At 32.2% G+C, this 72,089-nt stretch overlaps 5 protein-coding genes and 3 long non-coding RNA genes across 8 annotated transcripts; 4 read left to right on the forward strand and 4 right to left on the reverse strand.

The window, feature by feature from the left end:
* The first annotated feature begins 7,734 nt into the window (after positions 1–7,734).
* LOC141702582 (uncharacterized) lies at positions 7,735–8,086 on the forward strand. Its single transcript, XR_012567188.1, has 2 exons — positions 7,735–7,868; positions 8,018–8,086. It is a non-coding gene; the product is annotated as an uncharacterized LOC141702582 (long non-coding RNA).
* Positions 8,087–12,407: 4,321 nt separating this feature from the next.
* On the reverse strand, positions 12,408–16,888 carry LOC141702573 (protein FAR1-RELATED SEQUENCE 5-like). The gene is made up of 6 exons (XM_074506235.1): positions 16,885–16,888; positions 13,896–14,095; positions 13,212–13,486; positions 13,085–13,136; positions 12,864–12,974; positions 12,408–12,599 (listed from the first exon to the last, which is right to left on the reverse strand). The coding sequence occupies exons 1-6, from the start codon at positions 16,886–16,888 to the stop codon at positions 12,408–12,410; spliced, it is 834 nt and encodes a 277-aa protein (XP_074362336.1).
* A 7,764-nt stretch (positions 16,889–24,652) lies between these two features.
* LOC141702574 (protein FAR1-RELATED SEQUENCE 5-like) lies at positions 24,653–28,008 on the reverse strand. The gene is made up of 2 exons (XM_074506236.1): positions 27,987–28,008; positions 24,653–25,173 (listed from the first exon to the last, which is right to left on the reverse strand). Exons 1-2 carry the CDS (start codon positions 28,006–28,008, stop codon positions 24,653–24,655), a joined length of 543 nt encoding a protein of 180 aa, XP_074362337.1.
* Positions 28,009–41,773: 13,765 nt separating this feature from the next.
* Positions 41,774–46,807, reverse strand: LOC141702575 (protein FAR1-RELATED SEQUENCE 5-like). The gene is made up of 6 exons (XM_074506237.1): positions 46,786–46,807; positions 43,473–43,916; positions 43,032–43,344; positions 42,882–42,957; positions 42,277–42,416; positions 41,774–41,777 (listed from the first exon to the last, which is right to left on the reverse strand). The coding sequence occupies exons 1-6, from the start codon at positions 46,805–46,807 to the stop codon at positions 41,774–41,776; spliced, it is 999 nt and encodes a 332-aa protein (XP_074362338.1).
* A 41-nt stretch (positions 46,808–46,848) lies between these two features.
* Positions 46,849–48,915, forward strand: LOC141702576 (two-component response regulator ARR10-like). The gene is made up of 6 exons (XM_074506238.1): positions 46,849–46,993; positions 47,283–47,431; positions 47,633–48,077; positions 48,174–48,250; positions 48,345–48,495; positions 48,578–48,915. The coding sequence occupies exons 1-6, from the start codon at positions 46,849–46,851 to the stop codon at positions 48,913–48,915; spliced, it is 1,305 nt and encodes a 434-aa protein (XP_074362339.1).
* An 82-nt stretch (positions 48,916–48,997) lies between these two features.
* Positions 48,998–49,873, forward strand: LOC141702581 (uncharacterized). The gene is made up of 3 exons (XR_012567187.1): positions 48,998–49,074; positions 49,167–49,274; positions 49,371–49,873. It is a non-coding gene; the product is annotated as an uncharacterized LOC141702581 (long non-coding RNA).
* Positions 49,874–61,959: 12,086 nt separating this feature from the next.
* LOC141702580 (uncharacterized) lies at positions 61,960–62,328 on the forward strand. Its single transcript, XR_012567186.1, has 2 exons — positions 61,960–62,110; positions 62,260–62,328. It is a non-coding gene; the product is annotated as an uncharacterized LOC141702580 (long non-coding RNA).
* Positions 62,329–66,776: 4,448 nt separating this feature from the next.
* LOC141702577 (protein FAR1-RELATED SEQUENCE 5-like) lies at positions 66,777–71,161 on the reverse strand. Its single transcript, XM_074506239.1, has 6 exons — positions 71,140–71,161; positions 67,910–68,353; positions 67,469–67,781; positions 67,318–67,393; positions 67,119–67,229; positions 66,777–66,851 (listed from the first exon to the last, which is right to left on the reverse strand). Exons 1-6 carry the CDS (start codon positions 71,159–71,161, stop codon positions 66,777–66,779), a joined length of 1,041 nt encoding a protein of 346 aa, XP_074362340.1.
* Positions 71,162–72,089: the final 928 nt, after the last annotated feature.

The following is a 72,089-nucleotide window of genomic DNA, read 5'->3' on the forward strand; positions in this document are numbered from 1 at the left end:
TTCTGACCAACTACATTGCCATAAACTCTGCTTTCGACATAACACCTCCACTACCATCACCATCATCCATATCAGTACTTAATTGCTTTACTGTCCAATGAACATGATCCAGCTTATCTAAATCTGTACCAGCTTTGTTAACCACTTTACGGAATTCAAACCTGATATGACTAACTTTGACTGCAACCTTTTGTATTTTAAGATGATCTTCGGAAATAACAAAAGACACTGAAGAACTGCCACTTTCAGCAATTTTCATCCAACGATTGAAAACCATACTTTTGGGGAATTTAACTAATCCAATTTGTTTTAAACCACAGAAATACCACACATAAAAAACTTATTGCATGAACACACATCATGATCATAGCTGACACTCACCTGCAAAATTTAATCAAATGTAATAATCACCAACACAGAGTATACTATGTAATTAATGAAATATCATACAATTACCTTAAAGATTTTATCTTTCACTTTAACATCTCTGATTTCCAAACAAGTAATGCCATCAATTTCTTCACTCATTTTCTTGATTTGCATATTCAAACAAGAAGAAATAATCTCATCTTGAAGTTTATAAAAAATAGCTCTTGTAAACAAATCAGTAGCATCATCTTCAATGAACCACTCTGAAACAGTAATTGGCAGGCTTGAATTGGACTCATGGTTTAATCTACGAGTTTCATTCCGCCGCTTATCCACATAAAGTACTCCCTTATCTATAAAACTGACTAAAGAAAAAATTCTCACTCTTAGACCGCGAGGTAGTTCTCATTTACCCAAACACAGGTTCACCTCAAAAATACGCAGGAATCCAAGACTTTCTAAGCGACTAACATTTTTCTAACCACTTGTCCATTAAAGTTTAAAACTCTTTAATAAGTGATAACCACCCTGATCAAACTCCAGGCTCAATCGTTGAAGACCAGATAAATTTCTTCATCTTCTCCATAAAGCTCGTTTCCTTACACAATCGATTGCCAAGCTGACAATAAATTACAGCAAATACAAAAATCAAACATTGAAATCACTTCAACAACTTTAAAACGATTAAATAAAGAAGCCAAAAAAGCCAAACAAAGAAAATCAATATACCAACAAATAATATTATAGAAGCGAAATCAGTGATCATTTTCAAGAAGATGGTATTGGTTTTAAAAAATATAAATCAATCTAACAAAAACAGTCAACAACCAAAATGCCATAAATCACCAAAATAAAAAAATAATTTAAAAATTATCATCTAACATACCTTAAGAGGGGATTTCTGGATTATATGCCACATGCATAAACGATGCTTAGTGGCAGGATATTCATTGGTTGCTTTAAAACTTCAGGAACAGCAGCTTTCATTGCATGACACTAGTCAGAACCATAAGAATATGATTAGCTTTATTGCTTCAAAAATGCTGAAACGCCCATGTATAATGACTCTTATCCTTCTTAACAAGAAGACATGCAGCAAATTGGACACATAGATCATGTTTATCCACACCGGGTAAAAGGAGCAAAGATCATGTTATACCTGTTAAAATAAACACAAAATGGTCAAAAAGAATCATACAATTTAAAAAAAAACCTAAAATGGTAGAAAATATACCGATTTGTATTAAATGTAGCATCAAAGGATACAACATCTCCATTTAATTCATAATTTCTTCTAGCAGTAGTATCAGCCCAAAAAAGATTCGTTAAATGACCCTCACAATCAACATCATATGCATAATAAAATGATTCTCATGTCTCATGTAAAACTTTAAACTTTTCCAGCAATATCTGTGCATCAGCCTCACCAACATAACACCTTTAAATCTCTATTAAAATTCTGAAAATCATGTACCGAAGCACCAATATTGCCATAACCACCAACCTGTTCCTTCATCAAAGTAAAAGATTTACTAGTACCAATATTCACTTTAGCGGTATCAACAACATGTTAGCGCATACGATTAGTCATTTCTCTATTTGCTTTCAAAAATTGAAGACCCTCTTCAGAAGCTAACGGATGATTGTGTTTTTCCTCAAACACAGCAATAACATACTTGTCGGATCAATACGTTTGAAAACACATATTGCTTTACATCCGCACCTCCCTGAAACAGTCCTCCTACACTTAACAATTTTACTAGAACTTTCATCTAAATTTCTAGGCAGATCATTAAAACCAGCTCTCCCACAAATAATATATTTTCTCAAAATTATTTCATCCCTATCATCTTTCATTTCAATATTCAACCTCACATTAAATCTAGACAACCTCCCATATTCCTTGTAAAATTCAATACCTTTTTCCAAACTATCAAAACTCTGATTAACCTCTGGTTTAGAAATATCACCACTATACTTTGGAATGTAATACTTATGACCACCATGTGAAATATTAAAACGCGAAACAGAAATCTCACTTTCAGATAAACTGTTACCGCCATTAGATACATAATCACCTACTAAACGGCTAATATGAGACGAATCACCGCAACTGGAACCTAAAAACATATAAAAAATTCAGTCATAACAAACTAAAATATATTAATATAGCATAATTAACCAACAATCACTAACAATACACTTGTTTACAATTACAAATAAAAAAAGCAACATCAATGATAACAAATGTACCACATGTAAAATTAATTAATAACTACATTATCACTAATCGTAGTCAAATAATCAGTTAAGGCTTAAGACATAAGCAAATGACATTGATTCACATAAAATTATAATCACTAAAAAAATACCAATAATAACTTACAAATTCAAAATACATAAGAAATAAAACTACAAACACACTACAATCAAAGTTAGCTTACAACACATAATCACTAATAATAGTCGAATAATCAGTGAAAGTAACTATTAAATTTTACATTTAAACTACTAAATCAACTGAAAGGTATGAAACACATAAAAAGAGTTTAAAACGCAAGTAATTACCTTAATTCATAGAAATTTTCAACAAATCTGAAGTAATCGTGCTTTAGAATACCTACGAAATCAATCGATTACAAAAAATGAAAAGAAACAAGATATGAACTTAGTGAGCTCAGTGATAATCACGAAAAAGAAAAATTGTAGAAAGATAGAGAATGTACGGGATGCGGAAATTGATAGAGAAAACTTAGAGAGAGAAATAGTATAGAGAGAAAGAATAGAAATAAATGGTGACCTTGAAATGAATTAGACCATATAAATGTCTTCAAGGTTTTGAATTAATAACAAAAAAACGGATCGGATGAATCTTTGGGAAAAAAATAAATGGCTGTGATTTCATTCTACTTATATAATAAGAATTATTTTCATTTCAACAATTGCTTATATACATACATATATATATATATATATATTGCTCAAATAAGAACTTCTTAAAATGAGAATTATGAGAACTTGTAATCTTCGTAGCTAAAGTTTGTAATTTTATAAAATTTAAAATTTTTACTTTGCACAAAATCATCAATTTTTGAATTCAAAATTTTACCTTTTTAAAAGTCAGCAATTTTAATTACGAAAATTCTTACGGTTTTCTGTTTCAGAAGTTCTCTTTAGAGCATTATCATATATATATATATATATGTGTGAACCTCAAATAAATTGTAATCCATAAAATAATAACCTCACTAAAATACTATTTTATGGAGTCCCAACATAATCAACACAATATATTTTTACATCTAATGAAGTAATACACTAGCTAAAATATTATATTTTCTCTAGTTTATAATCACTACTTATACCTATATCAATCACTAGTTTGTAATTTTTATTCTAAAATTGGTTTGTATTTGAAAATTATCGTGTATATATATATATATATACTTACTGTGGTGTGAATTTCAGTTCTCTTTTTTTTATTTCCTTTAATATATTTTGAAGAGATTTGAACCTGAGCAACATTTTAAACCTTTTCTTGTCAAGGAACTAGAAATGCTTATAACCTTTTTTTGCTAATTGTTTTGGACTAATTAACGTAAATCGTATTTTTTTGTGGGTCCTCGAACCAAATATTCTTTGAAATTTATAGTCAACCAAAAGCGGACAGAACTTCGATTCAGCTAATCCATACATATCACACTTATATATTCAATCTAATATTTATTTTAATATTTTTAAGAAGATATTGTTTGAACATCTTTTTATAACTTTTTTTAATAAAAAGGTATTGTTAAAAAGGTATTGCTCATCTATTAAATGACATAATGAATTTTAGATTATTCTATAAGAAAAATGAAGGTGCTCTTGTCTTTATCTTTAACCCTCCACCTGTTTATATCGAAAACTCAACTATTGGAAATTTAGCTTTATCCAAATTTCATTTCACGAAATCAATAGGAAAAAAGAATTCATATGAAAAAAGAATTATCAATAAATATTTTCTTGATTAAAAAATTAAAATTTATTTTAAACCCCGATTTATTACACTAAACGAATTTTTTTAATCTTTCACTTTCCATTTACAATAACTACAATTGTTTGTTAAGAGTATAACCTTGAGCATAACCACTGGCGTAGCTAGAAATTCGAGCCACAAGTTCAAAAATTTTGTAAAGACCAAGATGAATGTAGAAAATAATTTAGAAATATTAACAAAATATTTATAATGAACCTATTCTACCATAATGCACAATGGTATGGGGTCAAATAACAATTTATTACTATAAATCTATATTTTCAAAGGAGTAAAGGTAAAACTTATTTATTATAACTTTTTTCCTAATTAAATTCGAACATTCAAAATTTCTGTTTTTCAAATTTCAGTGGGGTCAGTTGCCCACACAGCCAATACGCCGGAGGATAACAAGTAACAATTTTGCCCAAATTTTACCAATTAAGCCGAGCCCATACTTCACCGTGATTAGGTTGAGTATGCGAATGCTATATTTTTAGTTTAATAATTTTGTGTATATTTTGTATTTTTATAGTCATGAATTTCTGTACCAGCAGAACATATGAATTTTGTCTATGTTAGTCAATTTTAAAATCATAAAAACGATAAACTTTAACTTACGTATCATTTTCTAAAATTCATATCCAATTTCAAATAATGATAAAATTCTATTTTTATTATAATGCAAGTTCGAACCCAATAATATTTTACTTTATCGAGAAATTATGACGTACTCCTTAACTTTTAAGGAAGATATTATATAAAAAAAGTCAATTTAATTATAATTTACAACAATGCTTGTCATGTCCTAAATGCCCCTAGCTAGATCCCCCTACGCGGTATATATTTAGGCACATTGGATAAATTACACTTACATCTGTATATTAGCCTATACAGTCTCGAAATTTTGGTCCCATCACTATTGCATATACATTTCAATTCATTTCGACTGTGAGATATGGAGATTTCTAAGTTAAATAATCAAAACAATGGCTCTAACAATGGAAGTACTAAGGAAAAAATGGTGACCATTTTGGTGGTGGACGATGATAGAACTTGCTTATCTCTTATTGCTAGTTTGCTAAAGGGATGCGCCTATCGAGGTATGTATATAAACTCTATTCATTTCTTGTTTATAAAATCTGCTAATAATTCATATTTTAATTGTACGAGTTAAAAACAAGAGGAAATTATAAAAAAAATTGCAGAAGATTTGGTTCATTTTGACTGATTTTTAAATTACCATCTCAAATCTTTTGATGTGGCATACTGATCTTTCTAGAATATAGTATCAGATGCCTTTTTCTAACATCTTTAGATTTTAAATGAGCTCGTTACTTAACAGATGTTGCGTCTAATATTTTCTTGTTTTGTTTTCTCATAGTATTGACTGCCAAGGATCCTCTGGATGCTTTGCGCATCCTACGGACTGGAGTCATTAAGTTTGATCTGGTGGTATCTGATGTCCACATGCCAGGCATGGATGGGTTTGAACTACAAAGATGGATTCATCAAGATTTTCAATTACCGGTTGTATGTGAGTGTCACTATAACTGAATTTAAATTTCATTAATATATAACCGCGCTTTATGAAAAATAGTTTTATCTAGTGCTATGTTAGGTATTTTTTTTATTACCGCAATTTTTTTGAAGCGCATAATAAATTTTTCATGCAATAGTAAACGATATTAAGAAGGCGGGTTGCTCGGTTTTTAGATCAGTTTTTCAGATGATTAGTATCAATCTTTTTGATTGTTTTTTTCCTCAATTTTAGTTGTACAGTTCCCTCAATGATCTTCACCAACAGACTAATCAAACTCTTGAAATTTTATTGTTAGTGATGTCAGGTGACAGAGAAGCTAGTAATCTATGCGAGGGAAGTCAGAGTGGAGCTTCCCTTTTCGTAGTTAAGCCCATTACTACAGAAGACTTGAAATCAATATGGGATTTTGTGAACCAATGGAAAAAGAATCTAGCTAAAGGGAAAAACTTAATATCTGATGATAGTTCTGCTAAGGACAATGAAGATGACACTGGTAATAAGTTATATGAAAAGAAATCGAAGCGAAAGCTTCAGATAACTGATAATGAAGATCATAATCATGGCAAAAACAGAGTTCCGAAAGACAAAGCTCTTCTAACAAAAAAGAACAAGCTTAATTGGACACCTTTTCTCCATGACAAGTTTGTAAGAGCTGTGCAGCATCTAGGGCCTCAAGGTAAGATGTTACATTTTAACATGTCTTTCACTACAGTTTAATGATGTCGATTATGTCTCACATACTTGAATTGTCCGCGATGAATTTTTGTTGTAGGATCTATTCCGAGGAACATTGTTACCGTAATGAATGTGCCTGGACTGAGGAGGGAACAAGTAGCCAGTCACTTGCAAGTTAGTTCCTCCCCCTCTTTTCTCCTTTTCTTCTGTGTGACGAGAATTTCTAATTTTGCTGTTCTAATGTCTTCTTTATTCTAATATTCGCAGAAGTACCGAATCGACCAAGAGAAACAGTCTGAAGCAGAACAAAATCCAGACTTGTTTAAAACACTCCAAAATGGGAAAAGGTGGTCCTCATCGTTTCTCAGCCATAAGGAACTACTAGGTTACGGACAATCTAAGCTACTAACCAGTCCAGGTAATTAAACAGTTGACACGATTCTGTCAGGCATTTGTTAACATGAATGAGCTTGGGTGAAAACTATTTGATTTGTAATGCTACAGGTTTTCCTCCAAGTGGACTAACAAACGGTACATATCCCAGTCTGATGTACCAGCCACAAACACCCGAATTTTCTAGCAGTGACAAGATTAGCAGTGGATTTAATTCTGTCCAAACTTTGGCTCCGATTCACATGAATCAGAATGGCTTTTCTAAACAAACACAGCCACAAAACTACTATACTAGCGGTGCACTTGAAGTTTACAATACATTTGCTTCACAGAGAAATTTCGCATCTCCTACATTTGATAATGTTGTCCCTGAGCAACAATACAGATCTGCTGATCAAATTAACGTTTCCGTTTATGGAAGTACCTATCAGTCAACTGATTTGGTATATTAAGTTTACATAAATTCATGTTCTACTCTGTCTCTGCTAAACAACTTAAGGTTTACAATTTAAATTTCAAAATATGCCTAATTATTTTCATCTTTCTCCTTTACGTGTTATCACATGTAGAATAAAAATCAAGAGTTCTACATACGAAACAATTTTGATTTTGGAGATGCCTTTCTGGTTAACAAAGACTTGCCAAATGCTGACAATGTGCAAACAGACCTTGATGAGGTATATACTTAATATATGTAGAATTATTTAGATATTGATATTTTCTGCATGATTATGTACATATTTCTCCTTCACGTGTTATCGCATGTAGAACAACAATCAGGACTACTACATCGGAAACAGTTTTAATTTTGGAGATGCCTTTCTAAACAAAGACATGCAAAATGCTGACAAGGCGCACATAAGCCTTGATGAGGTAATTATTTAGATATTGATACATTGCTGCAAATACACAGAGGACTAATTGTTTGTTGAGGAGTGTCTCAGAAATAGCTTCTCATCTTCAAATTTAACCAGAACAATATATTAAAAGACTTTTAAATTTATAGTACATTTGTTTCACAGAGAGATTTTGCATATCCTCAAATCGATTCTGTTGTCCCTGAGCAGAAAAACGAATCAACTGATGCTGAGGTAAAATTAACATAAATTTATGTTTTGCTCTTTCTCTTCTATACATCTTGTCTTAGAATTTAAAATTTCTACAAGTGTGCATGAATATCTTCATCTTTCTCTTTTACGTGTCATCGCTTGTAGAACAAAAATCAAGACTACGACGTCGGAAACAATTATGATTTTGGAGGTGCCTTTCTGGTAAACAAAGACATGCCAAATGCTGACAAGGTGCCCACAAAACTTCATGAGGAACTGACTTAATATTTGCAAAATTATTTAGATATCAATATATTTCTGCATGATTATCTTCATCTTTCTCCTTTACGTGTTATCACATGTAGAACAAATATCAAGACTACTACGTTGGAAACAATTTTGATTTTGGAGATACCTTTCTGGAAGAAAAAGATATGCCAAATGCTGAAAAGGTGAACACAGACCTTGATGAGGTATAGACTTAACATATGAAAAATTATTCACATATCAAAATATATTGATGCATGGACAAGTGGGGATATCTTGCTCAAATATTCTCAATATATATATATATATTTTGCTCAAATAAGAACTTCTTAAAATGAGAATTATGAGAACTTGTAATCTTCGTAGTTAAAGTTTGTAATTTTATAAAATTTAAAATTTTTACTTTGCACAAAATCATCAATTTCCGAATTCAAAATTTTACCTTTTTAAAAGTCAGCAATTTTAATTACGAAAATTCTTACGATTTTCAATTACTAAGTGGGGATCTCAGTCGGGATCTCGTCCCATTTTTGGGCACACCAAAGTACAATATCAATCTTTTCAATAGTTATTGAGAATATTGGGGTAGGAGGGACTCGCTTGAGTCCTCTAGTAACCAGGGATATCAGGATCTGATATCATGTTAACATCATATTTCATATCATTAAGACTCAGGAATAGCTGCATAACATAAGTCATTTCACGTGAAACAAGCAATTACTAATATTTTACAAATACATAGCATTAAACTTGATAACTCCGCTAGTATGAGATGTTGATATATGTTTCATGTTAAATGGAATTAAGAAATTACAATACCAGGTGTTAAAATTGAACATGAGTCTCTTAGCTTTTCATCTTCAATGCTAAACTAATTAATCCTGTATATGACAAATATTATAGTATCATGATAATGGATGCAACACTGGGACTCCCCATTTTGAATCGAAAGGAAATCATCAGTCTAATGATGATCAGCAGGTATTATCCTAGCTTACAGTAGTAGCTTAGCATTTCAAATTTTAAACTACAAATATCTATACAATTTTACTTTTACCTCATAATTAAATTAATAATTCCCGTGTGAAATGTTATTAGGGAATGGGCGAGGATTTTTGGGCGTGGTTGCTTTCTGAATGACAACAACAACTTTGGAGGACTTGCATCAACTATTTGGAACTATTTCCCCCTTGGTTTGATAAAAAAAAATTTATGCTCGCAACGATTGCGTAATGACAAGAAAAATCTTGTGGTTTGAATAATTGATTCGCTTAGTTTATACTCTGACGATTGGTTTTAAGACTTCAATTATGTTACTTTAATTTTTCAATTTTATTATTTATCTAGAAAATATTATGTGAAAATTAGGTTTATGAAAACATACCACCTAATATTATAGTTTCAGATATAAAATCTGTGATTAATGAGATCGAAGATTCATCTAAACTTTCATGGAATCGAGTTGTTTATGTCTTTTTCGCTCAGGTTTCTAATAGTAACAGTTTCGATTAATGAGAAGAAAGGCGAGTTTCTGTTCAATCTTTTTACCTCTATTAGAAGTTATTGTCGATAACTTGAAACAGTTTCGATTAATGAGAAGAAAGGCGAGTTTCTGTTCAATGTTTTTACCTCTATTAGAAGTTATTGTCGATAATTTGAAACAGTGTATCCACGGAAATTCTAAAAAATCTTTTAGGCTTATTTCTATTGTTTCTGAATTGCTTTTCCAAGATTGACAAATTATGAACTGTCTTTTGTTGTCGAAAGAAATTTCTTGTGATATTTACCACCATCACAATTTTGATGCAGAGTTCCAAATCTCCAAAAATACCATAAAAAACATTCCCAAGAAAACCAACACCAACACATACACTAAGAAAACCAACACGTAGTAAACTCGGGAATCGTTACGCATATACCCGTTGTTATGTTTGTGTGCGTTTAGGGATTTACGAAATGTAAAACTTGTAATTTTGAATTCCACTTGCCGTAACTGTAAAAAACTTCTTTCGTAGTTTGTAAATATATAAAGATCGTGTCAAGGTGATTTACGGTTTCGGAGAAAAGTCCGTTTTAGTGAACAATGTCGAGAAAGCCAAACTGTTACGTGGTACTGACAGGGGAATAAACATGGCCCTCAATTTTTTTAAAACTTATGAAACATGAACAGTTGATGACCTATACAGCGAGGAAGACCTCTTTAAAATTTGAACTTAAAATGTTAAATTTTAGATTTAACAAAAATATCGGAGTCAAGGTCATGCAAAGAGTAATCACCAAAAATGCTTACTGCCTAAAAACTGCCATCTCCGGTTTTTTATTGCACTTCCTAAAAATATACCCGAATGTTGTAGTGGATTCCGTGCAATTCGAGACACTCTGTAGATCGTGCACGCAAAGACGGTGTGTCAATTGAGTTAACTATTTGAGAAAAATCAATATATTTAGTAAAAGTGGTGCAAATAGTAAAACCCCATAGTTGACCAAACTTTTAATATATTTTTCATCTAATTAAATAAATGTTTTCAAATTGTAACTTTTATGAAAAATATTAAAAATACATACACAAGAAGCTCCTTGAGATGGTTTGGTACTTAAATATCAATTTTCTAATTTATTAAAGATATAAGAGTGTGAGACGCGTAATAGTAACATTGAGGAAACTGAACTCAAGAAGCCACAAGATTACAACAATAGCTAATCCAAAATATTAGAATATTTGCATGACAAAATTCAGAATTATTGTTCCAAAATTTTTAGGAAAATCATCGTATGAGTTTTAAACTATACTTCTATTGATTATTATCTTCACATCAAATATAATGACTTGCAAAATTCATGTCTTTGTATTTGTGTTTCGAATTTTAGAATACATATGCAACTATTTCTTTTTCGGTATTCCTAGAAGGTGAAATCATTGGTTACTCTACGAATATCAGGCAGTCGCAAAATCAAAAGACATTTTTAGAAAACCATGAAACATAAGTACAAAAATAAAAACCTTTAAATTAAAATGCAGTTTGGTAGAGGACATAATCCTTGAAGGGAAAAATAATCTGGAATACTAGTTGCATGAACTGTACTTCTTTTCTCTTTTTCGTGGACATTTCATGTAGTTATGAGCAGTTGCTTTGCATTGTTTACCCTTCTGAGGCTTCTTATTTGCATTATTCATTGCCTTCTCTTTTAGGCTGATATATCTCTTCAAGGCTGACCCTTATTTTTACATATGTTTGGTACTTTAACCTTGACATCTTATGTCAGCTTCTGACCAACTACATTTGCCATAAACTCTGCTTTCGACATAACACCTCCACTACCATCACCATCATCCATATCAGTACTTAATTGCTTTACTGTCCAATGAACATGATCCAGCTTATCTAAATCTGTACCAGCTTTGTTAACCACTTTACGGAATTCAAACCTGATATGACTAACTTTGACTGCAACCTTTTGTATTTTAAGATGATCTTCGGAAATAACAAAAGACACTGAAGAACTGCCACTTTCAGCAATTTTCATCCAACGATTGAAAACCATACTTTTGGGGAATTTAACTAATCCAATTTGTTTTAAACCACAGAAATACCACACATAAAAAACTTATTGCATGAACACACATCATGATCATAGCTGACACTCACCTGCAAAATTTAATCAAATGTAATAATCACCAACACAGAGTATACTATGTAATTAATGAAATATCATATAATTACCTTAAAGATTTTATCTTTCACTTTAACATCTCTGATTTCCAAACAAGTAATGCCGTCAATTTCTTCACTCATTTTCTTGATTTGCATATTCAAACAAGAAGAAATAATCTCATCTTGAAGTTTATAAAAAATAGCTCTTGTAAACAAATCAGTAGCATCATCTTCAATGAACCACTCTGAAACAGTAATTGGCAGGCTTGAATTGGACTCATGGTTTAATCTACGAGTTTCATTCCGCCGCTTATCCATAGCATTTTCAAACCGAAACCAGAATTCACATAAAGTACTCTCCCTTATCTATAAAACTGACTAAAGAAAAAATTCTCACTCTTAGACCGCGAGGTAGTTCTCATTTACCCAAACACAGGTTCACCTCAAAAATACGCAGGAATCCAAGACTTTCTAAGCGAATACATTTTTCCTAACCACTTGTTCCATTCAAGTTTAAACTCTTTCATAACTGATAACCACCCTGATTCAAACTCATCAGGCTCAATAGTTGAAGACCAGATAAATTTCTTCATCTTCTCCATAAAGTCAGTTTCCTTACACAATCGATTGCCAAGCTGACAAATAAATTACAGCAAATACAAAAATCAAACATTGAAATCACTTCAACAACTTAAAACGATAAATAAAAGAAGCCAAAAAAGCCAAACAAAGAAAATCAATATTACCAACAAATAATATTATAGAAGCGAAATCAGTGATCATTTTCAAAGAAGATGGTATTGGTTAAAAATATAATCAATCTAACAAAAACAGTAACAACCAAATGCAATAAATCACCAAAATAAAAAAATAAATTTAAAAATTATCATCTAACATACCTTAAGAGGGGATTTCTGGATTATATGCCACATGCATAAACGATGCTTAGTGGCAGGATATTCATTGGTTGCTTTAAAAACTTCAGGAACAGCAGCTTTCATTGCATGACACTAGTCAGAACCATAAGAATATGATTATGCTTTATTGCTTCAAAAATGCTGAAACGCCCATGTATAATGACTCTTATCCTTCTTAACAGAAGACATGCAGCAAATGTGACACATAGATCATGTTTATCCACACCGGTAAAAGGAGCAAAGATCATGTTATACCTGTTAAATAAACACAAAATGGTCAAAAAGAATCATACAATTTAAAAAAAAAACCTAAAATGGTAGAAAATATACCGATTTGTATTAAATGTAGCATCAAAGGATACAACATCTCCATTTAATTCATAATTTCTTCTAGCAGTAGCATCAGCCCAAAAAAGATTCGTTAAATAACCCTCACAATCAACATCATATGCATAATAAAATGATTCACATGTCTCATGTAAAACTTTAAACTTTTCCAGCAATATCTGTGCATCAGCCTCACCAACATAACACCTTAAATCTCTATTAAAATTCTGAAAATCATGTACCGAAGCACCAATATTGCCATAACCACCAACCTGTTCCTTCATCAAAGTAAAAGATTTACTAGTACCAATATTCACTTTAGTAGTATCAACAATATGTTAGCGCATACGATTAGTCATTTCTCTATTTGCTTTCAAAAATTGAAGGACCCTCTTCAGAAGCTAACGGATGATTGTGTTTTTCCTCAAACACAGCAATAACATACTGTCGGGACCAATACGTTTGAAAACACATATTGCTTTACATCCGCACCTCCCTGAAACAGTCCTCCTACGCTTAACAATTTTACTAGAACTTTCATCTAAATTTCTAGGCAGATCATTAAAACCAGCTCTCCACAAATAATATATTTTCTCAAAATTATTTCATCCCTATCATCTTTCATTTCAATATTCAACCTCACATTAAATCTAGACAACCTCCCATATTCCTTGTAAAATTCAATACCTTTTCCGAACTATCAAAACTCTGATTAACCTCTGGTTTAGAAATATCACCACTATACTTTGGAATGTAATACTTATGACCACCATGTGAAATATTAAAACGCGAAACAAAAATCTCACTTTCAGATAAACTGTTACCGCCATTAGATACATAATCACCTACTAAAAGGCTAATATGAGACGAATCACCGCAACTGGAACCTAAAAGCATATAAAAATTCAGTCATAACAAACTAAAATATATTAATATAGCATAATTAACCAACAATCACTAACAATACACTTGTTTACAATTACAAATAAAAAAAGCAACATCAATGATACAAATGTACCACATGTAAAATTAATTAATAACTACATTATCACTAATCGTAGTCAAATAATCAGTTAAGGCTTAAGACATAAGCAAATGACATTGATTCACATAAAATTATAATCACTAAAAAAATACCAATAATAACTTACAAATTCAAAATACATAAGAAATAAAACTACAACGCACTACAATCAAAGTTAGCTCACAACACATAATCACTAATAATAGTCGAATAATGAGTGAAAGTAACTATTAAATTTTACATTTAACTACTAAATCACTGAAATGGTATGAAACACATAAAAAGAGTTTAAAACGCAAGTAATTACCTTAATTCATAGAAATTTTCAACAAATCTGAAGTAATCGTGCTTTAGAATACCTACGAAATCAATCGATTACAAAAAATGAAAAGAAACAAGATATGAACTTAGTGAGCTCAGTGATAATCACGAAAAAGAAAAATTGAAGAAGATAGAGAATGTACGGGATGCGGAAAATTGATAGAGAAAACTTAGAGAGAGAAATAGTATAGAGAGAAAGAATAGAAATAAATGGTGACCTTGAAATTAATTAGACCATATAAATGTCTACAAGGTTTTGAATTAATAACAAAATAAACGGATCGGATGAATCTTTGGGAAAAAAATAAATGGTTGTGATTTCATTCTACTTATATAATAAGAATTATTTCATTTCAACAATTGCTTATATACATACATATATATATATATATATTGCCCAAATAAGAACTTAAAATGAGAATTATGAGAACTTGTAATCTTCGTAGCTAAAGTTTGTAATTTTATAGAATTTAAAATTTTTACTTTGCACAAAAATCATCAATTTTCGAATTCAAAATTTTACCTTTTTAAAAGTCAGCAATTTTAATTACGAAAATTCTTACGGTTTTCAGTTTCAGAAGTTCTCTTTAGAGCACTATCATATATATATATATATATATATATGTGAACCTCAAATAAATTGTAATCCATAAAATAATAACCTCACTAAAATACTATTTTATGGAGTCCCAACATAATCAACACAATATATTTTTACATATAATGAAGTAATACACTAGCTAAAATACACTAGCTACTTATACCTATATCAATCACTAGTTGTAATTTTTATTCGAAAATTGGTTTGTATTTGAAAATTATCGTGTATATATATATATATATATATATATATATATACTGTGGTGTGAATTTCAGTTCTCTTTTTTTATTTCCTTAATATATTTTGAAGAGATTTGAACCTGAGCAACATTTTAAACCTTTTCTTGTCAAGGAACTAGAAATGCTTATAACCTTTTTTTGCTAATTGTTTGGGACTAATTAACGTAAATCGTATTTTTTTGTGGGTCCTCGAACCAAATATTCTTTGAAATTTATAGTCAACCAAAAGCGGACAGAACTTCGATTCAGCTAATCCATACATATCACACTTATATATTCAATCTAATATTTATTTTAGTATTTTTAAGAAGATATTGTTTGAACATCTTTTTATAACTTTTTTTAATAAAAAGGTATTGTTAAAAAGGTATTGCTCATCTATTAAATGACATAATGAATTTGAGATTATTCTATAAGAAAAATGAAGGTGCTCTTGTCTTTATCTTTAACCCTCCACCTGTTTATATCGAAAACTCAACTATTGGAAATTTAGCTTTATCCAAATTTCATTTCACGAAAATCATAGGAAAAAAGAATTCATATGAAAAAAGAATTATCAATAAATATTTTCTTGATTAAAAAAATAAAATTTATTTTAAACCCCGATTTATTACACTAAACGAATTTTTTTAATCTTTCACTTTCCATTTACAATAACTACAATTGTTTGTTAAGAGTACAACCTTGAGCATACCACTGGCGTAGCTAGAAATTCGAGCCACAAGTTCAAAAATTTTGTAAAGACCAAGATGAATGTAGAAAAATAATTTAGAAATATTAACAAAATATTTATAATGAACCTATTCTACCATAATGCACAATGGTATGGGGTCAAATAACAATTTATTACTATAAATCTATATTTTCAAAGGAGTAAAGGTAAAACTTATTTATTATAACTTTTTTCCTAATTAAATTCGAACATTCAAAATTTCTGTTTTTCAAATTTCAGTGGGGTCAGTTGCCCACACAGCCAATACGCCGGAGGATAACAAGTAACAATTTTGCCCAAATTTTACCAATTAAGCCGAGCCCATACTTCACCGTTATTAGGTTGAGTATGCGAATGCTATATTTTTAGTTTAATAATTTTGTGTATATTTTGTATTTTATAGTCATGAATTTCTGTACCAGCAGAACATATGAATTTGTCTATGTTAGTCAATTTTAAAATCATAAAAACGATAAACTTTAACTTACGTAGTCGTTTTCTAAAATTCATATCCAATTTCAAATAATGATAAAATTCTAATTTTTATTATAATGCAAGTTCGAACCCAATAATATTTACTTTATCGAGAAATTATGACGTACTCCTTAACTTTTAAGGAAGATATTATATAAAAAAGTCAATTTAATTATAATTTAAACAATGCTGGTCATGTCCTAAATGCCCCTAGCTAGATCCCCTACGCTGGTATATATTTAGGCCCATTGGATAAATTACATTACATCTGTATATTAGCCTATACAGTCTCGAAATTTTGGTACCCATCGCTATGCATATACATTTCAATTCATTTCGACTGTGAGATATGGAGATTCTAAGTTAAATAATCAAACAATGGCTCTAACAATGAAGTACTAAGGAAAAATGGTGACCATTTTGGTGGTGGACGATGATAGAACTTGCTTATCTCTTATTGCTAGTTTGCTAAAGGGATGCGCCTATCGAGGTATGTATATAAACTCTATTCATTTCTTGTTTATAAATCTGCTAATAATTCATATTTTATTGTACGAGTTAAAACAAGAGGAAATTATAAAAAAATTGCCAGAAGATTTGGTTCATTTTGACTGATTTTTAAATTACCATCTCAAATCTTTTGATGTGGCATACTGATCTTTCTAGAATATAGTATCAGATGCCTTTTTCTAACATCTTTAGATTTTAAATGAGCTCCGTTACTTAACAGATGTTGCGTCTAATATTTTCTTGTTTTGTTTTGCTCATAGTATTGACTGCCAAGGATCCTCTGGATGCTTTGCGCATCCTACGGACTGGAGTCATTAAGTTTGATCTGGTGGTATCTGATGTCCACATGCCAGGCATGGATGGGTTTGAACTACAAAGATGGATTCATCAAGATTTTCAATTACCGGTTGTATGTGAGTGTCACTATAACTGAATTTAAATTTCATTAATATATAACCGCGCTTTATGAAAAATAGTTTTATCTAGTGCTATGTTAGGTATTTTTTTATTACCGCAATTTTTTTGAAGCGCATAATAAATTTTTCATGCAATAGTAAACGATATTAAGAAGGCGGTTGCTCGGTTTTTAGATCAGTTTTTCAGAGTTCCGAAAGACAAAGCTCTTCTAACAAAAAAGAACAAGCTTAATTGGACACCTTTTCTCCATGACAAGTTTGTAAGAGCTGTGCAGCATCTAGGGCCTCAAGGTAAGATGTTACATTTTAACATGTCTTTCACTACAGTTTAATGATGTCGATTATGTCTCACATACTTGAATTGTCCGCGATGAATTTTTGTTGTAGGATCTATTCCGAGGAACATTGTTACCGTAATGAATGTGCCTGGACTGAGGAGGGAACAAGTAGCCAGTCACTTGCAAGTTAGTTCCTCCCCCTCTTTTCTCCTTTTCTTCTGTGTGACGAGAATTTCTAATTTTGCTGTTCTAATGTCTTCTTTATTCATATTGGCAGAAGTACCGAATCGACCAAGAGAAACAGTCTGAAGCAGAACAAAATCCAGACTTGTTTAAAACACTCCCAAAATGGGAAAAGGTGGTCCTCATCGTTTCTCAGCCCTAAGGAACTACTAGGTTACGGACAATCTAAGCTACTAACCAGTCCAGGTAATTAAACAGTTGACACGATTCTGTCAGGCATTTGTTAACATGAATGAGCTTGGGTGAAAACTATTTGATTTGTAATGCTACAGGTTTTCCCCAAGTGGCCTAACAAAACGGTACATATCCCAGTCTGATGTACCAGCCACAAACACCCGAATTTTCTAGCAGTGACAAGATTAGAAGTGGATTTAATTTTGTCCAAACTTTGGCTCCGATTCACATGAATCAGAATGGCTTTTCTAAACAAACACAGCCACAAAACTTCTATACTGGCGGTGCACTTGAAGTTTACAATACATTTGCTTCATAGAGAAATTTCGCATCTCCTACATTTGATAATATTATCCCTGAGCAACAATACAGATCTGCTGATCAAATTAACATTTCCGTTTATGGAAGTACCTATCAGTCAACTGATTTGGTATATTAAGTTTACATAAATTCATGTTCTACTCTGTCTCTACTAAACAACTTAAGGTCTACAATTTAAATTTCAAAATATGCCTAATTATTTTCATCTTTCTCCTTTACGTGTTATCACATGTAGAATAAAAATCAAGAGTACTACATACGAAACAATTTAGATTTTGGAGATGTCTTTCTGGTTAATAAAGACTTGCCAAATACTGACAATGTGCAAACAGACCTTGATGAGGTATATACTTAATATATGTAGAATTATTTAGATATTGATATATTCTGCATGATTATGTACATATTTCTCCTCCACGTGTTATCGCATGTAGAACAACAATCAAGGACTATTACATCGGAAACAGTTTTAATTTTGGAGATGCCTTTCTAAACAAAGACATGCAAAATGCTGACAAGGCGCACATAAGCCTTGATGAGGTAATTATTTAGATATTGATACATTGCTGCAAATACACAGAGGACTAATTGTTTGTTTGAGGAGTGTCTCAAAAATAGCTTCTCATCTTCAAATTTAACCAGAACAATATATTAAAAGACTTTTAAATTTATAGTACATTTGTTTCACAGAGAGATTTTGCATATCCTCAAATCGATTATGTTGTCCCTGAGCAGAAAAACAAATCAACTGATGATGAGGTAAAATTAACATAAATTTATGTTCTGCTCTTTCTCTTCTATACATCTTGTCTTAGAATTTAAAATTTCTACAAGTGTGCATGAATATCTTCATCTTTCTCTTTTACGTGTTATCGCTTGTAGAACAAAAATCAAGACTACGACATCGGAAACAATTATGATTTTGGAGGTGCCTTTCTGGTAAACAAAGACATGCCAAATGCTGACAAGGTGCCCACAAACCTTGATGTGGTACTGACTTAATATTTGCAAAATTATTTAGATATCAATATATTTCTGCATAATTATCTTCATCTTTCTCCTTTACGTGTTATCACATGTAGAACAAATATCAAGACTACTACGTTGGAAACAATTTTGATTTTGGAGATACCTTTCTGGAAGACAAAGATATGCCAAATGCTGACAAGGTGAACACAGACCTTGACGAGGTATAGACTTAGCATATGAAAGATTATTCAGATATCAAAATATATTGATGCATAGAGAAGTGGGGATATCTTGCTCAAATATTCTCAATATATATATTTTGCTCAAATAAGAACTTATTAAAATGAGAATTATGAGAACTTGTAATCTTCGTAGTTAAAGTTTGTAATTTTATAAAATTTAAAATTTTTACTTTGCACAAAATCATCAATTTTCGAATTCAAAATTTTACCTTTTTAAAAGTCAGCAATTTTAATTACAAAAATTCTTACGATTTTCAATTATTAAATGGGGATCCCAATGGGGATCTCGTCCCTTTTTGGGCACACTTAAGTACAATATCAATCTTTTCAATAGTTATTGAGAATATTGGGGTAGGAGGGACTCGCTTGAGTCCTCCAGTATCCAACCAGGGATATCAGGATCTGATATCATGTTAAGATCATATTTCATATCATTAAGACTCAGGAATAGCTGCATAACATAAGTCATTTCACGTGAAACAAGCAATTACTAATATTTTACATATACATAGCATTAAACTTGATAACTTCGCTAGTATGAGATGTTGATACATGTTTCATGTTAAATGGAATTAAGAAATTACAATACCAGGTCTTAAAATTGAACATGAGTCTTTTAGCTTTTCATCTTCAATGCTAAACTAATTAATCCTGTATATGACAAATATTATAGTATCATGATAATGGATGTAACAACACTGGGACTCCCCATTTTGAATCGAAAGGAAATCATCAGTCTAATGATGATCAGTAGGTATTATCCTAGCTTACAATAGTAGCTTAGCATTTCAAATTTTAAACTACAAATATCTATATAATTTTATTTTTACCTCATAATTAAATTAATAATTCCCATGTGAAATGTTATTAGGAATGGGCGAGGATTTTTGGGCGAGGTTGCTTTCTGAATGACAACAACAAATTTTGAGGACTTGCATCAACTATTTGGAACTATTTCCCCTTTGGTTTGATAAAAAAAAATTTGTGCTCGCAGCGATTGCGTAATGACATGAAAAATCTCATGGTTTGAATAATTGTTTCGCTTAGTTCATACTCTGACGATTGGTTTTAAGATTTCAATTATGTTACTTTAATTTTTCAATTTTATTATTTATCTAGAAAATGTTATATGAAAATTAGGTTTATGAAAACATACCACCTAATATTGTAGTTTCGCATATAAAATCTGTGATTAATGAGAACGAAGATTCATCTAAACTTTCATGGAATCGAGTTGTTTATGTCTTTTTCGCTCACGTATCTAATAGTAACAGTTTCGATTAATGAGAAGAAAGGCGAGTTTCTGTTCAATCTTTTTACCTCTATTAGAAGTTATTGTCGATAATTTGAAACACTGTATCCACGGAAATTCTAAAAAATCTTTTAGGCTTATTTCTATTGTTTCTGAATTACTTTTCCAAGATTGACAAATTATGAACTGTCTTTTGTTGTCGAAAGAAATTTCTTGTGATATTTACCACCATCACAATTTTGATGCAAGAGTTCCAAATCTCCAAAAATACCATAAAAAACATTCCCAAAAAACCAACACCAACACATACACTAAGAAAACCAACACGTAGTAAACTCGAGAATCGTTACGCATATACCCGTTGTTATGTTTGTGTGCGTTTAGGGCTTTACGAAATGTAAAACTTGTAATTTTGAATTCCACTTGCCGTAACTGTAAAAAACTTCTTTCGTAGTTTGTAAATATATAAAGATCGTGTCAAGGTGATTTACGGTTTCGGAGAAAAGTCCGTTTTAGTGAACAATGTCGAGAAAGCCAAACTGTTACGTGGTACTGACAGGGGAATAAACATGGCCCTCAATTTTTTTTAAAACTTATGAAACATGAACAGTTGATGACCTATACAGCGAGGAAGACCTCTTTAAAATTTGAACTTAAAATGTTAAATTTTAGATTTAACAAAAATATCGGAGTCAAGGTCATGCAAAGAGTAGTCACCAAAAATGCTTACTGCCTAAAAACTGCTATCTCCGGTTTTTTATTGCACTTCCTAAAAATATATTTTTGAGTAATTTTATTCTAGACACTCTGTAGATCGTGCACGCAAAGACGGTGTGTCAATTGAGTTAACTATTTGAGAAATATCAATATATTTAGTAAAAGTGGTGCAAATAGTAAAACCCCATAGTTGACCAAACTTTTAATATATTTTTCATCTAATTAAATAAATGTTTTCAAATTGTAACTTTTATGAAAAATATTAAAAATACATACACAAGAAGCTCCTTGAGATGGTTTGGTACTTAAATATCAATTTTCTAATTTATTAAAGATATAAGAGTGTGAGATGCGTAATAGTAACATTGAGGAAACTGAACTCAAGAAGCCACAAGATTACAACAATAGCTAATCCAAAATATTAGAATATTTGCATGACAAAATTCAGAATTATTGTTCCAAAATTTTTAGGAAAATCATCGTATGAGTTTTAAACTATACTTCTATTGATTATTATCTTCACATCAAATATAATGACTTGCAAAATTCATGTCTTTGTATTTGTGTTTTGAATTTTAGAATACATATGCAACTATTTCTTTTTCGGTATTCCTAGAAGGTGAAATCATTGGTTACTCTACGAATATCAGGCAGTCGCAAAATCAAAAGACATTTTTAGAAAACCATGAAAACATAAGTACAAAAATAAAAACCTTTAACTTAAAATGCAGTTTGGTAGAGGACATAATCCTTGAAGGGAAAAATAATCTGGAATACTAGTTGCATGAACTGTACTTCTTTTCTCTTTTTCGTGGACATTTCATGTAGTCATGAGCAGTTGCTTTGCATTGTTTACCCTTCCGAGGCTTCTAATTTGCATTATTCATTGCCTTCTCTTTTAGACTGATATATCTCTTCAAGGCTGACCCTTTATTTTTACATATGTTTTGTACTTTAACTTTGACATCTTGTGTCAGCTTCTGACCAACTACATTTGCCATAAACTCTGCTTTCGACATAACACCTACACTACCATCACCATCATCCATATCAGTACTTAATTGCTTTACTGTCCAATAAACATGATCCAACTTATCTAAATCTGTACCAGCTTTGTTAACCACTTTACGGAATTCAAACCTGATATGACTAACTTTGACTGCAACCTTTTGCATTTTAAGATGATCTTCGGAAATAACAAAAGACACTGAAGAACTGCCACTTTCAGCAATTTTCATCCAACGATTGAAAACCATACTTTTGGGGAATTTAACTAATCCAATTTGTTTTAAACCACAGAAATACCACACATAAAAAACTTATTGCATGAACACACATCATGATCATAGCTGACACTCACCTGCAAAATTTAATCAAATGTAATAATCACCAACACAGAGTATACTATGTAATTAATGAAATATCATACAATTACCTTAAAGATTTTATCTTTCACTTTAACATCTCTGATTTCCAAACAAGTAATGCCGTCAATTTCTTCACTCATTTTCTTGATTTGCATATTCAAACAAGAAGAAATAATCTCATCTTGAAGTTTATAAAAAATAGCTCTTGTAAACAAATCAGTAGCATCATCTTCAATGAACCACTTTGAAACAGTAATTGGCAGGCTTGAATTGGACTCATGGTTTAATCTACGAGTTTCATTCCGCCGCTTATCCATAGCATTTTCAAACCGAAACCAGAATTCACATAAAGTACTCCCTTATCTATAAAACTGACTAAAGAAAAAATTATCACTCTTAGACCGCGAGGTAGTTCTCATTTACCCAAACACAGGTTCACCTCAAAAATACGCAGGAATCCAAGACTTTCTAAGCGAATACATTTTTCCTAACCACTTGTTCCATTCAAGTTTAAACTCTTTCATAACTGATAACCACCCTGATTCAAACTCATCAGGCTAAATAGTTGAAGACCAGATAAATTTCTTCATCTTCTCCATAAAGTCAGTTTCCTTACACAATCGATTGCCAAGCTGACAAATAAATTACAGCAAATACAAAAATCAAACATTGAAATCACTTCAACAACTTAAAAACGATAAATAAAAGAAGCCAAAAAAGCCAAACAAAGAAAATCAATATTACCAACAAATAATATTATAGAAGCGAAATCAGTGATCATTTTCAAAGAAGATGGTATTGGTTAAAAAATATAAATCAATCTTACAAAAACAGTAACAACCAAATGCAATAAATCACCAAAATAAAAAAATAAATTTAAAAATTATCATCTAACATACCTTAAGAGGGGATTTCTGGATTATATGCCACATGCATAAACGATGCTTAGTGGCAGGATATTCATTGGTTGCTTTAAAAACTTCAGGAACAACAGCTTTCATTGCATGACACTGGTCAGAACGATAAGAATATGATTATGCTTTATTGCTTCAAAAAATGCTGAAACGCCCATTTATAATGACTGTTATCCTTCTTAACAAGAAGACATGCAGCAAATGTGACACATAGATCATGTTTATCCACACCGGTAAAAGGAGCAAAGATCATGTTATACCTGTTAAAATAAACACAAAATGGTCAAAAAGAATCATACAATTTAAAAAAAAACCTAAAATGGTAGAAAATATACCGATTTGTATTAAATGTAGCATCAAAGGATACAACATATCCATTTAATTCATAATTTCTTCTAGCAGTAGTATCAGCCCAAAAAAGATTCGTTAAATGACCCTCACAATCAACATCATATGCATAATAAAATGATTCACATGTCTCATGTAAAACTTTAAACTTTTCCAGCAATATCTGTGCATCAGCCTAACCAACATAACACCTTAAATCTCTATTAAAATTCTGAAAATCATGTACCAAAGCACCAATATTGCCATAACCACCAACCTGTTCCTTCATCAAAGTAAGAGATTTACTAGTACCAATATTCACTTTAGCAGTATCAACAACATGTTAGCGCATACGATTAGTCATTTCTCTATTTGCTTTCAAAAATTGAAGACCCTCTTCAGAAGCTAACGGATGATTGTGTTTTTCCTCAAACACAGCAATAACATACTTGTCGGACCAATACGACCTCCCTGAAACAGTCCTCCTACGCTTAACAATTTTACTAGAACTTTCATCTAAATTTCTAGGCAGATCATTAAAACCAGCTCTCCCACAAATAATATATTTTCTCAAAATTATTTCATCCCTATCATCTTTCATTTCAATATTCAACCTCACATTAAATCTAGATAACCTCCCATATTCCTTGTAAAATTCAATACCTTTTTCCAAACTATCAAAACTCTGATTAACCTCTGGTTTAGAAATATCACCACTATACTTTGGAATGTAATACTTATGACCACCATGTGTAATATTAAAACGCGAAACAGAAATCTCACTTTCAGATAAACTGTTACCGCCATTAGATACATAATCACCTACTAAACGGCTAATATGACACGAATCACCGCAACTGGAACCTAAAAACATATAAAAAATTCAGTCATAACAAACTAAAATATATTAATATAGCATAATTAACCAACAATCACTAACAATACACTTGTTTACAATTACAAATAAAAAAGCAATATCAATGATAACAAATGTACCACATGTAAAATTAATTAATAACTACATTATCACTAATCGTAGTCAAATAATCAGTTAAGGCTTAAGACATAAGCAAATGACATTGATTCACAGAAAATTATAATCACTAAAAAAATACCAATAATAACTTACAAATTCAAAATACATAAGAAACAAAACTACAAACGCACTACAATCAAAGTTAGCTCACAACATATAATCACTAATAATAGTCGAATAATCAGTGAAAGTAACTATTAAATTTTACATTTAAACTACTAAATCAACTGAAAGGTATGAAACACATAAAAAGAGTTTAAGACGCAAGTAATTACCTTAATTCATAGAAATTTTCAACAAATCTGAAGTAATCGTGCTTTAGAATACCTATGAAATCAATCGATTAAAAAAATGAAAAGAAACAAGATATGAACTTAGTGAGCTCAGTGATAATCACGAAAAAGAAAAATTGAAGAAAGATAGAGAATGTACGGGATGCGGAAATTGATAGAGAAAACTTAGAGAGAGAAATAGTAGAGAGAGAAAGAATAGAAATAAATGGTGACCTTGAAATTAATTAGACCATATAAATGTCTTCAAGGTTTTGAATTAATAACAAAATAAACCGATCGGATGAATCTTTGGGAAAAAAATAAATGGCTGTGATTTCATTCTACTTATATAATAAGAATTATTTTCATTTCAACAATTGCTTATATACATACATATATATATATATTGCTCAAATAAGAACTTCTTAAAATGAGAATTATGAGAACTTGTAATCTTCATAGCTAAAGTTTGTAATTTTATAAAATTTAAAATTTTTACTTTGCACAAAATCATCAATTTTCGAATTCAAAATTTTACCTTTTTAAAAGTCAGCAATTTTAATTACGAAAATTCTTACGGTTTTCAGTTTCAGAAGTTCTCTTTAGAGCACTATCATATATATATATATATATATATATATATATATATATGTGTGTGTGAACCTCAAATAAATTGTAATCCATAAAATAATAACCTCACTAAAATACTATTTTATGGAGTCCCAACATAATCAACACAATATATTTTTACATCTAATGAAGTAATACACTAGCTAAAATATTATATTTTCTCTAGTTTATAATCACTACTTATACCTATATCAATCACTAGTTTATAATTTTTATTCTAAAATTGGTTTGTATTTGAAAATTGTCGTGTATATATATATATATATATATTTATATATACTGTGGTGTGAATTTTAGTTCTCTTTTTTTTATTTCCTTTAATATATTTTGAAGAGATTTTAACCTGAGCAACATTTTAAACCTTTTCTTGTCAAGGAACTAGAAATGCTTATAACCTTTTTTTGCTAATTGTTTTGGACTAATTAACGTAAATCGTATTTTTTTGTGGGTCCTCGAACCAAATATTCTTTGAAATTTATAGTCAACCAAAAGCGGACAGAACTTCGATTCAGCTAATCCATACATATCATACTTATATATTCAATCTAATATTTATTTTAGTATTTTTAAGAAGATATTGTTTGAACATCTTTTTATAATTTTTTTTAATAAAAAGGTATTGTTAAAAAGGTATTGCTCATCTATTAAATGAAATAATGAATTTGAGATTATTCTATAAGAAAAATGAAGGTGCTCTTGTCTTTATCTTTAACCCTCCACCTGTTTATATCGAAAACTCAACTATTGGAAATTTAGCTTTATCCAAATTTCATTTCACGAAATCAATAGGAAAAAAGAATTCATATGAAAAAAGAATTATCAATAAATATTTTCTTGATTAAAAAAATTAAAATTTATTTTAAACCCAGATTTATTACACTAATAAAAAATTTTTAATCTTTCACTTTCCATTTACAATAACTACAATTGTTTGTTAAGAGTACAACCTTCAGCATAACCACTGGCGTAGCTAGAAATTCGAGCCACAAGTTCAAAAAATTTTTAAAGACCAAGATGAATGTAGAAAATAATTTAGAAATATTAACAAAATATTTATAATGAACCTATTCTACCATAATGCACAATGGTATGGGGTCAAATCACAATTTATTACTATAAATCTATATTTTCAAAGGAGTAAAGGTAAAACTTATTTATTATAACTTTTTTCATAATTAAATTCGAACATTCAAAATTTCTGTTTTTCAAATTTCAGTGGGGTCAGTTGCCCACACAGCCAATACGCCGGAGGATAACAAGTAACAATTTTGCCCAAATTTTACCAATTAAGCCGAGCCCATACTTCACCGTGATTAGGTTGAGTATGCGAATGCTATGTTTTTAGTTTAATAATTTTGTGTATATTTTGTACTTTTATAGTCATGAATTTCTGTACCAGCAGAACATATGATTTTTGTCTATGTTAGTCAATTTTAAAATCATAAAAACGATAAACTTTAACTTAAGTATCATTTTCTAAAATTCATATCCAATTTCAAATAATGATAAAATTCTATTTTTATTATAATGCAAGTTCGAACCCAATAATATTTTACTTTATCAAGAAATTATGACGTACTCCTTAACTTTTATGGAAGATATTATATAAAAAAAGTCAATTTAATTATAATTTATCACAATGCTGGTCATGTCCTAAATGCCCCTAGCTAGATCCCCTACGCGGTATATATTTAGGCATATTGGATAAATTATACCTACATCTGTATATTAGCCTATACAGTCTCGAAATTTTGGTCCCATCACTATTGCATATACATTTCAATTCATTTCGACTGTGAGATATGGAGATTTCTAAGTTAAATAATCAAAATAATGGCTCTAACAATGGAAGTACTAAGGAAAAAATGGTGACCATTTTGGTGGTGGACGATGATAGAACCTGCTTATCTCTTATTGCTAGTTTGCTAAAGGGATGCGCCTATCGAGGTATGTATATAAACTCTATTCATTTCTTGTTTATAAAATCTGCTAATAATTCATATTTTAATTGTACGAGTTAAAAACAAGAGGAAATTATAAAAAATTGCAGAAGATTTGGTTCATTTTGACTGATTTTTAAATTACCATCTCAAATCTTTTGATGTGGCATACTGATCTTTCTAGAATATAGTACCAGATGCCTTTTTCTAACATCTTTAGATTTTAAATGAGCTCGTTACTTAACAGATGTTGCGTCTAATATTTTCTTGTTTTGTTTTCTCATAGTATTGACTGCCAAGGATCCTCTGGATGCTTTGTGCATCCTACGGACTGGAGTCATTAAGTTTGATCTGGTGGTATATGATGTCCACATGCCAGGCATGGATGGGTTTGAACTACAAAGAAGGATTCATCAAGATTTTCAATTACCGGTTGTAAGTGAGTGTCATTATAACTGAATTTAAATTTCATTAATATATAACCGCGCTTTATGAAAAATAGTTTTATCTAGTGCTATGTTAGGTATTTTTTTGATTACCGTAATTTTTTTGAACCGCATAATAAATTTTTTATGCAATAGTAAACGATATTAAGAAAGCGATTCCTCGGTTTTTAGATCAGTTTTTCAAATGATTAGTATCAATCTTTTGGATTTTTTTCCTCAATTTTAGTTGTACAGTTCCCTCAATGATCTTCACCAATACACTAATCAAACTCTTGAAATTTTATTGTTAGTGATGTCAGGTGACAAAGAAGCTAATAATCTATGCGAGGGAAGTCAGGTGGAGCTTCCCTTTTCGTATCTAAGCCCATTACTACAGAAGACTTGAAATCAATATGGGATTTTATGAACCAATGGAAAAAGAATCTAGCTAAAGGGAAAAACTTAATATCTGATGATAGTTCTGCTAAGGACAATGAAGATGACACTGGTAATAAGTTATATGAAAAGTTATCGAAGCGAAAGCTTCAGATAACTGATAATGAAGATCATAATCATGGAAAAAACAGAGTTCTGAAAGACAAAGCTCTTCTAACAAAAAAGAACAAGCTTAATTGGACACCTTTTCTCCATGACAAGTTTGTAAGAGCTGTGCAGCATCTAGGGCCTCAAGGTAAGATTTTACATTTTAACAAGTCTTTCACTACAATTTAATGATGTTGATTATGTCTCACATACTTGAATTATCCGCGATGAATTTTTATTGTAGGATCTATTCCGAGGAACATTGTTACCGTAATGAATGTGCCTGGACTGAGGAGGGAACAAGTAGCCAGTCACTTGCAAGTTAGTTTATCCCCCCTCTTTTCTCCTTTTCTTCTGTGTGACGAGAATTTCTAATTTTGCTGTTCTAATGTCTTCTTTATTCTAATATTCGCAGAAGTACCGAATCGACCAAGAGAAACAGTCTGAAGTCTGAAGCAGAACAAAATCCAGACTTGTTTAAAACACTCCAAAATGGGAAAAGGTGGTCCTCATTGTTTCTCAGCCATAAGGCACTACTAGGTTACGGACAATCTAAGCTATTAACCAGTCCAGGTAATTAAATAGTTGACACGATTCTGTCAGGCATTTGTTAACATGAATGAGCTTGATAATCCCAGATCACTCCGGGGCCTTCTCCTTACTGGGCCCGGACTCAAACTCCTTTTGGACTACGACGGCGGCGGCGTGCGGTGTAGCTGTAGGGTTGGAACCTACAAAACAGAACCGGAGGGGGTAGCGTCCCCGCGGCACCTCCGGCATGAGAATGAGAAAGGGGTTTTAAGGAGAAGGAGGGCAAAGTTGGGATTATGCGAATATATTTGTGAGGAGTACGTGTGTGCATGTAAGTATAGGTGAGGGAGAGAGTATGTAAGATTGTAACCTGTAACCTTCCTTCCATTCTACCTTTTATAGGCCTCCTACTAAGGTTAAGGGGTTTGTCCCTTTTCATCTGGACCGTAGGTTGGCCTTTTGGACTGTAGGGCAGCTGGACGCCTGGGATGCGTCAGAATACTACCATATCCGGACCGTAGGAACGTCTTGGATCCCGGATACCTGGACGGTGGCGATGCTGCCACATGTCCTGGGCTCCTCAAGGTTAACGCTGAATCCGTCAGATTACTGCCAGATCCGGACCGTAGGATTGTTCAGGATCTCTGGGACCTGGACGGTGGTGATGTCGCCACGTGTCCTGGGGTCTTGTATTTAGGCCCTGGGCCTCTTCACTTGTGCCTGAATTGTTATGGGTTATCATTTTCCCCCACTCCCTTATGCGGGTTTACCCGGATGGGGGAGTAGAGTAATTGCCTTTGTGCCGCGGCGCCTTTGTAAAATTTTGGGGGTTGTTTGATTTGCTGCCCCTTAACCCCGGGGTCACATGGGGATGAGACTCCGGGGTTGATTTGGTTAGTCATTTGACTTGAGTTCAAGGTGAGATTCCTTGAAATACTTTGGAAAATTTTGGGGGTTGTTTGATTCATTGCCCCCTAAGCCCGGGGTCACATGGGGATGAGACTCCGGGGTTGACTTGGTTAGTCATTTGACTTGAGTTCAAGGTGAGAGTCATTGAAATACTTTGGAAAATTTTAGGGGTTGTTTGATTTATTGCCCCTAGCCCCGGGGTCAAATGGGGATGAGACTCCGGGGTTGACTTGGTTAGTCATTTGATTTTGAGTTCGAATTTTGGGCACGGTTTTGTGGGCAAGTACACTCCTGACATTTGATTTAACTAGACTCTGAAAAGCTGTCCCTGCAAATCCGGGATGCCAGGCGGCTTTTGGGATTCCAGCCGGGGTCAGAGATATACACTTTTTATGCGTATCTTTTGAGTGTACAATTTCCCCCCCTTATTTTCCTAAAAAGACGCACCGTGACATGATTGCAGTAGTGGTAATAATTGTTGCGGTTATTAAATTGACGCCAATCAGGGGGTGCCACGTGGCCCTGACGGTTCCCTTAATCACAAAATCGTTCATCTCTTCTCTCTACCCTCTATAAATACTTGCATTTTCTCTCCATTTTTATTTTACGCAAACACTTCCACAGAGAGAGCCAAGAGAGATTTTCAGAGATTTTTCAGAGCATTTCTTGTTGAAGCCACATTTCTTTCTCCTGCCCATTTGTAAGTATCTCGATTCTTTTGCTTCCTTTTTCACTTTTTCCTTATGTTTTTGCAATGCATGTAGTTATTTTGCGAGAGTTTTTGCTTCGCCACTTTGCATTTCTTGCTCGTATTTCATGACCGCCTTGATGTTTTGGCCTTGAATCTTTGTAGTGTAGTTTTTGCGTAGCTTTTCCAATGGCTTTGTGTCTCATTTGTGTAAATAACATGGATTTTGGTAGTTTTTTATGCGAAAAAGTGGGTTTTTAGTAGCGTAAAAAGTTAAAGAGCCCGGGGTGTGTTTTTTGGTTGTATATGTATGTATATGTTGTAGATCTTATTTTTGGGGTAAGATACGTACATGATTTGTTTCTAAACTTTTTCTGTTTTTTGTCTTTTTTTGTTGTTGGGTTCGGGTTTGGCATTGACTCCGTGGTGCGTTTATATAGACACGTATAGTATATGCCAGGTAGCCGTTTTAAACGTATTACTACTCTTAGGAACCGGTATCCCGAGCGTCCTGTCGGGTTAGGTGAACTTAACTCCTTCTACCCATCTTCCTCTTCTAGCTGTAGTTTAGTAGAGATGCCTCCCCGGGTTGACCAGCCTCAACAAGTTTTAGCTCAGACCCTAGTATTAGGTCCCGGGGGTACCCTATCGAATCCGGATGGGTCATCGAAGGATGTAGATGAATACTTTGTCTAGTGCAGAGTGAACCCCAAGACCCTGAGCTTTTATTACAGAGATTTATCTGAGGCATATGGGGGCCCAGATGGTTTGGGAGGTCGGGAGCCTTATAATAAGGATGAGATGAATAGGAAATTCTTCACCGCCCCAGGGACTAGGTATGAGCGTGGGGCAGTTCATAAAGAGGTCCAAGAGAAATACACGGACGCCGAGGTAGATGGCGCCCTTAGACTTGCCTTTAACCTTGATGACACATATCAGTGGAGATGGCCTGAGGAGCATGAAAGGGTATACCATCGACCGGAGGGGGGATGGGTTGGTATTCCATTAGAGCATCTCCGGGGCATGCGCCTTGGATTACATCAGTTCACCAAATCCCTATGCCGGGATGTTTATGGTATCCCTTTTACTCAGCTAGCCCCGAATTCGGTGAAATGGATCAGCTGGTTCTTAGCTTGCTGCCATGCCAAAAATTACCCCCCCACCTTCAAACTTTTTCATCATATTTTTAAAATTAAGAGATCCACCGCTCGGCCGATTTACGAGTTCATATTTAGGATAGAGGATTGTGGGTACCCCTCTGATAAGATGGTTCTCCCGGTTAGTATGTTGACGTCGCTTAAGGGATGGCACCGGGAGTTTATTTTTGTCCGGGGTGGGGATCTGGAGTTCATGCCACTCCATAAACTTGAAATTAAAACAGATAGGTTTCCGGTCCAGTGGCTCGGGCAAGCAGCTCTCGCAATGGTTTATGCCTTCTGTGGGGCACTTGGAACGCAGTGGACCCGGGACTATTTCACTAGCAATGAAAACATGCATGCTGCCGGATGTAAGTCTATTGCCTTAGTTTTATTTTGATACCGTAACTTTTATTGAGTGCTTGTATCCGGGACTGATATTTTGTTGTTTTCCTTTTCAGGTATTCCGAAGTTGATTCCCTAATCCCCCAATATATCTGCCCAACTTAAAGATCTGTCGGCCAAGCTGCGAAGGATTGGGGGAATGACGAGCGTGGATGTTGGGAAGAAGAAGGTTGGAGAGGGTGATGATGCAGCCCGGAAGGCGGCGCCGTCTCGCCCGGGGAGGACAACAATCGTGATCAACGAGCCCTGGGCCGAGGACGTGCAGCAGGGGGATGTGATAAGAGTTCCAGTACCTCGAAAGAGGAAGGGCGCCCCCGCGAGTTCCGGGGACAAAGGTGATGATGTGTCTGAGGGCCCGGTTTCAAAGAAGTCTGTTGTTGATCTGGCCCCGGACACTCCGGAAACTTTGAACGCCCTGCTTGCAAGTTTCACCCCGGAGACTCGCCGGAGAGAGTTGTTTGAGAATTATGCCAGCACGGCGGAGAGGAAGAAATACAAGAAGGAGCCCCTCGACGACTTCCTGGTCGGGCTTCAGGAGGATATCACTGTTGTAAGCCTTTTTCTTACTTGCCTTCTTCTTGTGTTCTTGTATTTGTGTTGCCTAATCATGACTTATAATGCTTTCAGGCTAACTCCCGGGTTGTTGGACTGGTTTGTATAACCCGGAGCCTTCAGGCGAAGGCTGATGCTGCCGAGGTCTATAAGACTGAATCCGAGCGGTTGTCCCGGGAGATCCGGGAGTTGAAGGAGGCGAGTGCAAGGGAGGCTGCTGCTCGTAAGAAGATTTTGGACGAGATCCGGGAGAGGCAGGACCGGGCTGAGGCTTCTGTCCGGGAGATGAGGGCTGAAAATCAAAAGTTGAGGGATGATCTTGCCGCCCGACCCACTCCCGAGGAGGTTCTGGCAGGGTTCCGGGGCAATCCCGCGTACTTCGAAGAGCTAAATGACAAAGCGCTGGAGAAGATCCAGATCTGCTGGAATGTTGCTTCGAAGTATCTCGGCGAAGAGTCTCATGGTACAATAGACGTCTTCTTGGAGAAGTATATAGAAGAGGAGACCCGGTTGGAGCAGGAAAAGGAAGCTCTCCGGGCAATGGAGTCCGGTGTTGGGACGTCCAGCAATGTTCCCTCCTTCTCCGGGTCGCCACTTGTCGAACAGCCTCCCGTACTAGAGGGTAATCCAGAGCAGCCTCCTTCTCCTCCCGCCGACTCTGCCGTTTGAAGCTTGAAGACTCTGCCATGTTTTGGCATGTAATTTCTATTTTCTTGTTTTTAGCCTAAGTCGTTCCGAACTAAGCCTTTTGGCTTTTTAGACTTGATTGTAATTTGAATCTCGAGTTGCCCCCCCGGGGTGTGTTTCCCCGGGGTAGTTTAATGTTATTATGCTTCGTTTCCTTCATATTGATTTGCATGTTTAGAACTTCTGACTTGGATACATGGGCTGTGTTTTAGCGGACACATGGGCTGTGTTTTTAGCGGACCCCGGGATGGGGTAAAAAATTTTAACTTACCAACATTTTATGAATACTCATGGGCTGAGCTTTTATAGGACCCCGGGTAGTGGTAATTTTTAACTTGATAGAAAAATATTTTATAAATACACATGGGATGTGTTTTGCGGACCCCGGGATGGGGTCATTTTCAATTTGATAGAAGCTTTATTACACATGGGCTGCGTTTTTGCGGACCCCGGGATGGGGTAAAAATTTTTGACTTATCAAGATTTTATGAATACTCATGGGCTGAGCTTTTATAGGACCTCGGGTAGGGGTAATTTTTAATTTGATAGAATTTTCTCCCTGGGGTGGGATAAAATTTCTATACCCTTTTTATAAAATCTTTGAGTACACATGGGCTGCATTTGTTTAAATTTGATAGCAAATAAAGGAACAACATAATGAAATTGGTTCAAGCTATGGATCGCTTAAAGTAGAGTTTTTTATTTATATTGAGAGCAAAATTACATTCTGGGGTGAATGAGGACAATGCTTACATCAAAATATCATAATATAGATGTAGATGTGTTTCCTGGCTGTGCACCTTTTCCTTATTGGTAGAATTTCCTTAGGCGGGCTCCATGCCAGGTATTGGGGACCTTGGTTCCGCTGAGTTAGCTCAGCTTATAAGTTCATAAAATATGAATTTTGTCTATGTTAGTCAATTTTAAAATCATAAAAACGATAAACTTTAAATTTCGTATCTTTTTCTAAAATTCATATACAATTTAAAATAATGATAAAATTCTATTTTTATTATAATGCGAGTTCGAACGCAATAATATTTTACTTTATCGAGAAATTATGACGTACTCTTTAACTTTTTAAGGAAGATATTATATAAAAAAAAGACAATTTAATTATAATTTATCACAATGCTGGTCATGTCCTACATGGTATATATTTAGGCACATTGGATAAATTACACCTACATCGGTATATAAGCCTATACTCTCTCGAAATTCTGGTCCATCACTATTGCATATACATTTCGATTCATTTCGACTGTGAGATATGGAGATTTCTAAGTTAAATAATCAAAACAATGGCTCTAACGATGGAAGTACTAAGGAAAAAGTGGTGACCATTTTGGTGGTGGACGATGATAGAACATGCTTATCTCTTATAGCTAGTTTGCTAAAGGGATGCCCCTATCCAGGTGAGTACATAAACTCTATTCATTTCTTGTTTATAAAATCTGCTAATAATTCATATTTTAATTGTACGAGTTAAAAATAAGAGGAAATTATAAAAAAAATTGCAGAAGATTTCGTTCATTCTGACTGATTTTTAAATTACCATCTCAAATCTTTCGATGTGGCATACTGATCTTTCTAGAATATAATATCAGATGCAGTCAGGGACTTTTTCTAACATCTTTAGATTTTAAATGAGCTCGTTACTTAACAGATTTTGCGTCTAATATTTTCTTGTTTTGTTTTCTCATAGTATTGACTGCCAAGGATCCTCTGGATGCTTTGCGCATCCTACGGACTGGAGTCATTAAGTTTGATCTGGTGGTATCTGATGTCCACATGCCAGGCATGGATGGGTTTGAACTACAAAGATGGATTCATCAAGATTTTCAATTACCGGTTGTATGTGAGTGTCACTATAACTGAATTTAAATTTCATTAATATATAACCGCGCTTTATGAAAGATAGTTTTATCTAGTGCTATGTTAGGTATTTTTTTTATTACCGCAATTTTTTTGAAGCGCATAATAAATTTTTCATGCAATAGTAAACGATATTAAGAAGGCGGTTGCTCGGTTTTTAGATCAGTTTTTCAGATGATTAGTATCAATCTTTTTGATTGTTTTTTTCCTCAATTTTAGTTGTACAGTTCCCTCAATGATCTTCACCAACAGACTAATCAAACTCTTGAAATTTTATTGTTAGTGATGTCAGGTGATTGAGAAGCTAGTAATCTATGCGAGGGAAGTCAGAGTGGAGCTTCCCTTTTCGTAGTTAAGCCCATTACTACAGAAGACTTGAAATCAATATGGGATTTTGTGAACCAATGGAAAAAGAATCTAGCTAACGGGAAAAACTTAATATCTGATGATAGTTCTGCTAAGGACAATGAAGATGACACTGGTAATAAGTTATATGAAAAGAAATCGAAGCGAAAGCTTCAGATAACTGATAATGAAGATCATAATCATGGCAAAAACAGAGTTCCGAAAGACAAAGCTCTTCTAACAAAAAAGAACAAGCTTAATTGGACACCTTTTCTCCATGACAAGTTTGTAAGAGCTGTGCAGCATCTAGGGCCTCAAGGTAAGATGTTACATTTTAACATGTCTTTCACTACAGTTTAATGATGTCGATTATGTCTCACATACTTGAATTGTCCGCGATGAATTTTTGTTGTAGGATCTATTCCGAGGAACATTGTTACCGTAATGAATGTGCCTGGACTGAGGAGGGAACAAGTAGCCAGTCACTTGCAAGTTAGTTCCTCCCCCTCTTTTCTCCTTTTCTTCTGTGTGACGAGAATTTCTAATTTTGCTGTTCTAATGTCTTCTTTATTCTAATATTGGCAGAAGTACCGAATCGACCAAGAGAAACAGTCTGAAGCAGAACAAAATCCAGACTTGTTTAAAACACTCCAAAATGGGAAAAGGTGGTCCTCATCGTTTCTCAGCCATAAGGAACTACTAGGTTACGGACAATCTAAGCTACTAACCAGTCCAGGTAATTAAACAGTTGACACGATTCTGTCAGGCATTTGTTAACATGAATGAGCTTGGGTGAAAACTATTTGATTTGTAATGCTACAGGTTTTCCTCCAAGTGGACTAACAAACGGTACATATCCCAGTCTGATGTACCAGCCACAAACACCCGAATTTTCTAGCAGTGACAAGATTAGCAGTGGATTTAATTCTGTCCAAACTTTGGCTCCGATTCACATGAATCAGAATGGCTTTTCTAAACAAACACAGCCACAAAACTACTATACTGGCGGTGCACTTGAAGTTTACAATACATTTGCTTCACAGAGAAATTTCGCATCTCCTACATTTGATAATGTTGTCCCTGAGCAACAATACAGATCTGCTGATCAAATTAACGTTTCCGTTTATGGAAGTACCTATCAGTCAACTGATTTGGTATATTAAGTTTACATAAATTCATGTTCTACTCTGTCTCTGCTAAACAACTTAAGGTTTACAATTTAAATTTCAAAATATGCCTAATTATTTTCATCTTTCTCCTTTACGTGTTATCACATGTAGAATAAAAATCAAGAGTTCTACATACGAAACAATTTTGATTTTGGAGATGCCTTTCTGGTTAACAAAGACTTGCCAAATGCTGACAATGTGCAAACAGACCTTGATGAGGTATATACTTAATATATGTAGAATTATTTAGATATTGATATATTCTGCATGATTATGTACATATTTCTCCTTCACGTGTTATCGCATGTAGAACAACAATCAGGACTACTACATCGGAAACAGTTTTAATTTTGGAGATGTCTTTCTAAACAAAGACATGCAAAATGCTGACAAGGCGCACATAAGCCTTGATGAGGTAATTATTTAGATATTGATACATTGCTGCAAATACACAGAGGACTAATTGTTTGTTGAGGAGTGTCTCAGAAATAGCTTCTCATCTTCAAATTTAACCAGAACAATATATTAAAAGACTTTTAAATTTATAGTACATTTGTTTCACAGAGAGATTTTGCATATCCTCAAATCGATTCTGTTGTCCCTGAGCAGAAAAACGAATCAACTGATGCTGAGGTAAAATTAACATAAATTTATGTTCTGCTCTTTCTCTTCTATACATCTTGTCTTAGAATTTAAAATTTCTACAAGTGTGCATGAATATCTTCATCTTTCTCTTTTACGTGTTATCGCTTGTAGAACAAAAATCAAGACTACGACGTCGGAAACAATTATGATTTTGGAGGTGCCTTTCTGGTAAACAAAGACATGCCAAATGCTGACAAGGTGCCCACAAACCTTGATGAGGAACTGACTTAATATTTGCAAAATTATTTAGATATCAATATATTTCCGCATGATTATCTTCATCTTTCTCCTTTACGTGTTATCACATGTAGAACAAATATCAAGACTACTACGTTGGAAACAATTTTGATTTTGGAGATACCTTTCTGGAAGAAAAAGATATGCCAAATGCTGAAAAGGTGAACACAGACCTTGATGAGGTATAGACTTAACATATGAAAAATTATTCAGATATCAAAATATATTGATGCATGGACAAGTGGGGATATCTTGCTCAAATATTCTCAATATATATATATATATTGCTCAAATAAGAACTTCTTAAAATGAGAATTATGAGAACTTGTAATCTTCGTAGTTAAAGTTTGTAATTTTATAAAATTTAAAATTTTTACTTTGCACAAAATCATCAATTTCCGAATTCAAAATTTTACCTTTTTAAAAGTCAGCAATTTTAATTACGAAAATTCTTACGATTTTCAATTACTAAGTGGGGATCCCAGTGGGGATCTCGTCCCATTTTTGGGCACATCAAAGTACAATATCAATCTTTTCAATAGTTATTGAGAATATTGGGGTAGGAGGGAATCGCTTGAGTCCTCCAGTAACCAGGGATATCAGGATCTGATATCATGTTAACATCATATTTCATATCATTAAGACTCAGGAATAGCTGCATAACATAAGTCATTTCACGTGAAACAAGCAATTACTAATATTTTACAAATACATAGCATTAAACTTGATAACTCCGCTAGTATGAGATGTTGATATATGTTTCATGTTAAATGGAATTAAGAAATTACAATACCAGGTGTTAAAATTGAACATGAGTCTCTTAGCTTTTCATCTTCAATGCTAAACTAATTAATCCTGTATATGACAAATATTATAGTATCATGATAATGGATGCAACACTGGGACTCCACATTTTGAATCGAAAGGAAATCATCAGTCTAATGATGATCAGCAGGTATTATCCTAGCTTACAGTAGTAGCTTAGCATTTAAAATTTTAAACTACAAATATCTATACAATTTTACTTTTACCTCATAATTAAATTAATAATTCCCGTGTGAAATGTTATTAGGGAATGGGTGAGGATTTTTGGGCGTGGTTGCTTTCTGAATGACAACAACAACTTTGGAGGACTTGCATCAACTATTTGGAACTATTTCCCCCTTGGTTTGATAAAAAAAAAATTATGCTCGCAGCGATTGCGTAATGACAAGAAAAATATGTGATTAATGAGATCGAAGATTCATCTAAACTTTCGTGGAATCGAGTTGTTTATGTCTTTTTCGCTCAGGTTTCTAATAGTAACAGTTTCGATTAATGAGAAGAAAGGCGAGTTTCTGTTCAATCTTTTTACCTCTATTAGAAGTTATTGTCGATAACTTGAAACAGTTTCGATTAATGAGAAGAAAGGCGAGTTTCTGTTCAATCTTTTTACCTCTATTAGAAGTTATTGTCGATAATTTGAAACAGTGTATCCACGGAAATTCTAAAAAATCTTTTAGGCTTATTTCTATTGTTTCTGAATTGCTTTTCCAAGATTGACAAATTATGAACTGTCTTTTGTTGTCGAAAGAAATTTCTTGTGATATTTACCACCATCACAATTTTGATGCAAGAGTTCCAAATCTCTAAAAATACCATAAAAACATTCCCAAGAAAACCAACACCAACACATACACTAAGAAAACCAACACGTAGTAAACTCGGGAATCGTTACGCATATACCCGTTGTTATGTTTGTGTACGTTTAGGGATTTACGAAATGTAAAACTTGTAATTTTGAATTCCACTTGCCGTAACTGTAAAAAACTTCTTTCGTAGTTTGTAAATATATAAAGATCTTGTCAAGGTGATTTACGGTTTTGGAGAAAAATCCGTTTTAGTGAACAATGTCGAGAAAGCCAAACTGTTACGTGGTACTGACAGGGGAATAAACATGGCCCTCAATTTTTTTTAAAACTTATAAAACATGAACAGTTGATGACCTATACAGCGAGGAAGACCTCTTTAAAATTTGAACTTAAAATGTTAAATTTTAGATTTAACAAAAATATCGGAGTCAAGGTCATGCAAAGAGTAATCACCAAAAATGCTTACTGCCTAAAAACTGCTATCTCCGGTTTTTTATTGCACTTCCTAAAAATATATTTTTGAGTAATTTTATTCTAGACACTCTGTAGATCGTGCACGCAAAGACGGTGTGTCAATTGAGTTAACTATTTGAGAAAAATCAATATATTTAGTAAAAGTGGTGCAAATAGTAAAACCCCATAGTTGACCAAACTTTTAATATATTTTTCATCTAATTAAATAAATGTTTTCAAATTGTAACTTTTATGAAAAATATTAAAAATACATACACAAGAAGCTCCTTGAGATGGTTTGGTACTTAAATATCAATTTTCTAATTTATTAAAGATATAAGAGTGTGAGACGCGTAATAGTAACATTGAGGAAACTGAACCCAAGAAGCCACAAGATTACAACAATAGCTAATCCAAAATATTAGAATATTTGCATGACAAAATTCAGAATTATTGTTCCAAAATTTTTAGGAAAATCATCGTATGAGTTTTAAACTATACTTCTATTGATTATTATCTTCACATCAAATATAATGACTTGCAAAATTCATGTCTTTGTATTTGTGTTTCGAATTTTAGAATACATATGCAACTATTTCTTTTTCGGTATTCCTAGAAGGTGAAATCATTGGTTACTCTACGAATATCAGGCAGTCGCAAAATCAAAAGACATTTTTAGAAAACCATGAAAACATAAGTACAAAAATAAAAACCTTTAACTTAAAATGCAGTTTGGTAGAGGATATAATCCTTGAAGGGAAAAATAATCTGGAATACTAGTTGCATGAACTGTACTTCTTTTCTCTTTTTCGTGGACATTCATGTAGTCATGAGCAGTTGCTTTGCATTGTTTACCCTTCTAAGGCTTCTTATTTGCATTATTCATTGCCTTCTCTTTTAGACTGATATATCTCTTCAAGGCTGACCCTTTATTTTTACATATGTTTGGTACTTTAACCTTGACATCTTGTGTCAGCTTCTGACCAACTACATTTGCCATAAACTCTGCTTTCGACATAACACCTCCACTACCATCACCATCATCCATATCAGTACTTAATTGCTTTACTGTCCAATGAACATGATCCAGCTTATCTAAATCTGTACCAGCTTTGTTAACCACTTTACGGAATTCAAACCTGATATGACTAACTTTGACTGCAACCTTTTGTATTTTAAGATGATCTTCGGAAATAACAAAAGACACTGAAGAACTGCCACTTTCAGCAATTTTCATCCAACGATTGAAAACCATATTTTTGGGGAATTTAACTAATCCAATTTGTTTTAAACCACAGAAATACCACACATAAAAAACTTATTGCATGAACACACATCATGATCATAGCTGACACTCACCTGCAAAATTTAATCAAATGTAATAATCACCAACACAGAGTATACTATGTAATTAATGAAATATCATACAATTACCTTAAAGATTTTATCTTTCACTTTAACATCTCTGATTTCCAAACAAGTAATGCCGTCAATTTCTTCACTCATTTTCTTGATTTACATATTCAAACAAGAAGAAATAATCTCATCTTGAAGTTTATAAAAAATAGCTCTTGTAAACAAATCAGTAGCATCATCTTCAATGAACCACTCTGAAACAGTAATTGGCAGGCTTGAATTGGACTCATGGTTTAATCTACGAGTTTCATTCCGCCGCTTATCCATAGCATTTTCAAACCGAAACCAGAATTCACATAAAGTACTCCCTTATCTATAAAACTGACTAAAGAAAAAATTCTCACTTTTAGACCGCGAGGTAGTTCTCATTTACCCAAACACAGGTTCACCTCAAAAATACGCAGGAATCCAAGACTTTCTAAGCGAATACATTTTTCCTAACCACTTGTTCCATTCAAGTTTAAACTCTTTCATAACTGATAACCACCCTGATTCAAACTCATCAGGCTCAATAGTTGAAGACCAGATAAATTTCTTCATCTTCTCCATAAAGTCAGTTTCCTTACACAATCGATTGCCAAGCTGACAAATAAATTACAGCAAATACAAAAATCAAACAATGAAATCACTTCAACAACTTAAAAATGATAAATAAAAGAAGCCAAAAAAGCCAAACAAAGAAAATCAATATTACCAACAAATAATATTATAGAAGCGAAATCAGTGATCATTTTCAAAGAAGATGGTATTGGTTAAAAAATATAAATCAATCTAACAAAAACAGTAACAACCAAATGCAATAAATCACCAAAATAAAAAAATAAATTTAAAAATTATCATTTAACATACCTTAAGAGGGGATTTCTGGATTATATGTCACATGCATAAACGATGCTTAGTGGCAGGATATTCATTGGTTGCTTTAAAAACTTCAGGAACAGCAGCTTTCAATGCATGACACTGGTCAGAACCATAAGAATATGATTATGCTTTATTGCTTCAAAAAATGCTGAACGCCCATGTATAATGACTGTTATCCTTCTTAACAAGAAGACATGCAGCAAATGTGACACATAGATCATGTTTATCCACACCGGTAAAAGGAGCAAAGATCATGTTATACCTGTTAAAATAAACACAAAATGGTCAAAAAGAATCATACAATTAAAAAAAAACCTAAAATGGTAGAAAATATACCGATTTGTATTAAATGTAGCATCAAAGGATACAACATCTCCATTTAATTCATAATTTCTTCTAGCAGTAGCATCAGCCCAAAAAAGATTCGTTAAATGACCCTCACAATCAACATCATATGCATAATAAAATGATTCACATGTCTCATGTAAAACTTTAAACTTTTCCAGCAATATCTGTGCATCAGCCTCACCAACATAACACCTTAAATCTCTATTAAAATTCTGAAAATCATGTACCGAAGCACCAATATTGCCATAACCACCAACCTGTTCTTTCATCAAAGTAAAAGATTTACTAGTACCAATATTCACTTTAGCAGTATCAACAACATGTTAGCGCATACGATTAGTCATTTCTCTATTTGCTTTCAAAAATTGAAGACCATCTTCAGAAGCTAACGGATGATTGTGTTTTTCCTCAAACACAGCAATAACATACTTGTCGGACCAATACGTTTGAAAACACATATTGCTTTACATCCGCACCTCCCTGAAACAGTCCTCCTACGCTTAACAATTTTACTAGAACTTTCATCTAAATTTCTAGGCAGATCATTAAAACCAACTCTCCCACAAATAATATATTTTCTCAAAATTATTTCATCCCTATCATTTTTCATTTCAATATTCAACCTCACATTAAATCTAGACAACCTCCCATATTCCTTGTAAAATTCAATACCTTTTTCCAAACTATCAAAACTCTGATTAACCTCTGGTTTAGAAATATCACCACTATACTTTGGAATGTAATACTTATGACCACCATGTGTAATATTAAAACGCGAAACAGAAATCTCACTTTCAGATAAACTGTTACCGCCATTAGATACATAATCACCTACTAAACGGCTAATATGAGACGAATCACCGCAACTGGAACCTAAAAACATATAAAAATTCAGTCATAACAAACTAAAATATATTAATATAGCATAATTAACCAACAATCACTAACAATACACTTATTTACAATTACAAATAAAAAAGCAACAGCAATGATAACAAATGTACCACATGTAAAATTAATTAATAACTACATTATCACTAATCGTAGTCAAATAATCAGTTAAGGCTTAAGACATAAGCAAATGACATTGATTCACATAAAATTATAATCACTAAAAAAATACCAATAATAACTTACAAATTCAATATACATAAGAAATAAAACTACAAACGCACTACAATCAAAGTTAGCTCACAACACATAATCACTAATAATAGTCGAATAATCAGTGAAAGTAACTATTAAATTTTACATTTAAACTACTAAATCAACTGAAAGGTATGAAACACATAAAAAGAGTTTAAAACACAAGTAATTACCTTAATTCATAGAAATTTTCAACAAATCTGAAGTAATCGTGCTTTAGAATACCTACGAAATCAATCGATTACAAAAAATGAAAAGAAACAAGATATGAACTTAGTGAGCTCAGTGATAATCACGAAAAAGAAAAATTGAAGAAAGATAGAGAATGTACGGGATGCGGAAATTGATAGAGAAAACTTAGAGAGAGAAATAGTATAGAGAGAAAGAATAGAAATAAATGGTGACCTTGAAATTAATTAGACCATATAAATGTCTTCAAGGTTTTGAATTAATAACAAAATAAACGGATCGGATGAATCTTTGGGAAAAAAATAAATGGCTGTGATTTCATTCTACTTATATAATAAGAATTATTTTCATTTCAACAATTGCTTATATACATACATATATATATATATTGCTCAAATAAGAACTTCTTAAAATGAGAATTATGAGAACTTGTAATCTTCGTAGCTAAAGTTTGTAATTTTATAAAATTTAAAATTTTTACTTTGCACAAAATCATCAATTTCCGAATTCAAAATTTTACCTTTTTAAAAGTCAGCAATTTTAATTACGAAAATTCTTACGGTTTTCAGTTTCAGAAGTTCTCTTTAGAGCACTATCATATATATATATATATATATATATATATATATATGTATGTATGTGTGTGAACCTCAAATAAATTGTAATCCATAAAATAATAACCTCACTAAAATACTATTTTATGGAGTCCCAACATAATCAACACAATATATTTTTACATCTAATGAAGTAATACACTAGCTAAAATATTATATTTTCTCTAGTTTATAATCACTACTTATACCTATATCAATCACTAGTTTGTAATTTTTATTCTAAAATTGGTTTGTATTTGAAAATTGTCGTGTATATATATATATATATATATATATATATATATATATATATATATATATATATATATATATATATATATATATATATACTGTGGTGTGAATTTCAGTTCTCTTTTTTTTATTTCCTTTAATATATTTTGAAGAGATTTGAACCTGAGCAACATTTTAAACCTTTTCTTGTCAAGGAACTAGAAATGCTTATAACCTTTTTTTGCTAATTGTTTTGGACTAATTAACGTAAATCGTATTTTTTTGTGGGTCCTCGAACCAAATATTCTTTGAAATTTATAGTCAACCAAAAGCGGACAGAACTTCGATTCAGCTAATCCATACATATCACACTTATATATTCAATATAATATTTATTTTAGTATTTTTAAGAAGATATTGTTTGAACATCTTTTTATAATTTTTTTTTTAATAAAAAGGTATTGCTAAAAAGGTATTGCTCATCTATTAAATGCCATAATGAATTTGAGATTATTCTATAAGAAAAATGAAGGTGCTCTTGTCTTTATATTTAACCCTCCACCTGTTTATATCGAAAACTCAACTATTGAAAATTTAGCTTTATCCAAATTTCATTTCACGAAATCAATAGGAAAAAGATTTCATATGAAAAAAGAATTATCAATAAAAATTTTCTTGAATAAAAAAATCAAAATTTATTTTAAACCCCGATTTATTACACTAAACAAATTTTTCTAACCTTTCACTTTCCATTTACAATAACTACAATTTTTTGTTAAGAGTACAACCTTGAGCATAACCACTGGCGTAGCTAGAAATTCGAGCCACAAGTTCAAAAATTTTGTAAAGACCAAGATGAATGTAGAAAATAATTTAGAAATATTAACAAAATATTTATAATGAACAGATTCTACCATAATGCACAATGGTATGGGGTCAAATCACAATTTATTACTGTAAATCTATATTTTCAAAGGAGTCAAGGTAAAACTTATTTATTATAACTTTTTTCCTAATTAAATTCGAACATTCAAAATTTCTGTTTTTCAAATTTCAGTGGGGTCAGTTGCCCACACACCCAATACGCCGGAGGATAACAAGTAATACTTTCGCCCAAATTTTACCAATTAAGTTGAGCCCATACTTCACCGCGATTAGGCTGAGTATGCGAATGCTATGTTTTTACTTTATTAATTTTGTGTATATTTTCTACTTTTATAGTCATGAATTTCTGTACCAACAGAACATGTGAATTTTGTCTATGTTAGTCAATTTTAAAATCATAAAAACGATAAACTTTAACTTACGTGTATCGTTTTCTAAAATTCATATCCAATTTCAAATAATGATAAAATTCTATTTTTATTATAATGCGAGTTCGAACGCAATAATATTTTACTTTATTGAGAAATTATGACGTACTCCTTAACTTTTTAAGGAAGATATTATATAAAAAAAGTCAATTTAATTATAATTTATCACAATGTTGGTCATGTACTAAATGCCCCTAGCTAGATCCCCTACGCTGTATATATTTAGGCACATTGGATAAATTACACCTACATCTGTATATTAGCCCATACACTCTCGAAATTTTGGTCCCATCACTATTGCATATACATTTCAATTCATTTCGACTGTGAGATATGGAGATTTCTAAGTTAAATAATCAAAACAATGGTTCTAACAATGGAAGTACTAAGGAAAAAATGGTGACCATTTTGGTGGTGGACGATGATAGAACCTCCTTATCTCTTATTGCTAGTTTGCTAAAGGGATGCCCCTATCGAGGTGTGTATATAAACTCTATTCATTTCTTGTTTATAAAATCTGCTAATAATTCATATTTTAATTGTACGAGTTAAAAACAAGAGGAAATTATAAAAAAATTGCAGAAGATTTGGTTCATTTTGACTGATTTTTAAATTACCATCTCAAATCTTTTGATGTGGCATACTGATCTTTCTAGAATATAGTATCAGATGCAGTCATGGACTTTTTCTAAGATCTTTAGATTTTAAATGAGCTCGTTACTTAACAGATTTTGCGTCTAATATTTTCTTGTTTTGTTTTCTCATAGTATTCACTGCCAAGGATCCTCTGGATGCTTTGCGCATCCTACGGACTGGAGTCATTAAGTTTGATCTGGTGGTATATGATGTCCACATGCCAGGCATGGATGGGTTTGAACTACAAAGATGGATTGATCAAGATTTTCAATTACCGGTTGTATGTGAGTGTTACTATAACTGAATTTAAATTTCATTAATATATAAACGCACTTTATGAAAAATAGTTTTATCTAGTGCTATGTTAGGTATTTTTTTTATTACCGCAATTTTTTTGAACTGCATAATAATTTTTTTGTGCAATAGTAAACGATATTAAGAAGGCGGTTCAATCTTTTGGATTTTTTTTCCTCAATTTTAGTTGTACAGTTCCGTCAATGATCTTCACCAACAGACTAATCAAACTCTTGAAATTTTATTGTTAGTGATGTCAGGTGACAGAGAAGCTAGTAATCTATGCGAGGGAAGTCAGAGTGGAGCTTCCCTTTTCGTAGTTAAGCCCATTACTACAGAAGACATGAAATCAATATGGGATTTTGTGAACCAATGGAAAAAGAATCTAGCTAAAGGGAAAAACTTAGTATCTGATGATAGTTCTGCTAAGGACAATGAAGATGACACTGGTAATAAGTTATATGAAAAGAAATCGAAGCGAAAGCTTCAGATAACTGATAATGAAGATCATAATCATGGCAAAAACAGAGTTCTGAAAGACAAAGCTTTTCTAACAAAAAAGAACAAGCTTAATTGGACACCTTTTCTCCATGACAAGTTTGTAAGAGCTGTGCAGCATCTAGGGCCTCAAGGTAAGATGGTACATTTTAACAAGTCTTTCACTACAGTTTAATGATGTTGATTATGTCTCACATACTTGAATTGTCCGCGATGAATTTTTGTTGTAGGATCTATTCCGAGGAACATTGTTACCGTAATGAATGTGCCTGGACTGAGGAGGGAACAAGTAGCCAGTCACTTGCAAGTTAGTTCCTCCCCCCTCTTTTCTCCTTTTCTTCTGTGTGACGAGAATTTCTAATTCTGCTGTTCTAATGTCTTCTTTATTCTAATATTCGCAGAAGTACCGAATCGACCAAGAGAAACAGTCTGAAGCAGAACAAAATCCAGACTTGTTTAAAACACTCCAAAATGGGAAAAGGTGGTCCTCATCGTTTCTCAGCCATAAGGCACTACCTGGTTACGGACAAACTAAGCTACCAATCAATCCAGGTAATTAAATATTAGACACCATTCTGTCAGGTAATTAAATATTACGGACAAAATGGAAACTGTTTGATTTGTCATTCTACAGGTTTTCGCCCAAGTGGCCTAACAAACGGTACATATCCAAGTCTGATGTACCAACCACAAACACCAGAATTTTCCAGCACTGACAAGATTTGCAGTGGATTTAATTATGTCCAAACCTTGGCTACGATTCCCATGAATCAAAATGGCTTTTCTAAACAAATGCAGCCACCAAACTGCTATACTGGCAGTGGACAAGAAGTTTGCAATACATTTATTTCACAGAGAAATTTGACATCTTCTACATTGGATAATGTTCTCCCTGAGCAGCAATATGAACCTGCTGATCATAGTAACCTTTTCCTTGATGGAAGTACCTGCCAATCACCTGGTAAGGTTTAGTAAATTAACATAAATTTACGTTCTACTCTCTCTGATATACAACATAGTTTTTACAACTATTCAAACAAGTGTTTTAACATGTAGGTCATAAATCAAGACTGCTATGTCGGAAACAAAGACATGGCATATGCTGAAAAGGTGCCCACAAACCTTATTGAGGTATATACTTAATGTATGGTAAATTATTTAGATATCGATATATTGCTGCGTGATTATATATATATTTCTCCTTTACGTGTCATCGCTTGTAGAACAACAATCAAGACCACTACTTGGGAAACAATGTTAATTTTGGAGATGCTTTTTTGGTAAACAAAGACATGCCAAATGCTGACAAGGGACACATAAACCTTGATGAGGTACATACTTAATATATGTAAAATTATTTAGATATCGATATATAACTGCTTAATTGATTATCTTCAACTTTTTCCTCTACGTGTTATCACATGTAGAACCAAAATCAAGACTGCTATGTCGGAAACAATTTTCATTTTGGAGATGCCTTTCTGGGAAATAAAGACATGCCAAATGCTAACAAGGTGCACACAAACCTTGATGAGGTATATACTGAACATATGTAAATTTATTTATATATTGATATTGCAGAAAGGGTACTTAACGAACTAATTGTTCTTCTTTTGCAACTATATCTACTTCATCTTCCTATATCTACAGGGTACTGCATAATTAAGTACCATGTGTTAAAAATGAACATGAGTCTCTTATGCTCATCAACTTCAATGCTTAACTCATACTGTACATGTCACATATTATAGAAGCATGACAATGGATGCATTGCGAACTCAGCAGACAATACTGAGACTTCCAGTTTTGAATTGATACTATCCTAAACCCTAAACCCTAGCTTACAGTAGTAGCTTAGCAGTTCAAATTCTAAACTATATATTGAATGATTAAATCCTCTGTGAAATGTTATTAGGGAACGGATGATGACTTCTGGGCCCTTTTTTCTAAATTTATTGAAGGCGACAACTATCTTGACTTTTGAGTACTTCTATCAACCCCTGGTGGGTTGAAAAAACAAATTTTATGCTAGCAGTGACTGCGTAATGATCATCAAACTTTTGTGGGTTGAATAATTGTTTTGCTTAGTTTTACTCTGACGATTGTTTTTAAGATTTCAGTTATGTTACTTTAATTTTCAATTTAATATTTGAGACCTTATCGTATCTAGAAAATGGTGTCAAGTGAAAATTAGCTTTCTCAAAACAGACCACCTGATATGGCAGTTTCAGATCAGATCAGCTTGATTGTACAATTCATATTTACTTCTTAATAGATCGGATTGACCGTGTCATTGAAGATGTACCCAAAAACACAATTATAAGAGATTAAAAAAGGAGAAACATATGCATATAGATATATATATATATAACTCTTCTTTACTAGCAATTGAAATATAGCCTCAAACAGAAGCAACAATGTCAGATCAGGTGATGTTAAGGAGACATTTCAACGGCATTTATATGTTCTAAAGTTTTCGATACATTATTCCTGGATAGTATCCAGGCATTTGATACTGGCTATGCTAGAATCGTGTAGAAAATGTTACAGAAAACTTATCCATTGATAAGTACAATATGAACTACTATGCCTTGAGATAGCCGTTAGGCCGTTGATAACTAACCTTTATCTACCATTTTAATCGGTTATCTTTCATACACTTAAGAAGCACCACTATAAATATTACCTTATATTTAGAAGTAGCTAATTTTTGAAATTTGAATGCCTTAGGTAAGTCCAGAAATGAGGAGTAAAATGATATGAGAGAATAACCTATATCGCGGTATTTTAAAAAACTATATGAATTTAAAATGTGGCTTAGTACTTACACAAACTATCATATTATTTAAGATCAGTATACATAATATTTGTAGGTGGTTGAATAGCATAATCCAACCTTCCACATGTTTACATCGAAAATCCAATAGTTAAAAAATAAATTATAGCAAGAACTTTTCAAATGAAATAAGGACTAATTATTAATATCTCCTCGTAAAAAAATAATTTTAACCCGCTGAATTACATTATTAGGCTTTTTCAGACTTCCAAGACCTTTACAATAAAAATTTAAAAGTAGAATTACGGCCCATATTTTACCGACTGGGCCGAGCATGTTAAAAAGATAATTTGTAATTCCCATGAACCAAGTATCTAGAATGTTTTAGTCCTATACTCATTATCAGTGTTACTATATGAAACCAAGAGTCTTGAAAATTATTCATGTATCTAATTTATGAAGAATTCTAGGATTCTAGATATATCCATTTATGTATATAATGACTGTAATACCAGCATATGGAAGTCAGAAAAAAAATATAAAAAAATATTCCTTTTCCTGATTTCATCAAGCTTTATACCTAACAAATTTGGTATCACAGCAACTCATATCTCACTTCTAAAAATACAAAAATAATATCACTTCTCTCATAAAATAGCATGTCAACAGCATTCCCATTTTCAATGGTGAAAGTTATGATTTATGGAGCATTCAAATGTGGACATTGTTTATGTCTTATGATTTGTGGGAATTAGTTGAAAAGGGGTACGAAGCACCAACTCCGAAGGAGATAACTTCCTGGACAACGGCTAAGCAAATTGAATTAAAAAATAAAAGAAAAAGGATGCAAGAGCTCTTCTCTTTATTGAAGAAGGAGTCAGGAAAGCCATTTTTCCTCATATCATGAGTGTTGAAACTTCGAAAGAAGCATGGGATATCCTGAAGAAGTAATTCAAAGGATTCAATCACTTTGGAAAGAATTTGATAATTTGCAGATGAAAGAAAGTGAAATTGTCTCCGAATTTTTCTCCAAAGTTTCAACCATAACAAATCAGATTATAAGTTACGTTGATACCTTAGAAGACAAAAAGATTGTGATGAAAGTCTTGAAAAGCCTGTCTGCAAAATTTGAACATGTGGTAGCAGCCACTGAAGTTTCCAAATGCATTATATGCAACAAATAAATCATGAATCAAGAAATTGTAACTTTCGTTGTAAAAGATGCAAAATTCCAAATCAATCTCGGAAGTATTGTTGGTTTCAAAATAGAGACCATGCTAATTTCTCAGAACAGGATAGAGACGCACAAGTTTTTTTTTCATGCATGAATGCACGACCGCAACAACACAACTGTTGTTATATTGACAGTGCTTGCAGTAATCACATGTCTGGAATTCAGAATTTATTTGCAGAACTTGATGAAAGTCAAAAGTCTGAGGTAAATATTGGAGATGGAAAGACTCTCAAAATTGAAGGCAAATAAGTCATTACCTTTCATTCAAAAGAAGGAAAGCTTTAAAAAATTACTGATGTTTATTATGTTCCAAAATTAACACAAAATTTGTTAAGCACTGGTCAGCTAATGAAAAAGGGGTTTTCTCTATCATTTGATGATGAGCAATGTACTATTTTTATAAAAAAAATCTAAAGTGGCAAAAGTTAAGATGATGCCAAACAAAATATTTTTATTAATTAATTTTTCCACTACATGACAGATTTGCTCTCAAAGTTGATAACGGTGACGATTCAATGGCACTTGAGATATGGACATCTCAATTTCAAGGGCCTTAAATTATTAAAAGACAAAATATGGTGGTTGGTCTACCCGATATATCATATGTAAATAAAGTTTGTGAAGGATGCATCTACGGAAAATGCAAAGACCGTCATTTCCAAAGACTGCTTGGAGAGAAAAAGCCTCACTGGAATTGGTTCACTCGGATTTGTGTGAATCACGAACTCCGTCAATAAATGGCAGCACGTACTTTCTTTTGTTCGTTGTTGACTATACAAGGATGATGTGGGTCTATTTTCTCAAGTAAAAGTCTGAAGCCTTCACTTATTTTCTACAATTTAAGGCATTGGTTGAGAAACAAAGTAACAAACAAATCAAAACTCTTAGAACAGATTGCGGCGGAGAGTACTTATCAAATTATTTTCAAGATTATTGAAAAGAGAAAGGTATTCGGATGCAGCTAACAATCAGATACAACCCTCAACAAAATTGCGTCGTAGAACGCAAAAATCGGAAAATTCTCGAAATGGCAAGAAGCATTTTAAAAGGTAAAGGTCATGCAAATAACTTATGGGCCAAGGCTATTAATACAACCGTCTATATACTCAATATCTCTCCAATAAAAGTTGTTTTTAACAAAACTCCTTATGAAGCCTTGTTCAGGAAGAATCCTGATGTATAAGGGCTTCGAGTATTCGGCTGCATTGCTTATTCTCACATTCCCGCTCAACGCAGAGAAAAGTTTGATGAAAAGGGAGAGAAACTTATTTTTCTCGGCAATAGTGAAGAGTCAGAAGGCTATCGTCTCTACAATCCAACTACAAGGAATATTTATATCTCACGAAATATGATTTTTGATGAAACGGGAAGATGGATTCTTGATGAAAAATCACCTCAATCACCTGCAACTGATGTTCCCTTATATACACTGGAATTCAATGAAGATTCTAGTCCTATAAAAGACTTGTAATTAATTGAAGGCACCACGAATATATCTGTTAGAAGAATTCGCTCAATCTATGATGTATACGATTCTTGTAATGTGGCATTCTTTATTGGTTAACCCCAATATTGTGAAGAAGCTGCAAAAGAATAAACTTGGAGAAAAGCGATGGATGAAGAAATTTCAACAATTGAGAGAAATAATACATGGGATCTTGTTGATCGTCCAACTAACAAAGACGTAACCGGAGTCAAATGGGTTTTTAAAATGAAATATAATGAGGACAAAAGTATACAAAAGCACAAATCTCGATTAGTAGCGAAATGATATTCTCAACAGCCCGAAGTTGATTTCACTGAACTAGTTTCTCTGGTAGTTCGAATGAAAACAAATTAGAACAGTTCTTTCTTTTCCAACTCAACTTCAACTACTAGTGTATCAACTCGATGTCAAGTCAGCATTCTTAAATGGCGAACTCAAGGAAGAGGTTTATGTAGAGCAGCCTTAAGGCTACGTGATAAAAGATAAATAAGATAAAGTTTACGTCTTGTTAAGGATTTATATGGACTCCAACAAGCACCGCGTGCTTGCAACAACAAGATAGATGGCTATTTTTATCAAAAAGGTTTCCAGAGAAGAAAAAAATGAGCCATCCTTATATATTAAAAAATCTGGTACGAATGATTTTCAGATTACGTGTTTATATGTGGATGACTTAATTTACTTGGGAATTAATACTGATCTCGTAGAATATTTTAAGAATTCTATGAAAGAAGAATTCAAGATGACTAACCTAGGCTTCATGAAATGTTTTTTGGGTATTCAAATGAAGCAATGAGAAGGAAAAATATTTTTGTCTCAAGAATGGCATGTTGATGGTCTATTAAAGAAGTTTCACGTGAAATGTTGTAATCAAATAAAAACTTCAATGGGTACAAATCAAAAGTTACAACTTGATGATGGTTCAGACAAGATTGATGAAAGACTTTACAGAAGACTTGTGGGATAACTTATATATCTCACAAATACCCGTCCAAATATAGTACAATCTGTTAGCCTTCTCTCAAGATTTATGTATAATCCAAGTTATACACATTATGCAGTTGCAAAACACATTCTACGTTATCTTATGGGTACAAAGAATCATGGTCTCAAATATATTCTTAATGAAGATAATAGGCTGGTTGGGTATACAGATAGTGATTGGGGAGGATCATTGGATGATGGAAAGAATACATCTGGATATGTTTTCTTACTAGGAACAAATATTATCCCTTGGTCATAAAAAAATAGAAAACAACAGCCCTATCTACCGCAGAAGCTGAATATGTTTCAGCAATAGAAGCATCATATGAAGCTGCTTTGCTAGGATGAATTTTGTTCGATTTAGAGCAAGTTCACAATGATCCAACTATTATTTATTGTGACAACAATTCAACCATAACAATGACTAAATATCCTGTTTTTCATAGTCAGACCAAGCATATTAAACTTCGTTATCATTTCATTCGAGATATGGTGCAAGACGAATACATTCGCTTAGACTACATTGGTACAAATGAGCAAGTTGCAGATATATTCACAAAGTCAGTCTCAAGTGATAAGTTCGCATACTTTAGAGATCGACTAAGAATTACAAATTAAGAGGGGATGTTAAAAAGATAATTTGTAATTCCCATTAACCAAGTATCTAGAATGTTCCGGTCCTAAACTCATTATCAGTGTTTAGTTTATGAAATCAAGAGTCTTGAAAATTATTCATGTATCTAATTTATGATGAATTCTAGGAAGAGTCTTGAAAATTATTCATGTATCTAATTTATGATGAATTCTAGGAAGAGTCTAGATATATCCATTTATCTATATAATGCTGTAATATGCGCATATGGAAGTCAGAAAAAAATATTCCTTTTTTTATTTCATCAAGTTCTGTATTATCTAACAGAGCCCATACTTTACCAATTAGGTCGAGTTTTTGAGTGATATTGTTTCGGTTTATAAGTTTTGTGCATATTATCGGTAGTCACATATATTCATTTTCACGTAAAATCCAACGCTTTGCTATTTCAGTCCATTTTCAAATTAAAAAGTGATAACTAACTTCCGAATCTTAGATTGAAATTCCTACACAATTAGTAAATTTGTTAAAATAAAATTATAAGATACATTCTTTTGCTCATGAACAATTTTGACAGAGTGTTTAGTGATTGTTTCTTAATATAAAAAAATTAATTAAAATCTCACAAAAACTTCTTTCAACCTTGACTTTTCGGGAAAGGTGTCATACAAAAAAGTTAAAATTAATATAATTATTCACCATATTTTGGTGATAGAGTCGAGCCCATGCTTCACCGATTAGGTCGAGACGTATATGAGTGCTATTGTTTTAATTAACAAGTTCTGTGCTTTTGTAGTTACATATATTCATATCCACATGAAATCCGACTTTTTGCTATTTTCATCAATTTTCAAATAAAAAAGTGACAATTAACTTCCGAATCTTAGATCGAAATTCCTACACAATTAGTAATTATATTAAAACTAAAATTATAATAAATATTATTTTGTTGTACGACTTTGACGAGTGCTTAATATTGTGTCTTGATATCAAGAAAAATTAATTAGATTTCACAAAAAGTTCTTTAACTGTGACATTTCGGGAAATATGTCATATTAAAAAAAATATTATTATAATTATTCACCATTCACATTCATGTCCCAAAATGTCCATACGTAGATTCCGACTTGCTCTGCATGTGGTATATATTTATGCATATTGGACACATAATTAGGCGCTACATCTGTTCTACCGAAATTCTGGTTCCGCTACTGTTGCAGATACATTTCAACTATCGACATGGAGATTTGCAAGTCAAATAACCAGAACAGTGGCTCAAAAAATGAAAGTACCAATGAAAATATTGTGGGTATTTAATCTAAACTCGAGTTAGTTTATATATTTTATTTTGTTGTTGCTTTTTTTGTTAGCTGATGTCTGTATCTGATGCTAATAGTTGGTCGTGGTCATCAGGTGCTTATCGTCATAATAGGAGTATTGGAGAATAACGTTAGTAGTTGAATATTTTTAGGAGTTCAGTTGGTTTAGTTCCTACTTTGTAGGACATGTTCTCTTTCTTTCTGTATTAGAGTCTCAGTTTGAATGAATAATAAAATATCGAGTAGCTTTGGCTAAATAGTCTTATTCTCTCCAGTTTTACATTTATATACATATTATACAAATATTGTACGTGATCTGATTTAGCACCAACCATCTGGTATCAGAGCTTAGGTCATTCAGTTGATGCCCAAGTATATGCCAAAGGTGCAAACGATGGAGACAGGGAAAGCCAAAGAGAGTACAATCAATTTGAATTATCCTATGCTGACTCGAGGCAATTACACTGCATGGGCCATGAAGATGAAGGTCTATATGCAGGCTTATGGAGTTTGGGATGTCGTGTCACCGAAGGATCCAAATACGACATCAATGATAACAAACGTACCACATCTAAAATTAATTAATAACCATATTATCACTAATCATAGTCAAATAATCAGTTAAGGCTTAAGACATAAGTAAGTGACATTGATTCACATAAAATTATAATCACTAAAAAAATACCAATAATAACTTACAAATTCAAAATACATAAGAAAACAAAACTACAAACGCACTACAATCAAAATTAGCTCACAAAATATAATCACTAATAATAGTCGAATAATCAGTGAAAGTAACTATTAAATTTTAAACTTAAACTACTAAATCAACCGAAATGTATGAAACACATAAAAAGAGTTTAAGACGCAAGTAACTACCTTAATTCGCAGAAATTTTCAACAAATATGAATTAATCGTTCTTTAGAACACCTACAAAATCAATCGATTACAAAAAATGAAAAGAAACAGGATATGAACTTAGTGAGCTCAGTGATAATCACGAAAAAGAAAAATTGAAGAAAGATAGAGAATGCAGAAATTGAGAGAGAAAACTTAGAGAGAGAAATAGTAGAGAGAGAAAGAATAGAAATAAATGGCGACCTTGAAATTAATTAGACCATATATATATCTTCAAGGTTTTGAATTAATGACAAAATAAATGGATCGGATGAATCTCTGGGAAAAAAATAAATGGATGTGATTTCATTCTACTTATATAATAAGAATTATTTTCATTTGAACAATTGTTTATATATATATATATATTGCTCTAATAAGAACTTCTTAAAATGAGAATTATGAGAACTTGTAATATTCGTAGTTAAAATTTATAATTTTATAAAATTTAAAATTTTTACTTTGCACAAAATCGTCAATTTCTGAATTCAAACGTTTACCTTTTTAAAAATCAGCAATTTTAATTACGAAAATTCTCACGGTTTTCAGTTTCAGAAGTTCTCTTTAGAGCATTATCATATATATATATATATATATGTGTGTGTGTGTGTGAACCTCAAATAAATTGTAATCCATAAAATAATAACCTCACTAAAATACTATTTTATTGGGTCCCAACATAATCAACACAATATATTTTTATTTCTAATAAAGTAATATACTCGCTAAAATATTATATTTTCTTATAATCACTACTTATACCTATATCAATCACTAGTTTGTAATTTTTATTCTAACATTGGTTTGTATTTGAAAATTGTCGTGTATATATATGTGTATATATATATTGTGGTGTGAATTTCAGTTCTCTTTTTTTATTTCCTTTCATATATTTTGAAGAGATTTGAACTTGAGCAACATTTTAAACCTTTTCTTTGCAAGGAACCAGAAATGCTTATAACCTTTTTTTGTTAACTGTTTTGGACTAACTAATGTAAATCATATTTTTTGTGGGTCGTCGAACCAAAGATTCTTTGAAATTTATAGTCAACCAAAAGCGGAGAGAACTTCGATTCAGCTGTAATCCATACATACCACACTTATATATTCAATCTAATATTTATTATTAGTATTTTTAAGAAGATATTGTTTGAATATCTTTTTATAATTTTTTTAATAAAAAGGTATTGTTAAAAAGGTATTGTTCATCTATTAAAGGCCATATTGAATTTGAGTTTATTCTATAAGAAAAACGAAGGTGCTCTTATATTTATCTTTAACCCTCCACATGTTTATATCGAAAACTCAACTATTGGAAATTTAGCTTTATCCAAATTTCATTTCCGAAACCAATAGGAAAAAAGATTTCATATGAAAAAAGAATTATCAATAAATATTTTCTTGATTAAAAAAATTAAAATTTATTTTAAACCCCGATTTATTACACTAAACGAATGTTTTTAATCTTTCGCTTTCCATTTACAATAACTACAATTTTTTGTTAAGAGTAGAACCTTGAGCATAACCACTGGCGTAGCTAGAAATTGGAGCCACAAGTTTAAAAAATTTGTAAAGACCAAGTTGAATGTAGAAAATAATTTAGAAATATTAACAAAATATTTATAATGAACAGATTCTACCATAATGCACAATGGTATGGTGTCGAATCACAATTTTTTACTGTAAATCTATATTTTCAAATGGAGTCAAGGTAAAACTTATTTATTATAACTTTTTTCCTAAATAAATTCGAACATTTAAAATTTCTGTTTTTCAAATTTCAGTGGGGTCAGTTGCCCGGCTACGCCCTGGAGGATAACATGTAACAATTTCGCCCAAATTTTACCAATTAAGCCGAGCCCATACTTCACCGCGATTAGGATGAGTATGCGAATGCTATGTTTTTAGTTTATTAATTTGTGTATATTTTGTGCTTTTATAGTCATGAATTTCTGTACCACCAGAAAATATGAATTTTGTCTATGTTAGTCAATTTTAAAATCATAAAAACGATAAACTTTAACTTTCGTATCTTTTTCTAAAATTCATATACAATTTAAAATAATGATAAAATTCTATTTTTATTATAATGCGAGTTCGAACGCAATAATATTTTACTTTATCGAGAAATTATGACGTACTCTTTAACTTTTTAAGGAAGATATTATATAAAAAAAAGACAATTTAATTATAATTTATGACAATGCTGGTCATGTCCTACATGGTATATATTTAGGCACATTGGATAAATTACACCTACATCGGTATATAAGCCTATACTCTCTCGAAATTCTGGTCCATCACTATTGCATATACATTTCGATTCATTTCGACTCTGAGATATGGAGATTTCTAAGTTAAATAATCAAAACAATGGCTCTAACGATGGAAGTACTAAGGAAAAAGTGGTGACCATTTTGTGGGTGGACGATGATAGAACCTGCTTATCTCTTATAGCTAGTTTGCTAAAGGGATGCACCTATCGAGGTGAGTACATAAACTCTATTCATTTCTTGTTTATAAAATCTGCTAATAATTCATATATTAATTGTACGAGTTAAAAACAAGAGGAAATTATAAAAAAATTGCAGAAGATTTCGTTCATTCTGACTGATTTTTAAATTACCATCTCAAATCTTTTGATGTGGCATACTGATCTTTCTAGAATATAATATCAGATGCAGTCAGGGACTTTTTCTAACATCTTTAGATTTTAAATGAGCTCGTTACTTAACAGATTTTGCGTCTAATATTTTCTTGTTTTGTTTTCTCATAGTATTGACTGCCAAGGATCCTCTGGATGCTTTGCGCATCCTACGGACTGGAGTCATTAAGTTTGATCTGGTGGTATCTGATGTCCACATGCCAGGCATGGATGGGTTTGAACTACAAAGATGGATTCATCAAGATTTTCAATTACCGGTTGTATGTGAGTGTCACTATAACTGAATTTAAATTTCATTAATATATAACCGCGCTTTATGAAAAATAGTTTTATCTAGTGCTATGTTAGGTATTTTTTTTATTACCGCAATTTTTTTGAAGCGCATAATAAATTTTTCATGCAATAGTAAACGATATTAAGAAGGCGGTTGCTCGGTTTTTAGATCAGTTTTTCAGATGATTAGTATCAATCTTTTTGATTGTTTTTTTCCTCAATTTTAGTTGTACAGTTCCCTCAATGATCTTCACCAACAGACTAATCAAACTCTTGAAATTTTATTGTTAGTGATGTCAGGTGACAGAGAAGCTAGTAATCTATGCGAGGGAAGTCAGAGTGGAGCTTCCCTTTTCGTAGTTAAGCCCATTACTACAGAAGACTTGAAATCAATATGGGATTTTGTGAACCAATGGAAAAAGAATCTAGCTAAAGGGAAAAACTTAATATCTGATGATAGTTCTGCTAAGGACAATGAAGATGACACTGGTAATAAGTTATATGAAAAGAAATCGAAGCGAAAGCTTCAGATAACTGATAATGAAGATCATAATCATGGCAAAAACAGAGTTCCGAAAGACAAAGCTCTTCTAACAAAAAAGAACAAGCTTAATTGGACACCTTTTCTCCATGACAAGTTTGTAAGAGCTGTGCAGCATCTAGGGCCTCAAGGTAAGATGTTACATTTTAACATGTCTTTCACTACAGTTTAATGATGTCGATTATGTCTCACATACTTGAATTGTCCGCGATGAATTTTTGTTGTAGGATCTATTCCGAGGAACATTGTTACCGTAATGAATGTGCCTGGACTGAGGAGGGAACAAGTAGCCAGTCACTTGCAAGTTAGTTCCTCCCCCTCTTTTCTCCTTTTCTTCTGTGTGACGAGAATTTCTAATTTTGCTGTTCTAATGTCTTCTTTATTCTAATATTCGCAGAAGTACCGAATCGACCAAGAGAAACAGTCTGAAGCAGAACAAAATCCAGACTTGTTTAAAACACTCCAAAATGGGAAAAGGTGGTCCTCATCGTTTCTCAGCCATAAGGAACTACTAGGTTACGGACAATCTAAGCTACTAACCAGTCCAGGTAATTAAACAGTTGACACGATTCTGTCAGGCATTTGTTAACATGAATGAGCTTGGGTGAAAACTATTTGATTTGTAATGCTACAGGTTTTCCTCCAAGTGGACTAACAAACGGTACATATCCCAGTCTGATGTACCAGCCACAAACACCCGAATTTTCTAGCAGTGACAAGATTAGCAGTGGATTTAATTCTGTCCAAACTTTGGCTCCGATTCACATGAATCAGAATGGCTTTTCTAAACAAACACAGCCACAAAACTACTATACTGGCGGTGCACTTGAAGTTTACAATACATTTGCTTCACAGAGAAATTTCGCATCTCCTACATTTGATAATGTTGTCCCTGAGCAACAATACAGATCTGCTGATCAAATTAACGTTTCCGTTTATGGAAGTACCTATCAGTCAACTGATTTGGTATATTAAGTTTACATAAATTCATGTTCTACTCTGTCTCTGCTAAACAACTTAAGGTTTACAATTTAAATTTCAAAATATGCCTAATTATTTTCATCTTTCTCCTTTACGTGTTATCACATGTAGAATAAAAATCAAGAGTTCTACATACGAAACAATTTTGATTTTGGAGATGCCTTTCTGGTTAACAAAGACTTGCCAAATGCTGACAATGTGCAAACAGACCTTGATGAGGTATATACTTAATATATGTAGAATTATTTAGATATTGATATATTCTGCATGATTATGTACATATTTCTCCTTCACGTGTTATCGCATGTAGAACAACAATCAGGACTACTACATCGGAAACAGTTTTAATTTTGGAGATGCCTTTCTAAACAAAGACATGCAAAATGCTGACAAGGCGCACATAAGCCTTGATGAGGTAATTATTTAGATATTGATACATTGCTGCAAATACACAGAGGACTAATTGTTTGTTGAGGAGTGTCTCAGAAATAGCTTCTCATCTTCAAATTTAACCAGAACAATATATTAAAAGACTTTTAAATTTATAGTACATTTGTTTCACAGAGAGATTTTGCATATCCTCAAATCGATTCTGTTGTCCCTGAGCAGAAAAACGAATCAACTGATGCTGAGGTAAAATTAACATAAATTTATGTTCTGCTCTTTCTCTTCTATACATCTTGTCTTAGAATTTAAAATTTCTACAAGTGTGCATGAATATCTTCATCTTTCTCTTTTACGTGTTATCGCTTGTAGAACAAAAATCAAGACTACGACGTCGGAAACAATTATGATTTTGGAGGTGCCTTTCTGGTAAACAAAGACATGCCAAATGCTGACAAGGTGCCCACAAACCTTGATGAGGAACTGACTTAATATTTGCAAAATTATTTAGATATCAATATATTTCCTGCATGATTATCTTCATCTTTCTCCTTTACGTGTTATCACATGTAGAACAAATATCAAGACTACTACGTTGGAAACAATTTTGATTTTGGAGATACCTTTCTGGAAGAAAAAGATATGCCAAATGCTGAAAAGGTGAACACAGACCTTGATGAGGTATAGACTTAACATATGAAAAATTATTCAGATATCAAAATATATTGATGCATGGACAAGTGGGGATATCTTGCTCAAATATTCTCAATATATATATATATATATATATATATTGCTCAAATAAGAACTTCTTAAAATGAGAATTATGAGAACTTGTAATCTTCGTAGTTAAAGTTTGTAATTTTATAAAATTTAAAATTTTTACTTTGCACAAAATCATCAATTTCCGAATTCAAAATTTTACCTTTTTAAAAGTCAGCAATTTTAATTACGAAAATTCTTACGATTTTCAATTACTAAGTGGGGATCCCAGTGGGGATCTCGTCCCATTTTTGGGCACACCAAAGTACAATATCAATCTTTTCAATAGTTATTGAGAATATTGGGGTAGGAGGGACTCGCTTGAGTCCTCCAGTAACCAGGGATATCAGGATCTGATATCATGTTAACATCATATTTCATATCATTAAGACTCAGGAATAGCTGCATAACATAAGTCATTTCACGTGAAACAAGCAATTACTAATATTTTACAAATACATAGCATTAAACTTGATAACTCCGCTAGTATGAGATGTTGATATATGTTTCATGTTAAATGGAATTAAGAAATTACAATACCAGGTGTTAAAATTGAACATGAGTCTCTTAGCTTTTCATCTTCAATGCTAAACTAATTAATCCTGTATATGACAAATATTATAGTATCATGATAATGGATGCAACACTGGGACTCCCCATTTTGAATCGAAAGGAAATCATCAGTCTAATGATGATCAGCAGGTATTATCCTAGCTTACAGTAGTAGCTTAGCATTTCAAATTTTAAACTACAAATATCTATACAATTTTACTTTTACCTCATAATTAAATTAATAATTCCCGTGTGAAATGTTATTAGGGAATGGGCGAGGATTTTTGGGCGTGGTTGCTTTCTGAATGACAACAACAACTTTGGAGGACTTGCATCAACTATTTGGAACTATTTCCCCCTTGGTTTGATAAAAAAAAATTTATGCTCGCAGCGATTGCGTAATGACAAGAAAAATCTTGTGGTTTGAATAATTGATTCGCTTAGTTCATACTCTGACGATTGGTTTTAAGACTTCAATTATGTTACTTTAATTTTTCAATTTTATTATTTATCTAGAAAATATTATGTGAAAATTAGGTTTATGAAAACATACCACCTAATATTATAGTTTCAGATATAAAATCTGTGATTAATGAGATCGAAGATTCATCTAAACTTTCATGGAATCGAGTTGTTTATGTCTTTTTCGCTCAGGTTTCTAATAGTAACAGTTTCGATTAATGAGAAGAAAGGCGAGTTTCTGTTCAATCTTTTTACCTCTATTAGAAGTTATTGTCGATAACTTGAAACAGTTTCGATTAATGAGAAGAAAGGCGAGTTTCTGTTCAATCTTTTTACCTCTATTAGAAGTTATTGTCGATAATTTGAAACAGTGTATCCACGGAAATTCTAAAAAATCTTTTAGGCTTATTTCTATTGTTTCTGAATTGCTTTTCCAAGATTGACAAATTATGAACTGTCTTTTGTTGTTGAAAGAAATTTCTTGTGATATTTACCACCATCACAATTTTGATGCAGAGTTCCAAATCTCCAAAAATACCATAAAAAACATTCCCAAGAAAACCAACACCAACACATACACTAAGAAAACCAACACGTAGTAAACTCGGGAATCGTTACGCATATACCCGTTGTTATGTTTGTGTGCGTTTAGGGATTTACGAAATGTAAAACTTGTAATTTTGAATTCCACTTGCCGTAACTGTAAAAAACTTCTTTCGTAGTTTGTAAATATATAAAGATCGTGTCAAGGTGATTTACGGTTTCGGAGAAAAGTCCGTTTTAGTGAACAATGTCGAGAAAGCCAAACTGTTACGTGGTACTGACAGGGGAATAAACATGGCCCTCAATTTTTTTTAAAACTTATGAAACATGAACAGTTGATGACCTATACAGCGAGGAAGACCTCTTTAAAATTTGAACTTAAAATGTTAAATTTTAGATTTAACAAAAATATCGGAGTCAAGGTCATGCAAAGAGTAATCACCAAAAATGCTTACTGCCTAAAAACTGCCATCTCCGGTTTTTTATTGCACTTCCTAAAAATATACCCGAATGTTGTAGTGGATTCCGTGCAATTCGAGACACTCTGTAGATCGTGCACGCAAAGACGGTGTGTCAATTGAGTTAACTATTTGAGAAAAATCAATATATTTAGTAAAAGTGGTGCAAATAGTAAAACCCCATAGTTGACCAAACTTTTAATATATTTTTCATCTAATTAAATAAATGTTTTCAAATTGTAACTTTTATGAAAAATATTAAAAATACATACACAAGAAGCTCCTTGAGATGGTTTGGTACTTAAATATCAATTTTCTAATTTATTAAAGATATAAGAGTGTGAGACGCGTAATAGTAATATTGAGGAAACTGAACTCAAGAAGCCACAAGATTACAACAATAGCTAATCCAAAATATTAGAATATTTGCATGACAAAATTCAGAATTATTGTTCCAAAATTTTTAGGAAAATCATCGTATGAGTTTTAAACTATACTTCTATTGATTATTATCTTCACATCAAATATAATGACTTGCAAAATTCATGTCTTTGTATTTGTGTTTCGAATTTTAGAATACATATGCAACTATTTCTTTTTCGGTATTCCTAGAAGGTGAAATCATTGGTTACTCTACGAATATCAGGCAGTCGCAAAATCAAAAGACATTTTTAGAAAACCATGAAAACATAAGTACAAAAATAAAAACCTTTAAATTAAAATGCAGTTTGGTAGAGGACATAATCCTTGAAGGGAAAAATAATCTGGAATACTAGTTGCATGAACTGTACTTCTTTTCTCTTTTTCGTGGACATTTCATGTAGTTATGAGCAGTTGCTTTGCATTGTTTACCCTTCTGAGGCTTCTTATTTGCATTATTCATTGCCTTCTCTTTTAGACTGATATATCTCTTCAAGGCTGACCCTTTATTTTTACATATGTTTGGTACTTTAACCTTGACATCTTGTGTCAGCTTCTGACCAACTACATTTGCCATAAACTCTGCTTTCGACATAACACCTCCACTACCATCACCATCATCCATATCAGTACTTAATTGCTTTACTGTCCAATGAACATGATCCAGCTTATCTAAATCTGTACCAGCTTTGTTAACCACTTTACGGAATTCAAACCTGATATGACTAACTTTGACTGCAACCTTTTGTATTTTAAGATGATCTTCGGAAATAACAAAAGACACTGAAGAACTGCCACTTTCAGCAATTTTCATCCAACGATTGAAAACCATACTTTTGGGGAATTTAACTAATCCAATTTGTTTTAAACCACAGAAATACCACACATAAAAAACTTATTGCATGAACACACATCATGATCATAGCTGACACTCACCTGCAAAATTTAATCAAATGTAATAATCACCAACACAGAGTATACTATGTAATTAATGAAATATCATACAATTACCTTAAAGATTTTATCTTTCACTTTAACATCTCTGATTTCCAAACAAGTAATGCCGTCAATTTCTTCACTCATTTTCTTGATTTGCATATTCAAACAAGAAGAAATAATCTCATCTTGAAGTTTATAAAAAATAGCTCTTGTAAACAAATCAGTAGCATCATCTTCAATGAACCACTCTGAAACAGTAATTGGCAGGCTTGAATTGGACTCATGGTTTAATCTACGAGTTTCATTCCGCCGCTTATCCATAGCATTTTCAAACCGAAACCAGAATTCACATAAAGTACTCCCTTATCTATAAAACTGACTAAAGAAAAAATTCTCACTCTTAGACCGCGAGGTAGTTCTCATTTACCCAAACACAGGTTCACCTCAAAAATACGCAGGAATCCAAGACTTTCTAAGCGAATACATTTTTCCTAACCACTTGTTCCATTCAAGTTTAAACTCTTTCATAACTGATAACCACCCTGATTCAAACTCATCAGGCTAAATAGTTGAAGACCAGATAAATTTCTTCATCTTCTCCATAAAGTCAGTTTCCTTACACAATCGATTGCCAAGCTGACAAATAAATTACAGCAAATACAAAAATCAAACATTGAAATCACTTCAACAACTTAAAAACGATAAATAAAAGAAGCCAAAAAAGCCAAACAAAGAAAATCAATATTACCAACAAATAATATTATAGAAGCGAAATCAGTGATCATTTTCAAAGAAGATGGTATTGGTTAAAAAATATAAATCAATCTAACAAAAACAGTAACAACCAAATGCAATAAATCACCAAAATAAAAAAATAAATTTAAAAATTATCATCTAACATACCTTAAGAGGGGATTTCTGGATTATATGCCACATGCATAAACGATGCTTAGTGGCAGGATATTCATTGGTTGCTTTAAAAACTTCAGGAACAGCAGCTTTCATTGCATGACACTAGTCAGAACCATAAGAATATGATTATGCTTTATTGCTTCAAAAAATGCTGAAACGCCCATGTATAATGACTCTTATCCTTCTTAACAAGAAGACATGCAGCAAATGTGACACATAGATCATGTTTATCCACACCGGTAAAAGGAGCAAAGATCATGTTATACCTGTTAAAATAAACACAAAATGGTCAAAAAGAATCATACAATTTAAAAAAAAACCTAAAATGGTAGAAAATATACCGATTTGTATTAAATGTAGCATCAAAGGATACAACATCTCCATTTAATTCATAATTTCTTCTAGCAGTAGCATCAGCCCAAAAAAGATTCGTTAAATGACCCTCACAATCAACATCATATGCATAATAAAATGATTCACATGTCTCATGTAAAACTTTAAACTTTTCCAGCAATATCTGTGCATCAGCCTCACCAACATAACACCTTAAATCTCTATTAAAATTCTGAAAATCATGTACCGAAGCACCAATATTGCCATAACCACCAACCTGTTCCTTCATCAAAGTAAAAGATTTACTAGTACCAATATTCACTTTAGCAGTATCAACAACATGTTAGCGCATACGATTAGTCATTTCTCTATTTGCTTTCAAAAATTGAAGACCCTCTTCAGAAGCTAACGGATGATTGTGTTTTTCCTCAAACACAGCAATAACATACTTGTCGGACCAATACGTTTGAAAACACATATTGCTTTACATCCGCACCTCCCTGAAACAGTCCTCCTACGCTTAACAATTTTACTAGAACTTTCATCTAAATTTCTAGGCAGATCATTAAAACCAGCTCTCCCACAAATAATATATTTTCTCAAAATTATTTCATCCCTATCATCTTTCATTTCAATATTCAACCTCACATTAAATCTAGACAACCTCCCATATTCCTTGTAAAATTCAATACCTTTTTCCAAACTATCAAAACTCTGATTAACCTCTGGTTTAGAAATATCACCACTATACTTTGGAATGTAATACTTATGACCACCATGTGAAATATTAAAACGCGAAACAGAAATCTCACTTTCAGATAAACTGTTACCGCCATTAGATACATAATCACCTACTAAACGGCTAATATGAGACGAATCACCGCAACTGGAACCTAAAAACATATAAAAAATTCAGTCATAACAAACTAAAATATATTAATATAGCATAATTAACCAACAATCACTAACAATACACTTGTTTACAATTACAAATAAAAAAGCAACATCAATGATAACAAATGTACCACATGTAAAATTAATTAATAACTACATTATCACTAATCGTAGTCAAATAATCAGTTAAGGCTTAAGACATAAGCAAATGACATTGATTCACATAAAATTATAATCACTAAAAAAATACCAATAATAACTTACAAATTCAAAATACATAAGAAATAAAACTACAAACGCACTACAATCAAAGTTAGCTCACAACACATAATCACTAATAATAGTCGAATAATCAGTGAAAGTAACTATTAAATTTTACATTTAAACTACTAAATCAACTGAAAGGTATGAAACACATAAAAAGAGTTTAAAACGCAAGTAATTACCTTAATTCATAGAAATTTTCAACAAATCTGAAGTAATCGTGCTTTAGAATACCTACGAAATCAATCGATTACAAAAAATGAAAAGAAACAAGATATGAACTTAGTGAGCTCAGTGATAATCACGAAAAAGAAAAATTGAAGAAAGATAGAGAATGTACGGGATGCGGAAATTGATAGAGAAAACTTAGAGAGAGAAATAGTATAGAGAGAAAGAATAGAAATAAATGGTGACCTTGAAATTAATTAGACCATATAAATGTCTTCAAGGTTTTGAATTAATAACAAAATAAACGGATCGGATGAATCTTTGGGAAAAAAATAAATGGCTGTGATTTCATTCTACTTATATAATAAGAATTATTTTCATTTCAACAATTGCTTATATACATACATATATATATATATATTGCTCAAATAAGAACTTCTTAAAATGAGAATTATGAGAACTTGTAATCTTCGTAGCTAAAGTTTGTAATTTTATAAAATTTAAAATTTTTACTTTGCACAAAATCATCAATTTTCGAATTCAAAATTTTACCTTTTTAAAAGTCAGCAATTTTAATTACGAAAATTCTTACGGTTTTCAGTTTCAGAAGTTCTCTTTAGAGCATTATCATATATATATATATATATATATATGTGAACCTCAAAGAAATTGTAATCCATAAAATAATAACCTCACTAAAATACTATTTTATGGAGTCCCAACATAATCAACACAATATATTTTTACATCTAATGAAGTAATACACTAGCTAAAATATTATATTTTCTCTAGTTTATAATCACTACTTATACCTATATCAATCACTAGTTTGTAATTTTTATTCTAAAATTGGTTTGTATTTGAAAATTATCGTGTATATATATATATATATACTGTGGTGTGAATTTCAGTTCTCTTTTTTTTATTTCCTTTAATATATTTTGAAGAGATTTGAACCTGAGCAACATTTTAAACCTTTTCTTGTCAAGGAACTAGAAATGCTTATAACCTTTTTTTGCTAATTGTTTTGGACTAATTAACGTAAATCGTATTTTTTTGTGGGTCCTCGAACCAAATATTCTTTGAAATTTATAGTCAACCAAAAGCGGACAGAACTTCGATTCAGCTAATCCATACATATCACACTTATATATTCAATCTAATATTTATTTTAGTATTTTTAAGAAGATATTGTTTGAACATCTTTTTATAACTTTTTTTAATAAAAAGGTATTGTTAAAAAGGTATTGCTCATCTATTAAATGACATAATGAATTTGAGATTATTCTATAAGAAAAATGAAGGTGCTCTTGTCTTTATCTTTAACCCTCCACCTGTTTATATCGAAAACTCAACTATTGGAAATTTAGCTTTATCCAAATTTTATTTCACGAAATCAATAGGAAAAAAGAATTCATATGAAAAAAGAATTATCAATAAATATTTTCTTGATTAAAAAAATTAAAATTTATTTTAAACCCCGATTTATTACACTAAACGAATTTTTTTAATCTTTCACTTTCCATTTACAATAACTACAATTGTTTGTTAAGAGTATAACCTTGAGCATAACCACTGGCGTAGCTAGAAATTCGAGCCACAAGTTCAAAAATTTTGTAAAGACCAAGATGAATGTAGAAAATAATTTAGAAATATTAACAAAATATTTATAATGAACCTATTCTACCATAATGCACAATGGTATGGGGTCAAATAACAATTTATTACTATAAATCTATATTTTCAAAGGAGTAAAGGTAAAACTTATTTATTATAACTTTTTTCCTAATTAAATTCGAACATTCAAAATTTCTGTTTTTCAAATTTCAGTGGGGTCAGTTGCCCACACAGCCAATACGCCGGAGGATAACAAGTAACAATTTTGCCCAAATTTTACCAATTAAGCCGAGCCCATACTTCACCGTGATTAGGTTGAGTATGCGAATGCTATATTTTTAGTTTAATAATTTTGTGTATATTTTGTATTTTTATAGTCATGAATTTCTGTACCAGCAGAACATATGAATTTTGTCTATGTTAGTCAATTTTAAAATCATAAAAACGATAAACTTTAACTTACGTATCGTTTTCTAAAATTCATATCCAATTTCAAATAATGATAAAATTCTAATTTTATTATAATGCAAGTTCGAACCCAATAATATTTTACTTTATCGAGAAATTATGACGTACTCCTTAACTTTTAAGGAAGATATTATATAAAAAAAGTCAATTTAATTATAATTTACAACAATGCTGGTCATGTCCTAAATGCCCCTAGCTAGATCCCCTACGCGGTATATATTTAGGCACATTGGATAAATTACACTTACATCTGTATATTAGCCTATACAGTCTCGAAATTTTGGTCCCATCACTATTGCATATACATTTCAATTCATTTCGACTGTGAGATATGGAGATTTCTAAGTTAAATAATCAAAACAATGGCTCTAACAATGGAAGTACTAAGGAAAAAATGGTGACCATTTTGGTGGTGGACGATGATAGAACTTGCTTATCTCTTATTGCTAGTTTGCTAAAGGGATGCGCCTATCGAGGTATGTATATAAACTCTATTCATTTCTTGTTTATAAAATCTGCTAATAATTCATATTTTAATTGTACGAGTTAAAAACAAGAGGAAATTATAAAAAAAATTGCAGAAGATTTGGTTCATTTTGACTGATTTTTAAATTACCATCTCAAATCTTTTGATGTGGCATACTGATCTTTCTAGAATATAGTATCAGATGCCTTTTTCTAACATCTTTAGATTTTAAATGAGCTCGTTACTTAACAGATGTTGCGTCTAATATTTTCTTGTTTTGTTTTCTCATAGTATTGACTGCCAAGGATCCTCTGGATGCTTTGCGCATCCTACGGACTGGAGTCATTAAGTTTGATCTGGTGGTATCTGATGTCCACATGCCAGGCATGGATGGGTTTGAACTACAAAGATGGATTCATCAAGATTTTCAATTACCGGTTGTATGTGAGTGTCACTATAACTGAATTTAAATTTCATTAATATATAACCGCGCTTTATGAAAAATAGTTTTATCTAGTGCTATGTTAGGTATTTTTTTTATTACCGCAATTTTTTTGAAGCGCATAATAAATTTTTCATGCAATAGTAAACGATATTAAGAAGGCGGTTGCTCGGTTTTTAGATCAGTTTTTCAGATGATTAGTATCAATCTTTTTGATTGTTTTTTTCCTCAATTTTAGTTGTACAGTTCCCTCAATGATCTTCACCAACAGACTAATCAAACTCTTGAAATTTTATTGTTAGTGATGTCA

Source organism: Apium graveolens, unplaced genomic scaffold, assembly GCF_009905375.1.
Source record: "Apium graveolens cultivar Ventura unplaced genomic scaffold, ASM990537v1 ctg5284, whole genome shotgun sequence".
Classification (NCBI taxonomy): Eukaryota; Viridiplantae; Streptophyta; class Magnoliopsida; order Apiales; family Apiaceae; genus Apium; species Apium graveolens.

What these genes read in the sequence shown, in the direction of transcription:
- LOC141702573 (XM_074506235.1), bottom strand. An exon ending in GCTACATTTAATACAAATCG is followed by an intron (nt 13,137 to 13,211) that starts GTATATTTTCTA and finishes TTTATTTAACAG; the next exon opens with GTATAACATGATCTTTGCTC. An exon ending in TGGATAAACATGATCTATGT is followed by an intron (nt 12,975 to 13,084) that starts GTCACATTTGCT and finishes GGTTCTGACTAG; the next exon opens with TGTCATGCAATGAAAGCTGC.
- LOC141702574 (XM_074506236.1), bottom strand. Translation starts at nt 28,008, where the DNA reads ATGGGACCAAAATTTCGAGACT. An exon ending in GGGACCAAAATTTCGAGACT is followed by an intron (nt 25,174 to 27,986) that starts GTATAGGCTAAT and finishes ATATGTTTTTAG; the next exon opens with GTTCCAGTTGCGGTGATTCG.
- LOC141702575 (XM_074506237.1), bottom strand. Translation starts at nt 46,807, where the DNA reads ATGGGACCAAAATTTCGAGAGT. An exon ending in GGGACCAAAATTTCGAGAGT is followed by an intron (nt 43,917 to 46,785) that starts GTATGGGCTAAT and finishes ATATGTTTTTAG; the next exon opens with GTTCCAGTTGCGGTGATTCG. An exon ending in CAAACGTATTGGTCCGACAA is followed by an intron (nt 43,345 to 43,472) that starts GTATGTTATTGC and finishes ATACTGCTAAAG; the next exon opens with TGAATATTGGTACTAGTAAA.
- LOC141702576 (XM_074506238.1), top strand. Translation starts at nt 46,849, where the DNA reads ATGGAGATTTCTAAGTTAAATAATCAAAACAATGGTTCTAACAATGGA. An exon ending in AAGTAGCCAGTCACTTGCAA is followed by an intron (nt 48,251 to 48,344) that starts GTTAGTTCCTCC and finishes TAATATTCGCAG; the next exon opens with AAGTACCGAATCGACCAAGA. An exon ending in TAAGCTACCAATCAATCCAG is followed by an intron (nt 48,496 to 48,577) that starts GTAATTAAATAT and finishes GTCATTCTACAG; the next exon opens with GTTTTCGCCCAAGTGGCCTA.
- LOC141702577 (XM_074506239.1), bottom strand. Translation starts at nt 71,161, where the DNA reads ATGGGACCAAAATTTCGAGACT. An exon ending in CAAACGTATTGGTCCGACAA is followed by an intron (nt 67,782 to 67,909) that starts GTATGTTATTGC and finishes ATACTGCTAAAG; the next exon opens with TGAATATTGGTACTAGTAAA. An exon ending in GCTACATTTAATACAAATCG is followed by an intron (nt 67,394 to 67,468) that starts GTATATTTTCTA and finishes TTATTTTAACAG; the next exon opens with GTATAACATGATCTTTGCTC.